Genomic DNA, 72,089 nt, shown 5'->3' on the forward strand with positions numbered 1-72,089 from the left:
AAGAGAAATATGTTACAGATTTGAAAAATAAACATTTCGAGGGAGTATAAAATATGTTATAGGTTGTTTTAGTTTTCAAAATTTAAAATTTTAGTTAGAATATAGTTTTTTATTTTTAAATTTAAAAATTTAGGTTCAATTGTTAAAATTTTTAAATTTATTGGCATGACATTTTAAAATAAAAAATATTTATTTGATAGCAATGTAACTAAAAAATAACGTTATAATAAACCTGAATTTATCAATATAATTTTAATAATAGAAACAATTAAACTTAAATTTTAAAATTTTAAAATTACAAAATTAAATTCTTAAAAATAAAAATATAAAAATTAAATTTTAAATTAAAAAATATAATTAACCCTCATTTTAAAACCCGTAGAATACGGTGAGCTGCCTTTTTTTCCCAACAAAATTGATTGAAAACAAATCTCCGCACGGTCATGAATTAAATAATTGAAATATTAAATTAGGATCTCTTTATATCCTCACTCGTAATTGCTTTTTAATTTTATTGCTTAACATAATAAAATGGGTTGAAAAATAATTTCAAATTTTAGCCTTAATATCATGCCATGCAAAATAAAGGTTATAGGAATTAGTAGATAATGAATTAAAAGCCAAAATAGTGAAAAAAATAAAATTTAAGAATTCGAAAATAATTTCAAAACAACATATATTGAAAAGGAAGGTAAGGGAGAGGATTAAGTTAAATTACTTACTAAAACATTTATTCTGAAATGCATATACTTAATTTAATAAAACTTTTCATTGTTTCAAACTACTTACTAAAAGATTTATTCTCAAATGTATAAACTTAATTTAATAAAACATCTCATTGTTTCAAACTACTTACTAAAACATTTATTCAAAAAATGTATAAACTTAATTGTTTTTGTTTTTGTGTATATGCTCATTTAGTATTGACAGCAAATCTCTTTCCACATTGCACTCAATTTTCATATTTCAGGCGCTGGTTGAGTGAAAGAATCGAAAAAATTTATCTTTTTTATAGAAGTATACCAATTGTCACCATCAAACTTATCACCTAACTGAAAGTACCATGTTCAGCTTATTACTTGAATACACAACAAAATATTTGCAAAGCCCCGTCAAATTATACAAAAAAGGCTTTCCTATTTCAAGATATCTTTCCATGCCAATATGGGTTATTCGAAAACAAATAGAGAATAGTTATTACTTTAAAAAAAAACAACATATATTGAAAAGGAAGGTAATGGAGAGGATCCCGAAGTCAAACTACTTACTAAAACCCTTAGTTGGAAATGTATAAATCTAATTTAATAAAACATCTCATTGTTCCAAACTACTTACTAAAACCTTTATTCGAAATGTATAAACTTAATTTAATAAATCATCTTATTATTTTAAACTACTTACTAAAACATTTATCTTGAAATGTATAAACTTAATTTAATAAAACATCTCATTGTTTAAAACTACTTACTAAAATCTTTATTCGAAATGTATAAATTTAATTTAATAACACATCTCATTGTTTTTGTTTCTGTGTATGCCTATTTAGTATTGATAGCAAATCTCTTTTCACATTGCACTCAATTTTCCTATTTCAAGCGCTGGTTGAGTGAAAAAAAAAAAAGAAAAAAGAAAATTAGCATCTTTTTTAGAGGGGTATACCAATTGTCACCATCAAACTTATCACCTAAACTTAAGGTACCATGTTTGGCTTATATATTACTTGGATACACAAAATAAAATATTTGCAAAGTCCCATCAAATCATACAAAAAAAAAAAAAAAAAAAAAAGCTTTCCTATTTCAAGATATCTTTCCATGCCAATATGGGTTATTCAAAAACAAATAGAGAATATTTTACTTTAAAAAAAACATATATTGAAAAGGAAGGTAAGGAGAGGATCTCAAAGTCAAACTACTTACTAAAACCCATATTTGGAAATATATAAATTTAATTTAATAAAATATCTCATTGTTTCAAACTATTTAGTAAAACCTTTATTCTAAAATGTATAAACTTAATTTAATAAAACATCTCATTGTTTCAAACTACTTACTAAAACCTTTATTCGAAATGTATAAACTTAATTTAATAAAACATCTCATTGTTTCAAACTACTTACTAAAACCCTTATTCATAATTGTATAAATTTAATTTAATAAAACATCTCATTGTTTCAAACTACTTACTAAAACCTTTATTCAAATGTATAAACTTAATTTAAAAAACATATCATTGTTTCAAACTATTGATGTGGATGTTTTTATTGGGAAATAATATTAGAGAAGGAATAGGAAAAGGAACGAAAAAATTAGAGTTTTAGATTTATTTAATTTCTTTATTATATCGATTTATTAAGAGTTTTAGTTTTACTTATTCTCCTATTATATTAGGTTTTTATTTCCTTATAAAATTTAAGTTAGGAATTACATTAGGAATACTATTAGGACTCTTTCATTTACTATTAATAACATATAAAAAGGCTACCAATAAGAAATAAAGAGTAAGCAATTTGTTTTTATCACAAACATTATTTTGGGAGGAGGTTCAATCAATGACGTATCTGCCTTTTGAGTAACCATAAGTTAAAGCAAGAACTCTTTCTCGTCTAGACTTGTGACTAGATCCTATGCCAAGGCGTATAACAACTTGGTATCAAAGCCTTCTGTCATGGGTGACGAAGAGACTTTGGCAACCAAACTAGAAGCTTTCATGGCACTAATGGCTACAAGGCAACAAGCATTAGAGAAGCAGATGGTAGTGTTATCTATTTTGGTCCACAAGACAATGACAGGGTATTCGAAGAAAAATAATGAGGAACAAGGTAGTAGCGAAGCCAGAAAAAGGAATTCAGACTCACAACAAGATAGGTGCATGGTGCAACAATACTCTAAGATGGAATTTCCTACTTATAATGGTGTTGAAGATCCTTTAAGGAGGCTGAAAAGATGTGAAATTTTTTTTGGCAATCAACAGACTAACGAAGAAGACAAAGTAGGCTTAGTTTCATTCCATCTCTTAGGAGAAGCACAACTATGGTTTGATCAAATAGAAGAAGAAGCAGATCTTGATTGGGGGCGCTTCAAAGAGTGTTGTCATATAAGGTTTGGGTCGTCTATGAGTAATAGCCCTTTAGGGGAACTTGCAAACTTGAGACAAATTAGGGCTATAGAAAAATATCAATGCCAATTTCAATCACTACTGGCCAGGTCTACTGATCTTAAACTTGGAAAACAAGTAGACCTTTTTACTACCGAGTTGGTAAAGGAACTTAGAATTGATATTGAGATGCAACAACTGGGAAACCTTGGAGTTGCAATGAATATGGCTTGAGCTTTAGAACGTAAACAAAAGGTCTCTTCCAAAATGTTATCTCGAACCAATCTAAACTGGCCAACATCCCAAAACACTAGCAGTTATTCAATAATTCCAACAACTAAGAGCTTTTCAAAAGGAAGGGGAAAAACAATGAAACCAATGGGGAATAATGGCAAAATAAGTTTTTTCGCACCATTTATCAAAAGATTGACACGAGCAGAAATGACGAAAAGAAGGGCTAAGGGATTATATTACAATTGTGACGAGTCTTATTCCATGGGACACAAATGTTTAAGGTTATTTTGGATAGAAATACCAGATGCTAAATATGAGCCAGATGATGATAAGGTAGATGATCTTGAAATTTATTTACTTGTCATCAAAGGAACTTGCAATTCATCTACTATGCAATTAACAGCAAAGGTGTAAGGAAAACCAGTGTTAGTCCTCGTTGATTCGGGCAGTATGCATAACTTTTTCCATGAAAGCTTAGTGCCAAGATTGGGACTAAAAATACGGAAAAAATCTGGGCTACAAGTATGTGTGGCAAATAAAGAACAGGTCCCTAGGATAGGCATTTGTAAATCAATACAATTCGTGGTGGCAAATGAAAATTTTCAAGCTGATTTTTATACAATACCATTAGAAGGGTTTGATGTGATTTTGGGGGTTAATGGCTGTGTACCCTTGGTCCAATTTTAGGGGACATCAGCTCCTTGACTATGCACTTTGCAGTAAACAAAAAAGAAATATTGTGGCAAGAGCAGGACCCAGAAGAAGTTCCACAACTTAGTCTGATGCAAGGACAAGATTTAACTAATATAGTCTTAGAATTTACGCATCTGTTCCAAGATTCATCTGGGTTACCTCCTAACCACAAATATAACCATTGTATAACTCTTAAATTAGGATCTAGACCAATTGTAGTTAGACCTTATCGATACCCACATTTTCAAAAAGATGAGATTGAGAAGTAGTGTGATCAAATGTTACAAGTAATCATTCGACCTAGTAGATCACCATTCTTTTCTCCAGTACTCTTGGTAAAGAAACATGATGGGACATGGCATTTTTGCGTTGATTACCGAGAGCTTGATTTTAGCACTCTTAAATACAAATATCCTATTCCTGTAGTGAATGAATGGTTAGATGAACTTTTTGGGGCAAAACAATTTAAAAGTTGGATTTAAGATCAGGATATTTCCAAATTAGAATGGCTACTACAGATGTGGAAAAAACAGCTTTCGAACCCACCATAAACACTTCGAATTTCTTGTCATGTTATTAGGGCTTATCAATGCCCCTTCCACATTTCAGAGCTCGATGAATGACATTTTTCGCCTTTACTTGCGTAAGTTTGTTTTGGTCTTCTTTGATGACATATTAATTTATAGCTAAACATGGAATGAACAAATGCATCATGTAAGACTAGTTTTTGAACTCTTGGGATAACATGTTGTTCTTAAATAAATCCAAGTGTTCTTTGGAGAGTCTAAGGTAACCTACCTTAGTCATGTTATCCATGGTGACGGAGCCGAAGCTGATCACACTGAAATTAAGGATGTCACCAATTTGCCAACTCCTAAATCTACGAAGGCTCTACAAGGCTTTCTGGGGCTGGCAAGATATTACAGAAAATTTATAAAGAATTATGGCAAATGGGTGCACCCTTAACATCTCTTCTAAAGAAAAATGTCTTCAATTGGACTAAGGAAGCTGATGTTGCTTTCACCCAATTAAGAACTTCTCTTTTAGCAGCCCAAATCTTTCAATTACCTAACTTTGAGGATAAATTTATAGTTGAATGTGATGCTTCTAACAACAGGTTTGGAGTCGTACTGCAACAAAAGGAACACCCTATTGCCTTTTTCAGTTGTAAGATTGCATATCGACACCTTAAGTTGGCTACCTACGAGTGAGAATTAATTGGTTTGGCAAAGGAAGTGACTCATTGGAGACCCTATCTTTGAGGAAGGCACTTCCTTATCCGTACTGATCACTTCAGTCTTAAGTACTTGTTAGACCAACTACTTACGATATCTCCACAACAGCATTGGATCAGCAAGCTAATGGGGTTTGATTTTCAAGTGGAGTATAAAGTAGGAAAGTTGAATAAAGCTACAGATGCTTTATCTAGAAAAGACGAAGACTTACCACACCTCATGACTGTTCTTTTCCCTCAAGGTGAAATTCTTAAGGCCATCAGATAAGAAACGAAAACTTCTCTAGGATTATTACAACTCCAGCAAAGAATTCTACAATGAGAATTAGGGTCAAATTAGGTTGCACAAGATGGGTTAATTTTCTTCAAAAAGAGGTTGTACCTTCTACCTACCTCTTCAATTATTCCCACTATTATTTCCTCTATACATGCTATGACACATAAAGGGGGATTGAAAACATTGCATTGTCTTCGTCAAGATTTTTTTGGAAAGGAATAAAGCTTGCAACCCCAGAATTTGTGAAAAATTGTTTAGTATGCCAACGCCACAAATGGAAAAATTTACAGCCTGCAGGTTTACTTCAACCTCTTCCAATTCCACAACAAATTAGAGTTGATATCTCTATAGATTTTGTAGAGGTCTACCCAAAGTTAAAGGGAAATCGATAGTTATGGTGGTTGTAGACAGACTATTGAAATATGCTCATTTTTTACCCTTGGCCTATCCATTTACTACTATATTTTTTGCTATTGTCTTCCTTCCAGAGGTATTCTGACTTCATAGCTTGTCGGAATCCATAGTTTTGGACCATGATAAAGTTTTCCTCAGCTTGTTTTGGAAGGAATTATTTTCTCAAAGTGGTTCTAAGCTCGCTTTTTCTTTAGCATACCATCCCCAATCAAATGGTCAAATAGAGGTAGATAATCAAACAATAGAAATGTACCTGCGATACCTCTCTAGTGATCGTCCACGATAGTGGGTCGATTAGGTTCCATGGGCTAAGTATTGCTACAACACCTTCTATCACACTACCTTAAAGGCCACCCCTTTCCAATTAGTATACGGTAGGGATCCACCTCGACTTCTCTCCTATTCAACTGGTTCTACGAGGATTGAAGCTATGGATAAGTCCCTACAAGATAGGGAAGCACTTTTAACAAATGCTCGGGATAGACCTTTGCAAGCTCAACAACGAATGAAGAACACTTATGATTTGGGGCACAGAGAGTTGAAATTTGAAGTTGAAGATTGGGTTGGTTATGACTTCAGCAATATCGACAATTGATGATAACTAAACAGAAGCATTACAAGCTACTGCCAAAGTATTTTGGTCCTTTTAAGGTCTTGAAAAAAATAGGAACAGTGGCCTATCAGTTTGAATTACCTATAGGCAACAGAATACATGATGTATTCCATGTTTCTTTCCTCAAAGAATACAAGGGACCTCAACCAGATGCAGTGGGAGACTTGCCCTTAGTGTATGATGGCAAGGCATTGTCTACTCCACAAGCTATTATTCGTAGCAGGCTAAATCGAGATCGACGGGAACTATTAGTGCAATGGGCAGGTTGTTCTCAAGAAGATGCCACTTGGGAACCATTTGATTGTTTTCACGAAGCTTATCCTGAATTTGAGCTTGAGGACAAGCTCAACTCCGAGAGGGGGAGTAATGGTGTGGATGTTTTTATTGATAAACAATATCAGAAAAGGAATAGGAAAAAGGAATGACAAAAATTAGAGTTTTAGATTTATTTAATTTCTTTATTATATCAAATTTATTAAGAGTTTTAGTTTTGCTTATTCTCCCTATTATATTAGGTTTTTTACTTCCCTTGTAAACTTTAAGTTAGGAGTTATATTAGGACTCTTTCCTTTGTTATTAACAACATATAAAAAGGCTGTCAATATGAAATAAAGAGTAAGCAATTTATTTTTATCACAAGCATTATTTTGGGAGGGGGTTTAGTCAAGGACGAATATGCCTTTTGAGTAACCATAGATCAAAGAAAGAACTCTTTCTCGTCTAAACCTGTGACTAGATCTTATGCCGAGGTGTATAACAACTACTTACTAAAACCTTTATTCCAAAATGTATAAACTTAATTTAATAAAACATCTCATTGTTTCAAACTACTTACTAAAACATTTATTCGAAAATGTATAAACTTAATTTAATAAAACATCTCATTGTTTTTTTTTTTTTTGGTGTATCTGCCTATTTAGTATTGACAGCAAATTTCTTTCCACATTGCACTCAATTTCTCTGTTTCAGACATCAATTTCTCTGTTTCAGACATTGGTTGGATGAAAGAATGGAATAAAAGTTAACATTTTCTTAGAAGGGTATATCAATTGTCCCCATCGAACTTAGCACCTAACTGAATGTGTCATGTTTGTTTATATATTACTTGGATAAACAAAACAAAACAACATATTTGCAAAACCCTGTCAAATTATAATAATAATAATAATAATAAACCTTTCCTATTTGAAAATATCTTTTCATGCCAATATAGGTTATTTAAAAAAATAGTTATCAAATAAATTACATCAAACTATCAAATTATATAATTTCATCAAATTAAGACAATGAATTGAAGATTGAGTCGCGTCCAAATTTCTTTCAACCTTGGTCAGAACCATCTTATCATCTTTCTTTTAAATCTTTCATTCTTAATTTACCTGAAATTAGGCCTCCTTTTTATTATTGTATTTTTATATTTAGTTTTATATTTTAAATTTTAAATTTTAAAATGTAAATTTACTTGTAACTACTATTAACTTTTTAATTAAATTTATTAATGAAATAAAAAATATTTGATAATCATTTACCAAAAAATTAATATTGAAATAAATACTAATTTAACAATTTTATAGATGTTTGCATTTAGAATTGAATTTTGAAACTTAAAAAGTAAGGCCGGAGTGCTAAAAATAAATGGTAAACTATACAAATAGTCATCAAACTATATCTGCGTCAATGTTTTGGTTACTCAACTTTAAATTTTCAATTTAAGCACTGAACTTTGTATTTGTTCTTGTTTTGGTCACTTCCATTAAATTGATAACGTAAATAATGACATTAATATTATCAATTTGATTACACATTTAGTCAACAATACTTATATATTCTTTCAATTTGATTTTAATTTTAAATAATGTAATAAATTTTTAATCCATAAGCTTAAAGATGGGTTCTTTGCTGCTGGAAAAAATTGAAAAAATTAGAATTTGTTGTTGTTAAGTGGTTTTATTTTGTCCGCTAAATCATCCATAAAGAAGATTAACAACTTTGTTGTTAATTATTCTAGATTTTATTGAATTAATTAGTACCTACCACTAGATTTTGTGTTTCATAAGCTTTTTTCTTTGAATTTGGATGTTCAGTGGTGATCTAATTGTTTGGTTTATAAGCAATAATATATGCTAGTGTTATTTACTACAAGTATGTTATATTTGTATAATTAGAGAAAGTTTTTTTTTTCTTTTTTGGGTTTTATAAACTTATAGATGTGAACTGGCTTTGTTTTAAAACTTGAAAAGTTTAGTTAAAATGTTTAAGGATCAAATTGATAAAATTCGTAATATAAAGAGTTAAATTTATTAAATTATTTAAAATTAAGATTAAATTAATAGATTATGCAAGTATTGAGGAAATGTGTTATTATACACAATTAAAAAAGATCATGTCATTATTTTGTTATCAATTAAATGACGGGTGATTAAAACAAGAATGAATACAAAGTTTAGTGTCTAACTTGAAAATTTTTAAAATTGAGTTACCAAAATAGGAATGTGAGCATAGTTGAATGGCCATTTGTCAAATTTATTTAAAGAGCTAATGTAAAATACAATACTCCCAAATTTTAAAAAAATCATTAATTAACTAATTATTCATATCAAACATATATACTCAACGCAAATGTAACTGTAGTTTTCTTTTTCTTCCTTTCGAAGTGGAGCAGACTTATCAAAACTTAAATTTCCTATCTCATGCATTGTTATTACAGCCTAGAGGACGTATATGATAATTGGTGTTTTGATGCAAAAATTGTTCCATTGATCCACATTGTCGTCTATATTATCCAGATTATGGGGGATGACAACCTTATTATGCAAACTATGAAGCAGAATGGTTATCGTATTCCGGAGCTATACTTGAATTTCATAACGAATATATAATTTCCATCAGTTTATTAAAGGAAAAATATATGACATCGATTCTGTAAATGATGAAAACAAATGTCTGTATTGCACTCAAGATCATAATTACCTTTTTAACAGACTATATGCTGGTAAATCTTTCAATCCGGAGACACTTTCAAGTGAGAGTTCGTGCTCTAACCGTGTTCTTGTAGACTTCAGAATTTCCTGGAAAAGAAGACAAAAAATATAGAATGAACAATGCAGGAATGCAGAGGAAAGTCATGGAATTACAAAAGTAGGATCATTCATGAGAATGGTTTACATTGAATTCCATGTATGAAGCCCGTTTCACAAGCCATTGTGCATCCATCATTTGAAAGGTCACACAATAAAGATCGTCGAATGCCATTTCATCTTCTGCAAGTAGTTCCAAAAATCGTCTTCCAGCCCTAGAAGATGGTTTCCCTGCAGTAAAACATTATTACATTAGTAAAATTCAGCACCAAGGCAAGGGAGCAGATAATTAATTTACTTTATTCGTTATAAGGTTAAGATTCCAGTACTTTTCTCGTCAGTAAAACAAAGAGTTAGTGCCTTTGTTCGAGTAATACCAGCAAAATATCTTAGCATCTAAAGGTGGTATTGAGAATTCAAAATCTAAGCAGTTCTAAATTTCCATTACCTGATTGCAGATCCAACATCTGTACCAACATAAATGAAATATTGATGCCAGCTACTGCAAATGGATATTCCCATTCAGATCTATTCCCATCTTGTTTGTGCAACAACCTCTGGAAAGATTGCTGTTCAAGGAAGGACCAAATCAGAATTTGACCAACCGTGTCTATAGTTCATGCTGATTAAAACATGATCATTTCATTGTTTGGTACATGCTAATAAACTAAAATAAACAAGAAATATAGGTAGAGCAGTTCCCAAATGCTCCATGAGCTAGATCATAATCAATAAAACAAAATCCAGTTATTTAAGGAAAGGAAACAAACCGGATATTTCTTGGCAAAAAAGATGAGATTCTCTAATGATATGAATCCTCCACCCCTTCGAATAGCAATGAGATAAGATGAATAAGCATATATTAAGCAGGAAAGAAAACCCAACCAAGATAACTGGTTTTTAAGGCAAAGTCAGTATACCGAAAATCTGTTGAAGGATCTGGACCTTGCCATCCCATGTCCTTCCAAAGTTCTGATTTAAGAGATGGAAGCTCCCTGTGAGGGTAAGCCAATTTCCATAATTGCTTAAGAGCTTCCTGCCAGTCAAATGAAAGTATGATAAAAAAATCTTTTACTTGTGTTCATATATTTGGTATATGGGAGGGGGTTACAGGAGAGAGAAACTAGAAAGGATAATTATTGGCATTTTCAACTCCAAAAGAGAAGTTGTTGGAATTGGCAAATTCTTTTAATCAAATGTGCTTCCACAGACTATAATTCACACAAAGAATTAAAAAAGTGAAAGCAAAATAAGGATTGAAAAATACACAAGCACACTGATTATAGCAAAACCTACTTGATGCTCCAGGCGAGATCCATCATAGGGGATTCCCAATCTTTGCTGAAGACTTCTCAGCCTAGCTTCCTACAAGGGTAAGGAATGGAAACACAAATACACCTCAGATTACCAATAGTAAATTGAAACAAAAAAACAACTTCTTTTTTCCTTTTTTCCTCTTTCAAAAGAAACAACTGAATAATCTACGCAAAAACAACTTGTGCTATTGCCAACTCAACTGTTTTACAAGAAAATGTACAAGAAAGGATCCTTTTAAGTTTTAATTATTTCCCCAAACTCACTCTCAAACCAACTTAAAAACTCCAACTACCTATAAACATGAAGAATTTTGTTTTTCCTTTAGGTGTTTCCTCGCATCCATATCAGTCAGGAACCTGCATTGAGGCAAATTCTCAATCTTCTAGTCCACTATCTTTATATGCAGTATTAAGTTGTCTTTAAAAACTGTAACAGCTAAAAGCAAATTCTCTACCAGGCTTGAAGTTTGAAGCCTGAATTTGATTTAGATTTATAATACTCAAGAGCAATCAGAACATATTACCGGTTTCTCCAGTCCAATGACATTTTAGCAATTTTCCACGACTAGAGCCAATATTTACAGAATTGGTGGCACACAGACTAGATACTCAAGACTGTCCATTTTCAGTAAAAAATCCTTCCAGATCTTAATATAAAAATTGATACACTCTAGCTTTTTCTAAAGGTTTGAAAATCTCCTTGATACTTCCCCTTAAGGAAAATGGGAGACCGCAATAAAGAGGGGTAGAAACAATATGTTGACCATCAGAGCATGCCTCCATCAAACTCCAAATGGCCACACCAACCCCTATCATCTCCACCCTCCCCACCCTCTCCCCAAAATCACCTCGAAAAATAATAATATAAAAAAAATTCTTCAAATCCAGGAAAATACATTGAAAAGAGTGTATTGTTGATTATACCTGTAAAGGATTAAGTGCAGGCTCAAGAAGTTTCCAGTTTGATCCACTTTGGGTGTTAGAAGGTAGAGGTAAAATGCGTGCAATAAATGATACAGATCCAAGGACAATGTTTGCTGGAAAAGCCAAAGAGAACTATCACTAATCCAAACTGCTATAAGACTCCCCCCACTTACCAAAAAATAAACGAAAGAGGAAGAAGCCAAAGAAAGCAGAGAATGTAATAACTAAAGAGCGATACATCATTAAATCACAGTTACAAACCAGTAATCAAAGAAAACAAGCAATTTATTTCTTTTGGCTTAAGATAACAGGCAATTCAACTTACAAAACATAATCAAAGAAAAGATACAGTTTTCATTATATGGTATCAAACTATAACCTTCTCTATAAACTGTATAATATCTTTGAGGATGCATTTACTTACAAAATGCCCCCAAATAGGGTCATTTTTAGTTCACACGGAGAACCAAACAAGAGAAGAACTAGAATAAATTGCTTTTAGAACTCATTGTTTCACCATTTCTACTCTTACAACATTTCCCCTCTGAGTATACAATTCTCTTTCTATGAATTACCCTCCATTATTCATGAACGAACGTGAAGTTATAAAATCATGTGATGAGCAGAGAACACCAATTACAAAACAGGTGGCGCACTTCTGTTTCTACAAACTACATTGATAGAGAGATTCCCGCAACTGTGCTTTCTATTAGGGAAACTTTGGCAAATGCTTAGGAGATATGAGGGGAGTACTCAGAAAACTAATGCAAAAAGTTTCCCATGTTGCATAAGTATATTTAAATATAGACACTAGTGTATGCAATTTACGCGCATAACAATCTAATATACCAATATGCTCAACAGATTAGTAACTGGCTAACTTAATGGTTTAACTTTTGAAGTCAACAACCAGCAACCAAAAGAAGCAATATAATACAAGTAGATTGAAACTGCAATTATAGACATTGCAAACAGTAAAATCTCATATCCAAAAACAGAAACGACACTGATAATATCTCACCTATCCATTGTGCCCATTGCACAATCAAGTTAGTGAACAAAAGCGCAGCCCAATGTAAATGCTCCTTCCTTTGCCCTTCAACCCAAATACACTCTAGCGTTTTCCCCTGTAACATAACGGAGAAGGTAACTTTAATGTTAGCAGTACTCTTTCTCCCCTTTCTTGCAATAAAGCATACTTAAAATAAGCAATGGCATAATCACCTCAGAATGCCTGCCACCGTAATCACGATTCCCTAACAAAGGTTCATCTAAACCATGTAATCCCGTCATCATATAATTTCCATTGCTCATCCTGCCAACGTCCCCATGATCAAGCCGCCTTCGCAAGGCACCAGGTCTCATTAATTACAGCTCAAGATTTGCACCAATTCTTCCTTAAACCCTAACAAATTCTTTTTTTTTTTTTGGAAAAAAAAAGGAACAGAATATATATCAAAACCCCCCGAACTGCTAAAATAGATTAAACAAGCAACTATGCAAATTTTGAATTAGCACTGAAAATGGTTGGCAACACGATACTCTTCCAAATTTAAAATTAGCCGCCAATTTGGAACTCAAAAGTGCTATATTACAAAAATTAAGCAAGCAATCAGAAATTCAAATGACGAAGAAAAACATCCAATTTCGGCATCAAATTCTATTGAAAATTTCAAATTAGGTTTAAAATTTGCATCCAAAACGGATAAAAAAAGAAAAGAAAACTTACAGGAATGCTGAAATCGAATTTGGAGAAGGCCTTAACGTAGAGTAAGAGGAAAACCAGAAGTGTAAGGAAAGCTGGTAAACCCCCAAAGAAAGAACGAAAGAAACAATAAAAGGTAGGTTAGTAAATAAGGAAATAACAGAGTTTTAAGAAATTTGAAACTCTATTATTCCAATTCCTCCCCTCCGGTATGTGTCCTTTATATATTGTTGTTAGAGTTCCTTCCTGGTTAGGACGTTGGAGTTGGAGGGGGAAGAGATTCTTCTAAATTCCAATTTTAATTAATAATGATTATTCTCGTACTAGTTGTTGAGGCCAGCTGTGGATCCGCTTGTGGGCTTGTGATCTGTAAAACAAAGTAAATTACGAGGCCCAGAATTTCAGCTTTGAGAGCCTCTCAATGCTTAAGTTAGTGTATGAATAACAAAAGATAAGCAAGGTAAGAGATGATAATGGTGGAATAAAGAGATCATATTTGAGGTCAACTCGAGCTTTTAGTATATGTTATTGAGTTTCTGAGTTGTCCGTTGTCTGTCTACCTTTATTTTACATCTATTTTGTTAATTCATTGATTGATATAATGTCTTTTATTTGTCAAGGATGTTAGTAACTCATGTTTTGTACATAGTGTATGAATTATGTTGAAGCTTTTTTTCTTATTAGAAAATCAATTTTTTATTTGTCATGTGATCCTATTAGTTTAACAAATAAGCTCTAGATTTTAATGAGTTTGAGTTCGATTTAAGTTTTTCGATTATTTAAATATTGAACTTTTTGTTAGTTAGTTTGTGCTTCATGAACTTATTCTATCTTCCTAATATTTAAGGGAATTTGGGGCTGACATAAGCATCCTGTATGTAAAGTTCAATACCCTGATAAGGGATGAAGATTTGAGAAAAAAAAATGAAGGAATAAGGAAGAAACAGAGAGAACGAGAGAACAAGAATTCAGAAAGAAGAAATGAAAAAGGAAACCATCTGTAATTTCATAACTGCCTCACCCTTCTCTGATTGGTCCATAAAAAGAGTGAGTAACGGACAAATTTAACAACCGAGTAGTAACAGAAATAAGCTCAATACACACCGTTTAACTTGTATGGCTACTTACCCTAAACTCACCATTTTAAGTACTGACCTAATTCCCCCCTTACACGCACCATTTTCATTGGAATACTAAATTCCTAAAACATAGTGTTTTGCTACAATACTAAAATTAATAGAATTAAAAAAAGTTAACCGTTATTACTAATTATTCCATATCAATTAGTCCTCTCCCGAAGATGATCCTTGCCCTCAATGATGAAATAGTGGAAATTTCTACTGAAACTCACTCAAACGCTCCCACATGGAATATTTAGGAAAAGTGTTTGTCCATTCTACTAGCACCTTAGTAGCTACCTGATTTCCTTGTTTCACCATCCTTCTATCAAGAATGCGAATTGGTAGCTTGACATGGTTGCCTTCAGAACCTACAGAGGGCAAAGTAGTAGAACTAGGAGCTGAGCCAATGTGTTTCTTGAGTTGAGACACGTGAAAGGTAGAGTGAATACAAGCATCAGTTGGTAGAGTCAGTTTGTATGTGACTTTGCCCCTCTTAGCTTCGACTAGATAGGGTCCAAAATAGTGAGTAGAAAATTTTTTATTACCCCATTTCCTGATGGAGTGTTGCCTATAGGGTTGAAGTTTCAAATAGACCAAGTCACCTACTTGAAATTCCCTCTCAGAGTGCCTCTTATTAGGCATTTGTTTCATTCTCTCCAGTACCCTTTTTAGATGGAATCGCATCATGTTCCTAGTTTCCTCCCTCTGCTGTAAACCACGATCCACTATTATAACTAGAGAGGATCCTGCCAAATAGGGTATATGATAAGGAGGTTCTTAGTAATACAAGGCCTCATATGGAGTGACCTATATGGCAGGATGATAAGTAGTATTATACCACCATTTTGCTAGGGGCAACCATAAGACCCAATCTAAAGGCATTTCCCCTGACATGCATCTCAAATACCTTTTTAAGCACCTGTTTAAGACCTCTGTTTGGCCATCAGTCTAAGGGTGATATGTAGTGGACAAATGAAGCTTAATCCCTAATTGTTTAAATAAAGCCTACCAAAATAAACTAATGAAGATCTTATCTATATCAGAAATAATGCATTTAGGAACTCTATGGAGCTTGTAAATTTGGTCAAGGTACTGTTGAGCTATATTAAGAGTAGTAAAGGGGTGTGTCAATGCAAAACAGTGTCCATATTTAGTGAGTTTGTCAACCAAAACAAGAATGGTATCATTTTCTTTTGATACAAGTAGGCCTTCAACAAAGTTTAAGCTCACAGCTGCCCAAATACGATTAGGAATGGGAAAAAGTTGTAACAGCTTTAGAGATACTAAGGTGTCATACTTGTATCTTTGACAAACAATACACTCTTTCACACACTGTTTCACATTCTTTGAAAGGCATTTCCAATACAAAAGCCCTAAAATTCTATGCCTGGTTACATGTACTCCTGAATGTCCCCCTATAGCTTCATCATGGAACAAATCAACAAGCTTCTTCCTCAATTCGAGATTTTACCACACTGCTGCTTTCCCTTTTTTTCTTAAGATTTTTCCATCCCATGAGTACTTTAGATGAAGTTGAGGCTTGTGTTGCAGGTTCAGATAGATTTGTTGCAATATAAGGTTAGTGATATAGGAATCAATGGTTTAACCCCATACTTCAAACCAAAAAATGCTGCCAATACATTGTAGCAGTTGGCCCTCATGTAAATGATCCCTTCTGGATAGTGCATCAACTACTAAATTATGTCCCCTTTGTTTATAGGTGATTGTGTAATCATATCCAAGTATTTTGGCCACCTAATTTTGCTGATAGGGTGTAATGGTCTGTTTGTCAGAGAGAAAACGCAGACTTTGGTGTTAAGTTTTGATGTGAAAATGCCTGCCCACCAAGTAAGGGTGCCATTTTTTATAGCGAGCAAGACTACTAAATTCTCCTTATCATAGATTGACAAAGATCGGTGCTTGATCCATATGCCCTTACTAAAATAAACAATAAGTTTTCCTTTCTATTGTAGTATTGCTACCAACCCCTGACCACAGGCATCAATCTCAACACAAAACTCTTCCTTAAATTTTAGTATAATCAATACTGGTGCTTGAGTTACTGCTGCTTTGAGTTGTTCAAAGGCTATTTGTTCATTGTCAAACCACTGTTAAGAAACCTCTTTCTTTAGCAAGGCTGTTAAAGGCTTAGCTAATACCCCATAATGTTTTATAAATTGTCTATAGTATCCAAATAACCAAAAAAATCCCTCCAAGTCCTTTACTGAAGTAGGTGGGGGCCAATTAAGAACCTCTTCAACCTTTGTTAGGTCTATAGAAATTGATCCTCTAGATATTATGTGCCCCAAATACTCCATATAAGTAGTACTAAAAGAACACTTCCCTTCTTGACATACAACTGATGTTGCCTCAAAATGCTCAAAACCTCCCCCAAATGTCTCAAGTCTGCTGATCAGTTAGTAGAATACACCAAAATGTCATAATAATAAATAAATAAAAACTAGCATGGATTTCATCAACAAATGTTTAAAAATGCTATTCATTAGGGACTAAAAGCTGGAAGGTGCATTGGTTAAGCCAAATGGCATAACCAGAAACTCATAATGAGCCTCATGAGTCCTAAATATTGTCTTATAGATATTTCCTCCCACATTGTGATTTGATGATAACCAAATCTCAAGTCTAATTTTGAAAAATAAGCAGCTTGTCCCAATTCATCAAGGAGTTCCTCAATTACTGGTATTAGGAATTTGTCTTTTATAATCAGTTGGTTGAGTTGTATATAATCCACATATAACCTCCAACTATCATCCTTCTTTTTCACCATAACAGATTGATGATACAAAGGGACTATTACTATCCCTCACTATCCCAACTTGTAGCATTTCTTGAAGAAACCTTTCTACTTCATTCTTCTAAACAGTAGGATATCGATAGGGTTTGATTTTGATCACTTAGGATTCATTTTGAAGAGGTATTCTGTGATCTTGCATTCTAACAGGTGGTAATCCTATAGGGAGTTGAAACAATGCAAGGGCTGACATGATAAGGACAAAGCTTGTAATATCCCGAATTAAGGCCTAATCAGAATAATGGTTTTGTGACCACAAATCCGAGATAGAAATAATTATTTTATAATTATTTTGAGGTTTATGATATGATTTCATAATTGTGTGAAAATTTCGTGAAGAATTTTTTGGCATAACGAGTTTAATTTAAAGTTAGGGACTAAATCGAATAAGTTGCAAAACTTGCATTCTAGAAGTTTTTAGTATGAAATTGCTTTGAAATATTAATTAGGAGGTTTTAAATGGTAATTTTACCAATTTTAAGTTCATGGACAAAATTAGGACATGGAATGAATTTTTGGAAAGTTTAGTAGTAAGGGCATTTTGGTCATTTGGATATTAAATGAAATAAAAATAGGAAAAATAACCCAAAATGATCATCTTCTCCATATTGTTCTGCCGATTTTTGCTCTCCTCCATAGCTGGGGTTTCTTCAACTTTCAAACTTCATAGTAAGTGATTTCAAGCCCCGTTTTTAATGATTTTTATGTTTTTGAAATCCCGGTAGCTCGATTTGGCGTATGTTAACAATAATTCAACCTATGGTTCATATTTGGAAAAATACCCATTGGTGAAATTTGTGTATTTTGTTGTTTTATGACAGAATATGAGGTTTTAAATTTTGTTAGACAACTTGTGCTACTCGGTTTTGAGTAAAAACGAGTAAAAAGGCTTAATCGGTAAAAATATTTAGTAGTCATAAATACATGTTAGAGTGTGAATTTGATGTTGCCATAGAAGGGAAAAATGATCAGAATGTCATAAAACATGATAATAAGGGATGAAGTTTAATTCCCGAGCCTAGGGCAAAAGTGTAATTATGCAAAGTTTAGGGGCAAAATGGTAATTTTGCCAAAGTTCATATAAGGACTGTTTTAATGAATGTATGTATTAAATAAGATTAATTTGGTATTATAGATCAAGAGAAACGAGATTCAAGTCGTGATCGAGGAAAAACAAAGTTTACGAGGAATAGGCTCGATTGTTACAAATTTTGTACCGAGGTAAGTTCATGTGTAAATAAGGTAGCATAATTGTTATTTTTAAATTATTGATGTTAAATATATGATATGCTGATTTTTATCATGAAATATATGCTTTGTGGTTATTTTCGAATAAAATGCAAATTAAGTGTATTATTTGTTAAATATAAAGTGCTACCGAGTATTGGTTTCGGTATTTTACGGAAGATGGCAAGGAGATGTGTTCGAGGAAAATCCCGTTTGAACCTTAGGAATAGATTAGGATACAAGTGACATGTCACTAGGATGGTTGAACATCCGAACTCGTTGAGTTGAGTCCGAGTTCGTGAGATGTAACTAGGCATCCGAACTCGTTGAGTTGAGTCCGAGTTCACTTATAGATGCGAACGCCCGAGCTCATTGAGTTGAGTCCGAGTTCACTTATGGGCGGGTTACGTGGTAGCTTGGCTACAAATATGACACTTATGTGCAAATTATCCATGTATCCGAGTTATATTCCGATGTGTTCAACGGGTAAAATTTCTAGTGAAATGGAAGAACACTTAAGATGCAGGTGACGTATGGTAAGTATTGTGAAATGGACACTTTGTACAGGTATGTACTTAACCTTCGGGTTGAAAATAGATACAACAACGATAAGGTGGTAAGATGATTAATGATGTTTAGAAATGTGATATATGTTTTGGTGATACCATGCTAAGGTTGTTTGGTATAATTGTATTGTTATGTTACTTGTTATTTGCATATGACTTACTAAGCATTTATGCTTACTCCCTCCTTTTCATTCACTGTAGTTTTGAACAAGCCGGCTTAGGAATCAGGATAGGTCGAAGGTTCGATCACACTATCCGAAGGACTCTTTTTGGTAAATGGCTTGTAAAACTTAAGTATGGCATGTATAGCAATACACCTATTTTGTGTAAATAATTTTGTGTTATGGCCATGATTTGGTTGAGAAAATGCTTAATAATGATAAGTCATGGAAAATGCTAAGTTAGATCATGTTTGATGTCATGGAAGTTTAATATGTTATCTAGATCATAAAAACTCATGAAAAGATGAAATTTGCCATAAATGAATATTGCAACAACAACGACATGAGTTTAAAATTTACTAAAAAATCATAAAAATTGAATTTGGTGATGGATTAAATATGACATTGAAGCCTAGTATGTATAGTTTCATATAAAACAAATGAAACAAGTAAAGGAATTATATGTTATAAGATATTTGAATTTTAGTGAAACAGGGCCAGAGTGATTTCTGGATCCCCTGTTCCAACTTTATAAATTTACCATAAATTTTAAAAAAATAATTAGGTGGTGTATTTTATATTCTTGGAATCCTTATTGAGTGTAGTTTCGGAATAATTAAATGTCATAGTCATATAAACTTTTCACAGAGAGAAATATGGTTCGTAGTAAACAGAGGTCAGTCCAATCAAGTCCTGAAATAGGGGTAACTTTAACTAATAAACTGTATTAATTGGCCCAACCAAAAATTTCAGAAAAAAATTAGTAAATAGATATATGAGTCTAGATTTAATAAAAATTTACGGATCTTGATTTCAAGTTTTGTAACTTGAGATATGATTTTTCTTGTAACTGTGATGCAGGTAGCTAGAAAGCTGTGAATGTAGAAATAAATGATTCGAAGTTCTTAATTCGATAAATTATGTTCGGTAACACCTCAAGCTCGACTCCGGCGACGGTCTTGGGCGTGGGGGCGTTACATTTAGTGATATCAGAGCAGGTTTAGTCGGTTCTCGGACTACGTGTTGTATGTACGAATTTTTCTATACATGCCATATGTATAAATTGTGATACTGTGACGACTTCTGACCTATTAAATGATTTTTTTTATAGTAAATGGATCCCGATCCAACTGCGGCAGATGATGTAGAGAGTAATGCACCAGCTCCGACTGAAGGGGCGGTGCCAACTGAAAATCCACCTCCTACTGTTGGTCAAGGAGGAGGAGAAGGGGCTCGGGAAGCCTTTCTCCAAATGATGAATGCTTGGTATCTCGAGTTCGTTCAATGCGAACCCAAATGCACAACCTCCCCACCTCCCCAATTCCTCAACCTATACCCCGATGCCTCGGGGTATGGATATGATAAAATTTCACGAACTCCGGTTGATAGAATTAAGTAAACAAGGGTCAAGAATTTAGGGCAAATATTGATGACGATGCCGAGAAAGCGAGTTCGCTTAAAATTCTATCCGGTATTTGATGAATTATCTTGTACACCAAGAATGTTTGAAATGTGCTATATCTTTGTTGAGGATTCACTTATAATTGGTGGAAAACTTTGATTTGATTGGTACCGAAAGAGATGGTAACTCAGAATTCTTTCAAGAAGAGTTTCAAAGAAATATATTAGTGAAAGATTTATTGATCGAAACGTAAAGAGTTTCTTGAGCTGAAGCAAGGTAATATGACAGTCACAGAATATGAAAGAGAGTTTGTTCGATTGAGTAAGTATGCCAGAGAATATGTTCATACAGAGGCCAAGATGTGTCGACGATTTGAAGACGGGCTCAACGAAGACATCAAGGTATTTTCTGGGATCCTTGAACTAAAAGAAATGGTGGTACTTGTCAATCGAGCTTGCAAGTCTGAAGAACTACTTAAGGAAAAGAAAAAGGTAGAATCTAAGACACGAAATTGGAAGAAAAGACCAATGAGTAATATACCCTCACAACAACCCAGAAAGTCAAGAAATATGAATCCTCGTTCCCAAGTTTCAGCTGGGCAATCATATGGGAATTCTAAGAAGCAAAATGTGGGTCCTAAGTCCCAGACTACTTCTGCAGCCAATGTAAGGAACTCGAGATTTGTTAAACCCGAGTGCTAGCGGTGTGGTAGAAATCATTATGGTCCGTGCAGAGCAAATGAATGTTTTCGATGTGGTTCTCTAGATCATTTTATTAAAGACTGGCCAGAGAGAGCTGAGAAAGAAAAATTTCAGTATACAAAAGCAAGTGGTGCAGATTCGAGGGGAAGGTATCCAAGAAAAGCTGGGAATGAAGCAAGCAGTAAGAATGTAGCCAGAGATGCAGCAGTTAGATCTGAAGGTAGGGCTTTGGCTAGAACTTATGCTATTAAAGCGCGTGAAGATGCTTCATCACCCGATGTGATTACTGGTATATTTTCTCTTTTATGATGTTAATGTTAATGCTTTGATTGATCCCGGTTCTACTCATTTATATGTATGCATGAAACTGGTGTCTAGTATGAATATACCTGTTGAGAACACAGAATTTATGATTAGAGTGTCGAATCCACTAGGCAAATGTGTGATAGTTGATAAAGTATGCAAGAAATGTCCTTTAATGATTCGGGGTCATTACTTTCCGGCCGACTTGATGTTGTTGCCGTTTGATGAATTTGATGTTATTTTGGGTATGGATTGGTTGACATTGCATGATGCTATAGTAAATTGCAAAGAAAAGGTTATAGAATTAAAGTGTGAAAATGGTGAAACTTTGCGGGTTGAATCAAATAAATCAGAGGCATTGTCTAGTGTGATTTCTTCAATGTCGGCTCAAAGATATTTGAGAAAGGGTTATGAAGCTTATTTGGCGTATGTAATTAATATAAAAGAAGTTGAAAAGAAAGTTGAATCAGTGCCGGTTGTGTATGAATATGCTGACGTATTTCCAGAAGAATTACCGGGTTTGCCTCCAGTCAGGGAAGTAGAATTTGGTATTGATTTGATACCGGGAACAGTACCGATCTCGATTGCTCCATATAGAATGGCACCAGCAGAGTTGAAAGAATTAAAGTCACAGTTGCAAGAGTTGACTGATAAAGGTTTTGTGAGACCAAGTTTTTCACCTTGGGGTGCTCCCGTGTTATTTGTGAAAAAGAAGGATGGTTCTATGAGATTGTGTGTTGACTATCAACAATTAACCAGGGTGACAATCAAGAACAAGTATCCGTTGCCAAGAATTGATGATTTATTTGATCAGCTAAAAGGAGCGACATGGTTTTCAAAGGTCGGCTTGAGATCTGGATACTATCAGCTGCGAGTAAAAGAGTCGGATGTGCCTAAAACTGCTTTTACAACAAGGTACGGTCATTATGAATTTTTAGTTATGCCATTCGGGTTGACAAACGCTCCTGCTGTGTTTATGGATTTGATGAATCGCATATTTCGGCCATACTTGGACAAATTTGTTGTGGTGTTTATTGATGATATTTTAATTTATTCAAAAGATGAGGCAGAGCATGCTAAGCATTTGAGGATAGTTTTGCAAACTCTGAGAAATAAGCAGCTGTATGCTAAGTTTAGTAAAAGTGAATTTTGGCTCCGGGAAGTTGGATTTTTGGGTCATATTGTTTCAGGTGATGGTATACGGGTTGATCTTAGTAAAATTTCAGCCATTGTTGATTGGAAACCACCGAAAAATGTAACCGAAGTTAGAAGTTTCTTGGGGGTAGCTGGGTATTATTGGCGGTTTATAAATGAATTTTCTATAATTGTTGCTCCTATGACTAGACTACTCCGAAAGAATGTTAAATTTGAATGGACGGAAGAATGTCAACTGAGTTTTGAAGAATTGAAAAAGTTATTAACAGAGGCACCAGTGTTAGTACAACCCGAATCAGGTAAAGAATTTGTGGTGTATAGTGATGCTTATCTAAATGGTTTAGGGTATGTACTCATGCAAGAAGGAAAAGTGGTGGCTTATGCTTCGAGGCAGTTAAAACCTCATGAGAGGAATTATCCTACTCACGATTTGGAATTGGCTGCGGTGGTGTTTGCTTTGAAGATTTGGCGACATTATTTGTATGGTGAAAAGTGCCGGGTATATACCGACCACAAAAGTCTTAAGTACTTGATGTCACAAAAAGACTTGAATTTGAGACAACGAAGATGGTTGGAGTTGTTGAAAGATTACGAGCTTGTTATTGACTATCATCCGGGAAAAGCAAATGTGGTTGCCGATGCTTTAAGCAGAAAGTTGTTATTTGTTTTGAGAGCTATGAATACTCAGTTAAAGATATCAGGTGATGGTTCGATTCTAGTAGAGATAAGAGCAAGACCGATGTTTTTACAAGAGATTTTTGAAGCTCAGAAAAATGATGAAGATTTGCTAGCCAAGAGAAAACAGTGTGAAGCTGATATGGGATCAGATTTCAGAATCGGTTCTGATGGTTGTTTGATGTTTAAAAATCGGATTTGTGTACCGAAAAATGATGAGTTGATTCAAAGGATTTTGTATGAAGCACATAATGGCTGTTTGGCGGTTCATCCGGGCAGTACGAAAATGTATAATGACTTGAAGAAAATGTACTGGTGGAGTGGAATGAAAAGAGATATTTCCGAGTTTGTATCAAAGTGCTTAGTTTGTCAACAAGTGAAAGCTGAACACCAAGTACCTTCGGGATTACTCCAGCCTATCATGGTTCCTGAATGGAAATGAGATCGAATTACCATGGATTTTATATCAGGGTTACCGTTAACTCCGGGGAAGAAAAATGCCATCTGGGTAATAGTTGACAGACTGACTAAATCGGCTCATTTTATTCCAGTACGTACGGATTATTCTCTTAATAAGTTGGCTGAATTGTATATCCGTGAGATTGTTAGACTTCATGGAATACCTTTGTCAATCATTTCGAATAGAGATCCGAGATTTGCTTCACGGTTTTGGCAAAAGTTGCAAGAGGCATTAGGTACAAAGTTAAATTTCAGCACTGCCTTTCATCCACAAACTGATGGACAATTAGAGAGAGTAATTTAGATTCTTGAAGACATGCTTAGATGTTGCGTATTGAAATTTCAAGGTAGTTAGGAAAGGTACTTACTGTTGGTAGAATTTGCTTATAATAATAGTTATCAGACGAGTTTGAAGATGGAACCTTATGAAGCATTGTATGGTCGTAAATGTCAGACGCCATTGTATTGGACTGAACTCAGGAAAAATCAGATTTATGGAGTTGATCTAATAAAAGAAACCGAAGAAAAGGTGAAAGTGATTCGAGATTGTTTGAAAGCTGCTTCAAATAGACAGAAATCTTATGCGGATTTGAAACAAAGGGAAATCAAGTTTCAAGTTGGTGATAAGGTATTTTTAAAAGTGTCTCCATGGAAGAAAGTCCTTAGATTTGGCCGGAAAGGCAAGTTAAGTCCGCGTTTTATTGGACCATATGAAATAATTGAAAAAGTTGGACCGGTAGCATATCGGCTAGCATTACCACCTGAATTAGAAAAGATCCATGATGTGTTCCACGTATCTATGTGTTCCACGTATCTATATTACGTCGGTATCGTTCGGATCCTTCATATATAATTTCACCGACAGAAATTGAACTACGACCGGATATGACTTACGAAGAAGAACCGATTAAGATTTTAGCTCAAGAGGTCAAGAAACTAAGAAATAAAAGTGTCGCTCTCGTGAAAGTATTGTGGCAAAAGCATGGGGTAGAAGAGACTACATGGGAACCTGAAGAAACTATGAGAAACCAATACCCACACTTGTTTACCGGTAAGATTTTCGGGGACGAAAATCCTTAAAGGGGGGAGAGTTGTAATATCCCGAATTAAGGCCTAATCGGAATAGTGGTTTCGTGACCACAAATTCGAGATAGAAATAATTATTTTATAATTATTTTAAGGTTTATGATATGATTGCATAATTTTGTGAAAATTTCGTGAAGAAATTTTTGGCATAACGAGTTTAATTTAAAGTTAGGGACTAAATCGAATAAGTTGCAAAACTTGCATTCTAGAAGTTTTTAGTATGAAATTGCTTTGAAATATTAATTAGGAGGTCTTAAATGGTAATTTTACCAATTTTAAGTTCATGGACAAAATTAGGACATGGAAGGAATTTTTGGAAAGTTTAGTAATAAGGGCATTTTGGTCATTTGGATATTAAATGAAATAAAAATAGGAACAATAACCCAAAATGATCATATTCTCCATATTGTTCTGCCGATTTTTGCTCTCCTCCATAGCTGGGGTTTCTTCAACTTTCAAACTTCATAGTAAGTGATTTCAAGCCCCGTTTTTAATGATTTTTATGTTTTTGAAATCCCGGTAGCTCGATTTGGCTTATGTTAACAATAATTCAACCTATGGTTCATATTTGGAAAAATACCCATAGGTGAAATTTGTGTATTTTGGTGTTTTATGACAGAATATGAGGTTTTAAATTTTGTTAGACAACTTGTGCTACTCGGTTTTGAGTAAAACGAGTAAAAAGGCTTAATCGGTAAAAATATTTAGTAGCCATAAATACATGTTAGAATGAGAATTTGATGTTGTCATAGAAGGGAAAAATGATCAGAATGTCATAAAACATGATAATAAGGGATGAAGTTTAATTCCCGAGCCTAGGGGCAAAAGTGTAATTACGCAAAAGTTTAGGGACAAAATGGTAATTTTGCCAAAGTTCGTATTAAGGACTGTTTTAATGAATGTATGTATTAAATAAGATTAATTTGGTATTATAGATCAAGAGAAACGAGATTCAAGTCGTGATCGAGGGAAAAACAAAGTTTACGAGGAATAGGCTCGATTGTTAAAAATTTTGTACCGAGGTAAGTTCATGTGTAAATAAGGTAGCATAATTGTTATTTTTAAGTTATTGATGTTAAATATATGATATGCTGATTTTTATCTTGAAATATATGCTTTGTGGTTATTTTGAATAAAATGCAAATTAAGTGTATTATTTGTTAAATATAAAGTGCTACCAAGTATTGGTTTCGGTATTTTACTAAGATGGCAAGGAGATGTGTTCGAGGAAAATCCAGTTTGAACCTTAGGAATAGATTAGGATACAAGTGACATGTCACTAGGATGGTTGAACATCCGAACTCGTTGAGTTGAGTCCGAGTTCACTTATGGATGTGAAATGTCCGAACTCGTTGAGTTGAGTCCGAGTTCGTGAGATGTAACTAGGCATCCGAACTCGTTGAGTTGAGTCCGAGTTCACTTATGGATGCGAACGCCCGAGCTCGTTGAGTTGATTCGAGTTCACTTATGGGCGGGTTACATGGTAGCTTGGCTACAAATATGGCACTTATGTGCAAATTATCCATGTATCCGAAGTTATATTCCGATGTGTTCAACGGGTAAAATTTCTAGTGAAATGGAAGAACACTTAAGATGCAGGTGACGTATTGGTAAGTATTGTGAAATGGACGCTTTGGACAGGTATGTACTTAACCTTCGGGTTGAAAATAGATACAACAACGATAAGGTGGTAAGATGATTAATGATGTTTAGAAATGTGATATATGTTTTGGTGATACCATGCTAAGGTTGTTTGGTATAATTGTATTGTTATGTTACTTGTTATTTCCATATGAATTACTAAGCATTTATGCTTACTCCCTCCTTTCCATTCACTGTATTTTTGAACAAGCCGGCTTAGGAATCGAGACAGGTCGAAGGTTCGATCACACTATCCGAAGGACTCTTTTTGGTAAATGGCTTGTAAAACTTAAGTATGGCATGTATAGCAATACACCTATTTTGTGTAAATAATTTTGTGATATGGCCATGATTTGGTTGAGAAAATGCTTAATAATGATAAGTCATGGAAAATGCTAAGTTAGATCATGTTTGATGTCATGGAAGTTTAATATGTTATCTAGATCATAAAACTCATGAAAAGATGAAATTTGCCATAAATGAATATTGCAAAGAACAACGACATGAGTTTGAAAATTTACTAAAAATCATAGAAATTGAATTTGGTGATGGATTAAATATGATATTGAAGCCTAGTATGTATAGTTTCATATAAAACAAATGAAACAAGTAAAGGAATTATATGTTATAAGATATTTGAATTTTAGTGAAACAGGGCGAGCGATTTCGGATCCCTGTTCCAAAACTTTAGAAATTTACCATAAATTGTAAAAAATAATTAGGTGCTGTATTTTATATTATTGGAATCCTTATTGAGTCTAGTTTCGAATAAATAAACGTCATAGTCATATAAACTTTTCACAGAGAGAAATATGGTTCATAGTAAACAGAGGTCAGTCTAGTCAAGTCCTGAAACAGGGGTAACTTTAACTAATAAACTGTATTAATTGGCCCAACTAAAAATTTTAGAAAATAATTAGTAAATATATATATGAGTCTAGATTTAAGGAAAATTTACGGATCTTGATTTCGAGTTTTGTAACTCGAGATATGATTTTTCTTGTAACTGTGAGGCAGGTATCTAGAAAGCTGTGAATGTAGAAATAAATGATTCGAAGTTCTTAATTCGATAAATTATGTTCGATAACACCTCAAGCTCGACTCCGGCGATAGTCTCGGGCGTGGGGGCGTTACAAAGCTACCCGAGTGGTGGTAGTTAGTAACATTGGACTAGGACCTTGACCCAATAAACTAAAACACTTGGACAACTATTTACCAGAAAAAATCTGAAGACCACCATAGAGAATTCCTTGAAGACTACAAGTCTACCCCAAATGCTCAAACTACATGGTCAAAGAAGAAAAATTCCAAATAATGGACCTTAGGGATAGAAGCCACTGGATACCAATGACTAAATCACACCCCTTAACAAGTAAAACCATAAATTCAGTGAAGAATTTATACCCCTGTGCTACCCAAGCCACTGATCGACAAACCCCTTAAGTTGCTAGTTGCACACCATTAACAACCATCACTTTGAGCTTGAAGATAGGACCTACTAGTAGTTGTAGCTTTCTCACCAACCTAGAATCTACAAAGTTGTAAGTAATACTAGAATCAACAAGAATAATAGCCTCTATGTGACTAATTCTAGCTGAAAACTTTATCGTATTATGACCTTGAGATCTATTAAGGGCATATAAGGACAACACTAGAGCTACTAAGTCAGATTCATCTTCTTCTGTGGTTTCCAACTTCATAGGACAATATTGGAACTCTTCAGGAGAAGGACTTTAGAGCTCACTTGCTGGCTCAGTGAAAGCCTCAATCACCTGTTGATATAATTTTGATTTAACACATTTATACCCTGGTGTATATTTGAATGCACACCAATAACATAACCTTTTTCTTTTTTCTATCATCCATTTTAGATTGAGAGATGGCCTTGGAATGATTTTTCTTACTAGGAACCATGAGAGTATGGCCCCTTGAAGCAATAGAATTCCCAGGGTTGGTGTATGCTTTAATAGGAGGAAACAAGGGTTTGGAGTATCTAGAGTGTCCCACTATAGGAGTAGTCTTCTAAGGAACAATGCTTACAATATCCTCTATTTGAAGAGAAATTTTTAACCCTTCCATTAAGGTTGTGGTTTTAAATAACCTAAATACTGTCCAATCTCAGGTTTAAGGTTGTGAACAAAGATGCTTAATGCATAACTTTCTAGTAAATGCAATTGGTTTAAGAGACATACAAAGTTATCATAATAGTGCTCGACTGTGCTTGTCTATTTCAAAGCTACCAGTTCAGTCATGGGATCCAAAAATCTAGTAGATTTGAACCTTTCTTGTAATGCCCTGGCATACAACTACCACGTAAGATGATAAAGACCACCATGCCATTGTGCAAATAAATAATGCCAATTGAGGGCTCTACCTTCCAAATTGAACATGACCATTTGAACTTTAGCCTGATCTCCAACATTCTCAGCCTCAAAAAACTGTTCTAGTTTGGACCACCAACTCCGAAAATTTTTCCCATCAAATCGAGGATATTGTAACTAAAACATTTTTCCCATAGAATCTACTATGCTGACTTGAGAGAGAGTGCCCAAGTGGCCCACCTCAGCTGTTGGTGACATAGCCAAACTATCCTTAAATGGAAACCTGAGTGGGGGTGTTCCTAAGAGTCTCTTGCCTCGATCTTGACCCATTCCGTGAACACTGGTAGATGACTATCCGAAGTACTGTTCAAAGAAGAAATGCAACTCAGATTTGATTTCTCTTCTAATTTTGCCTTTGAACTCTTCGCGGAAATCCTTGAACCGCGAATCTAACTTGGTATCCAATTTGCTATCAATCTGAGAAAATTCATGTTGCAGTAAACCCTTGTTCTTCTATAGATACGTATTGATTCCATCATTGGCTATGAGAATCATGTGGCTCTGATACCTTTGATGAAGGAAGAAGATTTGAGCAGAAAAATGAAAGAAAAAGGAAGAAATACAGAGAAGAGAGAAGGAGAATTCAGAGAGAAGAAATAAAGAAGAAAACCATATATAATTTCATAACTGCCTCACCCCTCTCTGATTAGTCCATAAAAAGGGTGAGTAATGGATAGAATTTAACAACCTGGCAGTAACAGAAAGAAGCTCAATACGCATCTGTTTAACTACTAACCCTAAACTCACCGTTTTAAGTATTGATCAATTTCCCCTTACACGCACTGTTTTCATTAGAATACTAAAGTCCCAAAATGCAGTGTTTTACTACAGTACTAACATTAACAAAATTACAAAAACAGCTAACTGTTGTTACTAATTTTTCCATATCATACCCATACCATATCCATAAGAAAAATAATGATTACTTGAATATTCAAAATTTAAAATTTTACTAGTCTAAAATATATTGAAACTAATTTTAAGGGCTAAGTGGTTTGCCTCACTTTGGGGTAAGCTTGAATTTTAATTTCGATCTTAATTCAATTTTTTTTTGTCTATAAATAATAAATAGTATAAAATATTTATATATTTTTATAATTAAATTTAAATTAAAATATTTTAAAACAATAAAATATAACAACTTTAGAACCGAATGTCCACCTCAATCATTAACATTTTTACTTATGATTTATTTGAAGTGAAATTAAAAATAAGAATATTTATTTTAATTAAGAAATTATTTATCATTTAATTTATTTTAATTTCAATGAAATTAATAAGTTGGTTCATTATTTTAAGGGTGTTTTTTTATAAAGGAAAGGATAAGGAGTGTTTAATGAATGAATTCAAAATGTGATTTCTTTTTAGGTAAATTACACCAACAGTCACTCAACTTTGATACAATTGACAAAATAGTCACTTTGATCTCAATTCAATCACTCAAATTTCAAAAACTAACAAATCAGTCCTAGTAATCATTTTCTATTACAGATGTAATAGAAAAGTGACCTGGCATTTAAACGAGCACCACGTTATTTCGAACTTAAAATATATATAAGGGTAAATTACATCAAAAATCACTCAATTTTGATCTTAATGACAAAAAAATCCTCAAATTTGATCTCAATGACAAAACAATCACTCAACTTTCAATTCAGTCACTTAATTTTCAAAAAATAACAAATCAATCCTACTAACTTTCAAAAAGTCAGACAGCCAAAAAGAAAAAGAAATAAAACCCTCGAATGAATTCTTCTTGTTTAGGAAGAAAGCTGAAAACCATGACGTGATTCAAATCCCTTTCCAGGAACTGGTCCATCTCTGCCGCTCTTCTTCTAATTTATCTCTCATCCACCTTTGCTACAATACCTAGTCCAATTTCGACTTTGGGATCTTGTTAATCACTGACCCAGCCCAAAATTTCACTTGTCAACATTTGGTGTCCCTTTGGAGGAATGGCTTCCTTTGCTCCCGAAAATCACGGGTTCAATAGACTGTTTGGTATGTCTGGATGTTCCCCTTATTTTGCTTCTGATTTTGTTTTATGCAACTTGATAATGTTGGAAATGGAGTTAGTGTTGTTTAGCTCTAACGACCCTTTTTTTTATATATCATCGTATCTTATGAAGATCTCAACAAATCCGAGTCATTTTGGTTCTTGAATCGCTTGAATATTGCTTTGGAGGATTTTCTCCTCACCAGTTTGGTTGTAAGTACTGATAGTTTGGCCTAAAATTGTCTGCAATCCCATTTCGATCTGTCTTTTTCAAAGTTAATGGCTTTGCATAGTAGAAAAAGACAATCGGATCCCAACTGTGGTGGTTCCTCTACTGGGAGGCTGCAAAAGAATAAAAGAGGATAGGGTGGTGGTTTGGAGGTCAACAATGGTGACGCCAAAGATGGTTGTGGTGGAGGCGAGGACGGTGAGATTGTTGGGATAGAGAAGAAGAAGTATAAGGATATTGGGTCATTTATGTAAAAAGTAAAAATATTGGGTCATTTATTAAAAAGACAAAAAAGGAAGGACGAAAAAAATTTGTCTCGTCTAACGTGGTAAGTTAACTAGCCACATTAGCTAGTTCACTGGCCACGTCACCTATCCCGTTAGACCTGTAACAGAAAATGTTAATGAGTGACTGATTTGTAATTTTTCGATAACGTTAGTGACTAATTTGTTATTTTTTGAAAGTTGAGTGAATAAATTGCAACTTTGTCTCGTCCAACATGGTAAGTTAAATTGGCCAAGTCAGCTAGTTAACTAGCCACATCATTTGTTCCGTTAGGCCTATAACGAAAAATGTTCATGAGTGGTTGATTTGTCACTTTTTGATAGCGTTAGTGATTGATTTGTTATTTTTTGAAAGTTGAGTGACTGAATTGAAATCAGAGTGACTGTTTAGTTAGCTGCATCAAAGTTGAGTGACTATTGGTGTAATTTACCCATTCTTTTTAATATAAATATTTTTCCATTATACCATAGACTCCATTAACCATCATTTAAAATTTAAAAGGGTAAACTATCAAAATAGTCAGTTTTATTTGCTTCAGATTACATTTTATGTAACAGCCCATTTTTAGTGAAATCAGAATAGTGGTTTTGGGACCATGAATCCGAGTTAAGAAGAAAATTTATTTTTAATATTATTGCATGGTCCGCATTATGATAGGAATGCTATATGAAAATTCCAATAAGAAAATTTTATCAATTATGTGTTTAGTTAGGGAAAGGACCAAATTGCATAACATGCAAAAGTTGAGTTCTAGTAGCTAAAAGGATCAAATAGCTATGGAACAAAAAATGAGAGGTCCTTATATGGTAGTTAGACCATTAAATAAGAGTTAGTAGATATTTTTGGTGATTCATCCATGGAAAATTAGAAAAAGAAAAGGATGAAATTGGAAAGTTGAAAAATTAAAGATGATAAATAAGAGAAATATCAAATAACATCATTTTATATCATATTTTTCCCCAAAATTTCTATGAAAACCCTAGAAAAGAGAAAACAAGCTTTCTTGGCTTAATTGGGTAAGTATCCTTGTCCCGTTTTTAGTAATTTTTATATTTTTGAGATCGTAATAGCTTAATCTATCTATTTTGGAGATTAATTTGTAAAGTTATTAAAGTATCAAAGTTTTCTCATGGATGGATATGTTGAAAATTTGAAATTTATGGTAGAAAATAAAAGGTTGTTGATATATAAACAACTTTGTAAAGTGAATTTTGATGAAATTATGATTTAGGGACTAAATTGTAAAGATGTAAAAGTTATGGAAAAATTATGAATTTTGTGAAATAAAAGTGCTGTAAATGTTATATGAAAATTTCAGTTAGGCCTAGAATAAGGATTAAATTACATGAATTTTATTTTTCGAGTCTAGGAACGAAGTTGTCATTTATGAAAAGTATAGAGGCAAAATGGTAATTTTGCCTATGACGTGAATTGAATGTAAGTGATTTTAAAATGGATTAAATTGATGTTAAATTCATTTATATAGATCCGGAAAGATCAAATAAAGAGTTAGATCAAGGAAAAGAAAAGGTGCTAGATTAGTAGACTTTTATATACGAACAAGTGTTGAGGTAAGTTCGTGTAACTAAATTGTGTTTATTTTATACTTGAATTGAGTGTGGTATGTGATTATATGAATTATATGTATTTAAATGTTAAGTTTCATTTGAATAATGAAATTCGATGGATACATAATTTTCCATATTGATTATAGTCCTGCATATGTTGCGGACATTATAGCTCGGACGAGTATCCTGTTAAAAGCTTTCTCGAGCATCTTGTTATATAGTTCATGAGAGCATCCTGATCAGTAGTGATTCTGCATGTGTTGCACACTACCGCAGCTCTTTGTAAGTGTCCTCTTACATGATTCGATTGGTTGTGATCCAACATATAATGCGAACACAAACGCAGCTCTACGTGAGCGTCCTGATATAGGCTCTTATGAGCTTCTTGACATGGCTCGCTTGAACTCCCTGTTAAACGGCTATCTTGTGCTCCCTGATAATAACTCTTCAGAGTTATCTGTTAAGCTCTATGAGCTTTGTGATTAAAACTCTTATGAGTTTCCTATTTAGCTCGAATAAGCGTCCTATTACATGGCTCATCTGAGCATCCTAATATATGTGGCTCGAGAATGTGCTCCCTGATTATATGTCCTATTGAGTACCCCTGAATATGAATTGACAGATCACTGGTTTGCATACTTCGTGTATACTACCTGAGTATCCATCGAAATTTCAATGATTCAACGGATAAAACTCCTAGCATGAGAAAATTTCGAGATTAAAAGAATTGTGTCTTGAATGCTTCTGAAATACCTGAAAGTTTGTAGCAGGATAAGCTCATCCATGTTTTTTTGATGTATATGTGAAATATGTGACTAACTTTCTTAATTGAGTGTATGTGATTAGGCAAACTTGCCAATTTGTTGGAAAGCATATTATTGTTATGGTTATTTAAATGAAGATGATTGGCAAGTTTAATTCTTGTTATACGAACTTACTAAGCATTAAATGCTTACTAGGTTTTCTTTTCTCTGTTTTATAGTGCTTGGAAGCTCGCAAAGGTTGGAGATCGGTCGGAGCATCATCACACTATCCACCAGCTCATTTTGGTATAAATAGTAAACTTATTTTGGTATAACAGCATGTATAGGCTAACTTTGTCAATGTTGGCATGTAAATGGATGTTTGTAATCTAGCCATTAAAATGGTTAGTGATGGTATGTTTTGATGTATATATATATCATAAGGTTATAAATAATATATAAAAGCTTACTATGGTTGAGTAAGTTAAAGTAAATATAAAATTTTTGATAATAAGGTAAGTTTGGAAATACATGAACGCATGCGATAATATATCACACATAATTCTTGTAATTGGCTTGGATAATATTTATTTAATTGGTTGTTATATATGTATAAGTGTTGTTGTAGGTTAATGGAAAATTTGGGTAAGAAATAAAGCTAGGAAATGGTTTTATTTTGTCCACATGGGTAGACACACGGTCGTGTGTCTAGACCGTGTGTGACACACAGCCGGGTACTTGGGCATGTGGTTTGGCCTTGTGTGGTTTGGTCATGTGTCCCCTGTATATTAAAATTTAGAAACAGAATGCTCAGAATTAGGCACATGGGCAGAGACACGGGTGTGTGTTTCAGCTGTGTGTGACGCATGGCCTAGAACACGGGCATGTGTCTTGACTGTGTGAATCCTGTACCTAATTTTTAAAAATTAAATTGACCACATGGCCTAGCACACGGGCATGTGGTTGGCCATGTGACCCAAGTCAAAGAGTTACACGGGTAAGGACACGGGCTGGAACACGGCTGTGTGCCTCACATCGAATGCCCACACAGCTTGAGACATGGCCATGTGAGCCACACGGGCTATTCATACGAGCATGTGACCTCTGTATATAAGAAAAATTTTAGAATTTTGCAAAAAATTCTCTGAGATCCCAATTTAGTTTCGACTTGTTTCTGATGCTTAAATTGGGCCTTAAGGGTCCATTCAAGGGACAATATGATAATTTCGGATATGAATAATAAATGACATGAATCATCTGTAATTATTTTGTAAAATTCGATAATGATCCGTAACATTATTCCGGCTACAGATTCGAGTTAGGGTGTTACATTTTAGCCTTTTATGTTTGAAATATTATGTTTTAGTGACTTACATCGTAACACCCCTAACCTTTATTCATTGCTGAAACAGGGTTATGGAGCATTACCAGACTTTTCAGATCTATTACAGATATTTCATATTATTTAACAAGCATATCAGAAACTAATCATAAATCACTTATATTGTCCCTTATATGAGCCCTCGAGGCCCAAATTACACTTTAGAAACAAATTAGGACTAAATTGGAAACTCAGAGAAGTTTTCACGAAACTTCAAAATTTTTCCTAAGTGCAGGGGACACACACCTGTGTGGCCAGGCCGTGTGGCTGACACGGTCAAGAGACACGCCCAAGTATTGGGCCGTGTGGGCATTCGAAATAGAGACACACGACCGTGTCCCAACCCGTGTTCGTGACTGTGTAACTCCCTGACTTGGATAACATGGCCAAGCCACACGCCTGTGTTCTAGGCCGTGTGAGCATACTGACTTGTAAAATTAAGGTGCAGGGATCACATGGCCAAGTAACACACCCGTGTGCTAGGCCGTGTGTAAAAACTTGGACTTTCTGTTTCTCAATTTTAAAGATACAAGGGACACACGGTCGGACCACACTCTTATGTGCTAGGCTGTGTGACACACACGACTGAGACACACGCTCGTTTCTCTACCTGTGTAGATGAAAATAGGCCATTTTAAGTTCATTTTCCTCACCCTTTTAGATAGCACTCTAAACACAACATTTTCACACATCAATTAACCCCCAACCAAGCATTCAAAACAAGGCAAAATCATGTTTTCAACAAAACATATCATCACATATACTCAAATACCCAACTTACCTATTTAGTCCATCTAACTAAATTACTAAAGCTCCCTACCAATTAAATACATAAAAACATACATTATTTAGACCAACATCACAAAATTTACTTATAACCAAAATAATATATATTTAAGATGATTATATAAGCAAAACATTATCCCTAACATTTATACAAGCCAAACTTTGGTTAAAACCATACCATCCCTATACATGCCACATAAACCATATTAAACATACAAAAACTACCGGAATAAGCTGGATAGTGTGACTTGATGTGTTGATCCGATCTCCCGACCCCACATTAATCTACAAGGACATTAAACAACACAAGTAAGCTCAATGAAGCTTAGTAAGTTCGATGGGTTAAACATAAATCTTACCAAACCTAATATAATAAATCAAATAAGCAAATTATTTATACAATCTCCCAGTCAATCACAACCTTAATTAATGAACACACTTCTTTCAAATCAATATCAATAATAAACGATAAATCTTTCAATTTCAATTACATAAGTCACTCACCAAATTTTACCAAATCAAAAAAAAAACTTACGGATAAGAGTACTTTGTATTCAGAAGCTCGAAGGCTGAACGGAAGCACATAAGTGCTAAACAGAAACCCATAAGGGTTGAACGGAAACTCATAAGTGTTGAACGGAAACCCATAAGGGTTAAACAGAACCTCAAAAGAGCTGAACGGAAACTCATATGAGTTAAATAAAAGCTCGTGAGAGCTAAACAGAAAGTAAACATGAAGGTTCGCAACAAATGCTGAATCTCAGTTTACTTGGGTAATTTTGCCGTCAATTTCCTTTAATGTCGTCAATTCATTATTTGTTGAATGTATTCATATCCCGCGTTCCATTTAGTCTGAATATTCAATTTGATTTTATAACTCAAACAATATTTCGTTTTCAACAACAGAATAAATACATAACATCGTTCATCAAATCAATATAAATATTTAAGTTTAACGGTACGAACTTACCTAGGTTAAATTGTAAGATTTGTAGAAGTTCAGGGATTATTCTATTAATTTTCTTTTTTCACGAGTATCTACGGGCTCTTGATCTAAAATATAAAATTACTCATTCATTAGCATATATTTCAGTCCTAATTCACTTCAAAATTAATACCCCTTAATTTTTTAAATTTACACAATTACCCCCAACTTTTACAACTTTTACAATTTAGTCTGTTAACTAATTAGTCTATCAAACGAACTAATTTTTCTCAATTGATAATTTATCTAAATATTCTTGGCCACCATACAACTCTTACTAAACAGAATTTGATATCAAACCCTAATATTTAATCTTTTTACAATTTGTCCTAAAATCAACTTCTAACAAAATCACCTTATAAAATCATCATACAACAAAATTAAAACTCTAAATCCATGTTATTTCATCAAAAAAATCTAGTATTCATCAATGGTAACTTTCAATATTTCCAATAAAATCAAAAACTAAGGTAATAGTTAGTTGGACCTAATTGTAAAAGTTTTAAAAATGCAAAAATTACAAGAAATAAGCAAGAATTAAACTCAATTGAAGTAAAAATATGAAAACCAGCTTAAGGAGCTCACCTATGGCTAATTTTGGTTGAAAATTGAAGAAGAAAATGTGTAGAAACTTTTAGATTTTGTGCTTATGCCGCCTCAGCCTTTTCACTTGGGCATATTTACTCCTTAAGTCCTCCCTATTTACCATTTAAGCCATTTAATCACTATTTCTTTTAATTAACAAGTTTTGCTCTTTTTCAATTTAGTCCTTTTTAATTAATTAATTATCAAAATGTTAAAATTTTCTAACAAAACTTTAATACTACCTTAATGAGACTCCATAAATATTTATAAAAATATTTATGGCTCAGTTTATAGAATTGAGGTCTCGATATCTCATTTTCTAAACCACTTGACCTAATAATTCCTTATAAAACACAAATTACTAGGTCAAAAATCTTTCTAAAACCACATTGGACTCATAAATACTAAATAATAAAATTTACGAGCTTACTTGTAGGATTTGGTGGTCTCGAACCACTGTTTTTGACACCTCTGAAAATCAGGTTGTTACATACATTATTGTGTTGTAACATTTTAGTCTCTAAACCGTTAATTTCTGTTAACGATGTAACGGTAAGCAACGTGGCACGTTAATCATCATTTCAAACAAAAATTTTAAGTTAAGTTATACAATTGGTCCTTATATATTTTTTTATTTTGAGCAATTTAATTTGTTTCTTTTATGCTCTTTTAACTTTCTTTTCTTTTCCATTCTCTTCTGCTTATTTTGTTTTCCTCCTTTTTCTATTTCTCTTAACATAGCTTTTCTATGTTTTCCATTTTTTAAAATATCCGTGCATATAGGTTAAGCTCTTTAGTTTGACATTTTTTGTTTCTTGCTTTTGAGAATCATAAGAAGGAAGGGAGTTCAACCGGCACAATCGGGCCTAGTTCTTGACTAGATGCAGAAGGTAAGAATTGCGGTTGATGTGGCAAGGGGCTTGGAATATTTGAACGAGAAGGTTCAACCTTCGATTATCTACAAAGATGTCAAATCTAGCAATGTCTTTCTTTTTGAAGACTTCAAAGAGAAGATTGCAAATTTTAACCTCTCAAACCAAGCTCCCAACATGGCTGCACGTCTTTACTCTACTCGTGCTTTGGGAACCTTTAGCTATCATGCACCTGAGTATGCTATCTTAAGCTGCTTTATTCATTGTTCATTTCTTTTTCGAACCACCCAGTCATTACCAGTTGTTGATATAAATAATTGAAGGGAGGAAAACAGAAAGGGAAACAGAAGAGAATGAAAAAGAAAAGAAAAGAAAAAGGAAAGTTAAAATATAGGGACCAATTATACAATTTAACCTAATATTTTCATTTGAAATGATGATTTAACGTGCCACGTTAGCTTACCGTTACATTGTTAACGAAAATTAACGACTTAGTGACTAAAATATTGCAGCACGATAATGTAAGTCACTGAAACATAACATTTCAAACACAAATGACTAAAATGTAATATGAGGCAAATAAAGGTGACTATTTTGATAGTTTACCCAATTTAAAATAAATTATTTAAAAATAATATTCATTGGCTTTTTACTATTTTTTAAACTAATAACTCTAAATAGTATTTTTTTTTTTACTTTCAATAAAAATAGATTAAACTTGATTTTGAAGTAGGGCAAAAGGTTCTTTATAGAATAGGAGAAAGGAAATGTCAATTATTTGTGATGTTTCTTAATATTATTTGAGCTAGATCGGTCCATCAATTAGATTGAGTATTGTCCAATGTATTGAATTTAGAGAGAGACAAAAAAACCGATTGACTTATGAAGTGGTATTGTTCATTTAAGTCGGGCTAAAAATTGATTGACTAATTTTTATAAAATTTTAATAATTTTTTAGATATTTATTTATTTTGAACTGGATAGACCAATAAGATTAAAAACCAGAATCTATCATATTTGATCACGATTTGATTTCAAAATATTGATATTTTCATTATTTTTATAATAGAAAAATGAAACCATTTAGTATTTTTGATATATACAAACAAATCAAAACTCTAAAACCAAATATTTTCTTAACTCATTAATAAAATATTACATTTAAAAAAGTCTACTATTTTTATTTGAATTTAAATTACATTTTGATATTCTATTATATTGCGATTCTTAGGCTTCTTAAGATTTGGCCGAACCCATGTTTCAGTGTTTGTGTGTTTGTGTGTGCAAGTTCACCATTATATTCCTCTTGGATGGCATGACATATTTTCAAGGCGTTGGCTTCTAACTTCTCATTGAAAGATACAGAGTACCGATGGAGAAAAACTATTGTAGTAACCACTTAATTCCCACTTTATTCCTCTCATGAGTTTATAATAACTAAATAGATTATATAATATAAATATAACTTTAATAATTATAGAAAGTATTTATGTTTTAAATCTTGTAATATGAATTCTATTTTATATAACATCCTATATATCATAAATATATTTTTATTTATTATTTAAGAAAAATAGTCTTAATTTATGATTTATAATTTAACTTAAATATAAAAATTTTTATTTTATTATTTTATAAGAGCACATTGTAAACTAATAATTTTTATTATATTTTATTTTAATTTCACTTCATCGCGCATTTGAATCTAAATACATCTCATTACTTATTTTAATTTCAATGCTACAATTCTCAATCTCACCATAATAATAAGTAATCTCAAAACCACTATTATTTTTTATTTCACCGAAACTAAAGTCACGCCGTTTGAACAAGCGATTGTCTCTTATTTTCAAACATTTGTCTATACCCTTTTAAGATTTGTATTCTCTCAAAGTTACTATCTAATTTTGTTTGGTTTACCTTTTTTCTTTTTTGCTTTAGTAAAGAAAGAAGCCTATAGAAACAACCCAAAAAAAAGCAAAAACATCAAGAAGATGGGGCCCTTTTGTGACCAGCCTTCAGCAGCGGCAGCAACCAATGGGATGGCGAATCAAGTTCTTGACTTGAACCATTCCATAACCGACAACTTGGCCAACTTATCACCTACTCAATTGGCGTCTCTAACAATATGATGGAAGGAGACCTGCCTCCAAAAATCTCGTATCGACAGGACCAAATCAATGGAGTTAACATAATCATCAGACTCATGAATCATTTGGATGGCCAGCAAGCTACTTTCAAGCGTCACATGATGGAATCCCGCTTCCCTCGCTAGGAGGGCATCATGAATTGCCCATAGTTCCACATGTAACACGGAACAACTCTCCAGAAATCGAGTGAAAACAACAGTCCACTCCCTTCGTGATCTCGAACTACCCTTCCAATAGAAGCGTAATTTCCACTACACGCCGTGCCTGCATCACAATTTTCCTTCGGAAACTGCCAAACCAGTTAAGAGGCTGCTTGTTACTGGAAGTAGACAAGATGTGCCTCGACTAGACACGACCCTAACAAACAACATCAGAGACAAACAAAGTATCGAGATTCAAGTATAATCCATAGATAGCCTATTTATTTTTCCTTTACTTTCTAATTAAATAATTGGTTTGGCTAATATTTACTATTGATAAGGTTGAGAGAGTATTTAATTTTAGATTTTTGTATATTTTAAATTTTAGTTTCAAATATATATATTACTGAATAAATACAATTTTATTGTAAAAAGTAGTAAAAACAACACTAGATAATGGTGTCTTCTCCTATTCAATAGAGTACACTTACAAAAATTTTGCATCTCCTAGATCAAATTTAACCTGATTTATTAAATAATTTCTTATACATAGAAATTTAAAAAAAAAATAGGAAAAAAAATTAAAGATCAATCATATACACAAACAACCGAAATTTGCATGACATCAGAACCTGAATTCAAACTCAATGACTAAAATCCCTACCCTCGTCTCCAAATTATGAAATACGAAAATTTAACCCTGCTCACTTTTATTTTTATTATTATTAGGGTGAGATTTAATTAAATTTAAGGGGGAGCAAAATTGAAGTGAATTTCAAGGGGAATAAAGTTAAAACTTCCATCCAACTAGCAGTAGATTACATAAAACTAACAACACCCACCCCAACCCCACCCAAAAAAAAAAAAAAGTTTATAAGAATTTCACTACCCCTATGCTTTAAATCCATCATCTCATACAAAGGCAGATCCTTGCTATTTTGGTACATCAACTTACAGGCTATGTCTGAACTATAATGTAGTACTGCTAAATGTAAAGAGTTGCGGGAACATGAAACATTTTAGAACTGAAACTCAGTTGAGCCAATGAGTTAAGGGAGTGGATGATGGGGCTCAGATCTAAGACAACGCAACTGATGCCTATAACTTCTCTACTAATTTACATTATACATGGCCGCACTCAGCCTTGATAATCTTGTCAAGGAAATATAACGTTGATGACCTGTTGTATCGGTTGACAGGTTGGACCTAAAATCCATTACCAAAATGCTATTTTCATGACCCTTTCCAAGTAGTATAATATATGATTTTTCAGGCAAAGCTTACTGTCGAGGTACAGCTGGTGTTGACTGAGGGTTTTGCCCGTAAAACCCCATACCTGGTGGCCAGTAAAATCCTCCAGTGGCTGGCTGCTGCTGCTGCTGAGGCTGGGATTGTGGCTGCTGCTGAGGCTGAGACTGTGGCTGTGGCTGCTGCGAAGACTGAGACTGAGACTGAGGTGGTTGTGGAGGCTGTAGTGGCTGAGAAGCAGGCCTAGCTAAATTCATTGCTATATGTGGGGGAAGAGGAGGAGGTGGTGGCAGCGTGTTCGCTCCATATCCGTAAGGCATCACCCCCATCATCATACCAGTTGACTGCATATATTGACTTCCTGAAGGATTTGCAGGAGAGAGAGGGGGAGGTGGAGCAGAAGCAAAGGGAGCTTGAATCTGGTTGCCTTGAGACATTGGTTGCATACCAGCTGATGGTGCTAGTGGCATGTTGTTAATTGCCTGCTGCGGTAAAGGGTTGAAATAAGTTGTGCTTGGGATGTCTGAAGCATCTGATACAGGCATTGGTTTCTCAAGTTTGGGGCGCTTTTCTGGAGGAAACATTGATAACCCTGATGTGAACCCACTGGATTTTAAGCTACCATTCATAGAGGCAGCTTCTTCTGCAACAAGGGACGAAAGTACAGATGTAAGCATCTGAGCAGAAGATGTTGAAGCAGCAAGCTTAGCAGCAACAGCAGCAGCTGCTGCTTTCTTGTTATCTTCTTCGGTCGTTTTTGAAAGTGCAAACGAAATCATAGGCTGTGGAAGAAGCGGTTGAGGTAGAGTGCTAGATGGCTGAGCAGAAGGAAGGTTCCGTTCGCTCACAGCTACAGCCTCACCTGTAGGGATAGATGTAGTAGTTACATGGCCATGCACAGAGGGTAAAGTCAGCCTCTTCCTTAAATTGCTTCCTTGCTCAATCTGACCACGAGCAACCTGTACAAACATCATCAGTTTCTTTTAAGTTTCTTCCTAGGTGCTGTAATTTAGCATCAAACAACATAAGCAACTCGTATCCTTTTGGGCAATGCACATTTTGTCAGACGCACATATGGTGCACTTAGGTTGTGCTTTGTTGGGTGGAAAACTGGAGGGATGGAAGGAGGGAAGGCAAAGTGGAAAGAAAATCAATTTTAAGTGTGCTTGGTTGGGAAGAAAGTTAGAGGAAAGAAAATAGGGAGATTAACATTTTTCATCTTAATGCATAAAAATCAATTCTTCCAAATTGGAATAATGAGCGGAGAGAAAATGAGAGAGAGGTTTATGTTAATTCTAAATTATGCATTTTTCAATTTTTTCCTTCCATTTTTCAACTCTACCAAACAATCAGCAAAAGAAAAAAGTAATTTTCTTTCCTTTTTTCCATTTTTCCTACCAAGCACACCTATGGAAAGAAAAATTATGTTTTCCATCCTTTTAGGTTTCTACCCCTTCAATTTACTTTCCACTCTACCAAGCAAAGCCTTAGATTCACTTTTTTTTAACGAAAAATGTCTGATTGAATTTCATTTTAACTTCTTTAATTTTTATTTTTATTTTCACTATATATCTATAAAAGGATAACATCAAACTTTGTTTTTAATGTTTGAATATTCAATAACATGGGACTTCTTTTTTGTACAACTTTGGATTTAGGAAAAATTCATTAGCACACACTCCATCAAGAAGTTTTATTCCCATCTATCTACAGAAAATGGTTCCCAGTTGTTACTAGGGAGAGTCACTTTTGTGAACCTTTCCAATATTAGCAAATAAGTCAAACTGCAAAATTTGCAGTTTTAGAATATCTAAACAGACAAAAACCAGTAAATTTAAAATCTATTCAATGCAATTATCAACTCAAGCAATTTGTTACAAAGAATGCAATTCTTACCTGAAGCTGACTACAAATAAGCTCCAGCTTTGATTCCTGAAAAACTATAAATTATTGAGTACTGAACAAGGAAAAACATTTCCAAACTCTAATTTCCAACTCAAGAAGACATGATAGTAATGAAAGCATACTTGTTCCTGAAGTGCTTCTTTAAGTTGAAAAACCAAGGCAGCCCTGGTCGTTTCAATGCTTTCAAGTTGTTCAACACATTGGCGGAGTGCATTTTCTTGCAGCTGTAGCTCATCTAGCAAAGCAGATCCATTCTGATTCCCTAACCGAAATCAAATACATGCACTTAGAGTTGCTAAAAGCACACAGTAAATCAAAACTTAAGGCAAGATATTGTAATAACATCAAAGTTCAGTTTACCAAGAAATAAATGGTCAACAGTTAACAACCTCAACTGAGAGATCCCCTATTAAACTGTTTTGCAACAATACACTCATCACAAAATTCATATGCAGGAAAAAGGTTCAAATATATGTTCTCTTTCATCACTTATAATAGATGAATCAATTGATTAGAGGTACTCATCTGAATCAACTGCACTATAAAATAATAATCAGAGTTCATTTGTAGAGGATAAAATGAATTAGCAGATGGAAGTACCAAAATAGTTAAAAGAACAATTGTTATGCATCAATTTTCTTTTATCTCCACCGGGCAATTTCAGTCCTTGATTATACATGCAAAATCAAGCCTATAATTTCTTAGGGAATAATTTTTTGCATGTCTTGGTCAACCGGTTAGGATCAATCAGAAGTATCATGCATTACATTCTCAACAAATGCAAACAATATACAAGCACAAAGTGCAGAGAGAAATCAGAGGTCAATTACATTATAAAGCTAAATATTTTACTCTTAAAAGATTTTTAACTACTTAGGATGGATTCTTATGATGTTCCCTTCCCAAGCCTGTTAGGTAAAACCAGGCAGCAGCACAATAAACTCGCACAAATGATCAAGTACAATCCAGTAAGACAATCCCTTTGAGAAAGCATATTAGAATCAAAAGAACCTAACAACTAACAGCAACTGCTTATGAGCCAGGCCAAATATCACCACTAGAAGCCTTAAGAGGCCTTAAGTGCTTTAACTGCAGTGGCATTTTAAATAAAGTGAAACTTTTTTCCATTGGGAGGTTAGAAGTTAAAACACAATAAGCAATATGAATCTTATATGTATACATACATACATATCCACACACACATATATATGTGAGAGAGAAGCACAAAAATTGTACCCCTATGATGTTAAGGTCACGAGTTATGGATCAAGTCACCGGACGATTCACAAGAAAGTTCACTCCGATTGAGAGAGCCTTTCCCTTGTTGCAATTTCTACCATGAGAATAACCTATGATGAATAAAATATGGAACTCGTCGAAGGAAGCTCCTAAACTTAGAACTCGTCAAAGGGAGCACCGAATCTTAGACTCGAAAGAAAGAGAGTCATAAACTTCTATAAATTAGAATAATTTGTCTTATTTATTACTAAGAATTGTCCCCTTAAATAGAACCGTTAGATATGGTATTTTTCTTATAGACTAAGAAACTAAAATTAACTTGTAGAATAAAAACTATAATCGAGGAAACTAAAATTAAGAACTTTTAATTGCAATAAAATTCTTCCTAAATAAATTCTTCTAATTAAGAATATTACTAAAATAAAGTTATTCATCTTCTTTCCATCTTTGGTGCTTTTGACTTCTTGTCTTGCCCACAAAGGCATCCATAACATATGATTTTACTTTTGGTCAATAATTTACAATAGTGAAAAGTGCACAACCTACATTTCTACCTGAAAAATGATGGGAGTACTGTGTCCCATGATGGGCCTTATACTAAGCTGGAATATATTCTAGTTCCAATATTTGGAGCTAACATGAAATAATTTTAAAAGTGGACTCAAAGCGAACAAAAACATGAAGCATCTTCTTGTTAGAATGATTCATGTGTGACCAGCGAACATAGTTTGTGTGCCTAGCAAAACTAGGAATTCACCTTATCATGAGATCTCAGTTCCAAAATTAAGAACCCCAGGTAAATATTAGGGCACATTAACATATATTTCTATCTTCTAGTTCTTACAGCTTCAGTATTCTTTTTACAATAGTGAAAAATCTCAATAAAATTACATTAAAAAAATGCATATACAAAGAGACAGGGAGAGAAAGCACACTTTTCCTTTTATTGAAAATAAAATCTTAATAAAATGTAAGCATACAACAATAAATCCCATAGCAGAACTCATACCTTGAGCTAAACTACTTTCAGCATTTTCCTCTAGTTTACTCAAATTTTGTACAGCAGCATTACACTTGTTTAAAACAGTATCCTCACTTGGATTGTCCTCGAGCACAGATTGGTATGCAGTTAGTATCTTTTCTGGAAGACCTCCAACAGCCAATTTCTGATGGTAAGAAGATCAAGAAAGAGAAACACATACGAAATCACAAAATATTAAACCAAGAAAACGTCTTCAGTCATAAGAATACAAACAAAATGGCCATAATCAAATTGATATCAAAGTACGAAGGAGAACTCAATAGGTAAGTTCTTACAATTCTCACTACATGAGCATCCCTCTTCACTATCTTGATAGGATTTGAGCCTTTTCCATTGTTCACTGCAACAGGAGCAGGAGGAGGAGGAGCAGGATTCTTCCCAAGCATTTCATCTTTAAGATTTTGCCCTCGGGAACCAAAAACTTTTCTTTCTTCCCATATGTCAACCTAACAGTTATCATGCAAACAAGCCCCCAAACCCATCACCCCAGAAGGAAAAGTGGAAAACCCAAAAAAAAAAAAAAAAAGGGAAAAAAGGGGAAAGTTACTTGTTACGTGATAGGTCCACTGTAAAAAGAATGCAACAAAACAGCATGAACCACTACACTCTTTCAGTAAACAAAGAATAATCTACTAAAACCACTAGGAGATGCAATCTTAAGTACAAAATATCTACAAAAACAGATGCAGCCAAAGACTGAATAAAGCACTAGAACTTTCTCACTTTTCCTAAATGAGCTCCCATTCTTCTCTTCTATTATGATTGGGATCCAGGTAGGCCATTATCTTGAGAAAAACAATGTCATGTGTATCACTTGAAATTAATGCCACCGGCCATCTATCATTTCTACAGCCACGGATTATGATTGAATTTTTTTTTTCCTGACAGGAAAGTGAATTTTCTAACCAAGCCATTGTTGCCATAATCAACAAGTCGGGAAAGTATTTCATCTGTCACATCAGTAAGGGCACCAGATTGCAATGACCTTAATGACCATTAAGGTTGCATGTGACATCTTTTGGTTCTAAGGGTTCATCTGGGTAAAAATAAAAGGATAGGGGCTTTTTGAGAAGCTTGGTACAGTTCAGAGGCTTATTTAGTGCTTTATCCAAAAAATAACTAGCATAATATATCTACGTAAGTCCCCAATGTAAAAATAAGAAATACTACATTAAAAAATACTTTCAGAAGCTTTGACAAGGGCAGCTTTCCCCCATCAATGAACATAATGCAGCAATACTCACATATACGTGATAATTATGTCAGCAATGGAGTAAAAAACTGGAAAACAAACAAACTATCTTATTCAATTTCCAAACTTTATTTGTGTCCCATATATCAGCATAATTATAGTGCAAGGGAAGTTAACACCGCCACTTAAGGAGAGAGGGAATAAACACAGGCAACAATTAGTAATACCAAGATCAGATGCAAAATTGTGACAATAGTTCCACAAAGACCCCAAACCCATATTCATCAAATCAAAGGTAGTATAATCTGCATGAGCTTCCAAGAAAACATCCTATCATTAATCCTATTTTGGTGAAATTAATCACCAATAGAAATATAAGTTTTTGACTACTTGCATTTAGGCTAAAAAGTTCTATCACCAAACAACTAATTACACTATCCTATAATTTATTACAATAGCCATTAGAACTAAATAACGACACTTCAAAGCAAAAGAAAACAAAATGCAAGAATAACACTAAGTAACAAAGTGCAGATTGATTATTATATCAACTGGTTCTACATGAAAGCAGAGTAGAAAACTGCTGATGCCATTCAAAGCAATACATCACATGTCAAGAGAAAGCGACATGAGGAAGCACAATTAACCAAAAGTAACAATTGTTTTACCTTCAAGCCATTAACTTCTTGGAAATATAATAGAGGGAAGCTACTAAAAATGAAATGTTATCACAGCACCAGACCAGTAGTCAAAACCTGAAGTAGCTAATACACCTAATAAAAGCTACAGAGAGAAGAGTGCTAAAAATTGAATAAATAGCTTACCAGTCTGGCTACGGCCTTCTTTCCATACTCATCACCATCATCATACACATGTTTGAGAGCTACCGGAAGAACTTTCCAGAATTCATTTACAAATTCGCTTCCCTTTCGCCTACTATTTTGCAAAATGTCATTAGCCAAATACAGAAAAGAAACGCGTCGTTCTTTCTGGGAAGAGTTAAACAGTTTGTCCCATGTTTCAACAATCTGTTTTGCCTTCTTCCGATGAGTAATACACCAACGAGACAATGCTGAAGAAATGTGAAGGAAATGCATGCCAACAACAATTCGTAGTAATAAATACAAAATACAAGAGGTACATTAGGCAACAATGTGAAAATGCTATTTTTTTGTGGAAAATTTTCAATTTCATCCAATAGCCATTCTTTCTTACTAGAATTATCTATTGAGCAAATCATGTTGAGAGGCTTTCATAGTGCAGATAGTGTTTTAGTCTATACCAAACATTGAACTATAAGTAGTTATAATGCCTATCCATGAATTAAAAATAGTTTGTTGAAAATTTGTGAAGTACCACATTACTATATATAAGGCCATTATGCTATCTATGAAGAAAATCTAGTTACATGACTTTCAATTGAAGACAAAACAAAAGAGCAGACTCGAACTAATTTAAAAATTAACAATAATGCCAATAACAGGCCCCCCCATAAAATAAACAGGCAATAACATCAGAATAACCAAGAAATTCCTAAAAGCATCAATCTAAGGTCAGTAGGCATAATGGTAGATTGCACATCTTAAACAAAAACTTGTTGTTGTGGATGACTTACATAAACTCATTCTCATTTCAATTTAAAGAAAATGTGTCTAGCAGTTACTATAGTAGTACACTAGTACTCCTTATCCTAAAAGAAACTGAACATAAGCAACATAAAACAGCCTAAATTGACATCAAAGTTCTCTTCAACCAAAAGCAAAATGGCCAAACAAGATTAATAACATTGTTTAAAACCTACGACCACAATAAAAACAATGTCCCAAAAGCAGAACTCATAATAAACGCGTTATGAACTAAATCTAAAGAAACTGCATACAAAACAATCTAAAAGGTTCCTAACATAAAAAGAACAGAAACAACGGATCTGCCAATGATCTCATATTGCTATCAAATTGCTGAAAGGAACTGCTGCAGACATGCAATATGGATTTCATGCAGCCCAAGACTAGACAGTAAGAAAAAGCCAAAAACATGTGGTAAAAGTTAAGGGATAAAATGACATAATAGATATAAAAGCAACACATCAGATAAAATTATAAAAACCATAGTCAAAGAAAACATACACAAAAGTACTTCATAATGGAACAAGACAACAAGATACATTCTCAGTCAAATTTACAAGTAAAATTAAATGTTTATCTCAGTGTTATCAAAGGTGCAAGATGCACTCTAGTAGTCTAGGTCCTATAACCCCTTTATATTGCTGGAAACCAAATGCACAAAAAAAAAAAAAAAGGACTTGCCTAACTGAATTACGACACAATGTATACACGTGTACATTTTTGTATATATGTTTTATATATATAATATGCTTAAGATGCATAATTATGATAAACTCTAAAGAGTGATTCAGCTCATCAAACAAAGCATGCAAAATTTCCCTTCTTTTTTTTTTTTTTCCTTTTGTTGGTCAATATGCATAACTTCCCATGATCTCAAGTTTGTTGATGAATAATCAAAAATTGAGAAGCAACACTTGATATCCCCGTTTTTATTAGTTAAGGTACAATTAAAGATTAACAGAGTTTCAATCAGGGTGTTACTTTTTGTGCCAACTGCCTTGCAAAAAAATGTCTATTTGCAAAAACCATGTGCTTGATCAAGGGCTAGTTTGCTATTGCTTTTAAAAAATGCTGTTGAAAACTTTGGTTTAAGATTAAGCGTTCAGCACTTCTGTCAAAATGTGCTGTTGAAAAGATAAAATGACCATTTCAGATATGATGTTGTAAGGTAAAAAAAAGATTTTGGAAGCTAGCACCTAGAAAATGAGGACAGATAGATAATTTAGCTTAAATGTGATTTTCCAAAAGCCTGCAGCTAGAAATTTAAGCTTATTAGATTGGCTAAAAAGCATAATCTGAAACACACTTTTGGCTTGAAAAGCTATCTGCTTAATATTGGTTATGGCTTGAAAACTAGTTTGAGAAGCAATGTAAACACAACCCAAATGCACCTTGTCCAAAAAGGTTTAAAGAGCTTTTGTTGTAGGCGCTAAGGCACAATGGCCAGGCACACGGCTTAACAACACCGGTTTAAGTGAAGAGAGAAACACTTATCTAAAGGAAGAAGATAAACAAAAGATTCATGTTCTTCAATTACGAACTTCAGAATTACACCAGATTCACGTAACCAGGAGTGTCATTATAATTATATAGTACTAATGAAAGTGAGAGACTATTCCAGCATTCTTATTTTCTTAACAAAAAACCTCTAATTAAGCTTGAACTGTAGGATACATTCAATGCTTTGTTGCGAATTGTTTAGTTTTGACAGTTTCTCGGTCAGTATCTGCCCATCAAAAACGTCGTTGCTCATCTTGTTGCTTAATGAGCATTTACATAGCCTGCAGTAAACCCTTTTAGTTATGTGGATTTAGAAGGGAGGGGAAGGTAGCAGAGAAAAGCATACTAAAAAGAAAATACATGTATACACATTATTCAAAAATACTCAAGACTCCTAGCAGTTCAAACAGGATAAACTAGAAGCTCTTAATACTTCATGGAAACATTGATGCAAGAAGATAATTCACATTTTGTTTAGAAAGACAAGTACAAGGTATTTCACTGATGATTCAGGTTACAATCAACCTTTCTCCAACATTTCATATATCAATTAAATAAAAAATATCCTTCAGAGGATCCAGCAAAATAGTTAATAATTCCCCATGTCAAAGAAATGTCAAGGAGGCCTAAAATCCCACAAAATAGAGTTTGCAAGGCGTCAACCATTATATTCTATTAAGAACCCACGCTTCAAGCATTAAACAAGCATCAAACTTTTTCTTAGAGGTTGTCAGCATGGCTAGAAGGGTTAATTACTTCACCAAATAGCCCCAAATGCAAGTCTAGTATTCGAAGAAAAAAAATTTCTTAATTTATGATCACATGCATTGTGCTTGACCATGATACATATTACTCCACCAATAACCCCAAATGCAAGTCTAGCATTACTGACAACTTCCAGCACTAACCACCACAATACCAAAGTAGGGAAAATTTCGACTGTTCTTCCATTGAATATTTTAATGTGTCCCAACTCCCAACACAGTTGATTTTCAGAAACACAATACACCAAGACTCCAGTCCTAACCACCACAATACCTAGGTAGGCAAAACTTCCATAGTTCTCAGATTTTCAGAAACACAATACACCAAGACTCCAGTCCTAACCACCACAATATCTAGGTAGGCAAAACTTCCACAGTTCTCCCATTGATATCTTAATGTGTCCCAACTAACACAATTGATTTTCCGAAACACAATACACCAAGACTCCAGTCCTAACAACCACAATACCTCAGTAGGCAAAACTTCCATATTTCTTCCATTGAATTCTTTAATGTGTCTGAACTCCCAAAAAAATTGATTTTCTGAAACACAATACACCAAGACTTTCTATAGGACACCAACTCAAAATTTTCCTAGAAATGAAATTCACAACCACATTCTCAGAACCTTTTCAGAAACTTGCACTCCACTCTAAATCCCACAAGGACCTTGGCATCATTCTTGCAATTAGTATTCTCACAAAGTAGAGTCAGTTGATATAGCTTTCATTTTCTTCATAAATTATAATTTATAAGCAACGGCCTTCTCTAATTACAAAGTTTCGTCCATCAATTCTATTGATTTTTCTAATGAGTTTCTTATAGTGTTCAATAACATTAGCAAAATCTTTCCAACTACAAAATCATTTTGCTAAGTTATAAAAACTAAGAAAACTGCTCACGGCGACTACCTAGAAATATTCCGTTTTAAACTATTTAAATTTACAAATTATACAATGAAATTAAAATAAACAAATACGAGAAACACATTTTTTAACAAGAAAAAAAAGGGACAGTCAACTGTGTCTAATACCAAAATTCTTCAGAGAGCTGATGTCAACTCCCAATATTGCAAACATTTCAATTCCACTTCTACTTATTTTCTTAGAGCTTCTACTTATTTTCTTAGCAGCCAAATAGAAACCCTAGGGTTCGAAGAACGCAAAATAGATTCCAACTAATTTTCAAAGCAGAAAGAAAATAATAAAAAATAATTCAATTACGATAACAAATAAAGAACGAACCCGATATTACTTGGAGCAGTAGAAAATTAAGGACTCCCTTTAGAAAGAGAAAATTTCGTGAAGAGAGCGAAAAACCCTAAAAAATTTCTGAAGAAGAAGCCCTTATTTATTTAATTATTTATTTTCTGGGGGCAAAAGAGGGAATGTGAAAGAGAAAGATAAGAGGAAACATCTCCTTGTAACTTAAAAAGGTTTAATATACTATTTCATACCAAAGTTTGACTCTAATATTTAATTTGATATTTAAAATTTTTAATTTAATATTTAAATTTAATTTTAATGTTTAAATTAGAATCTAAACTAAACGATATTATGTCACCGAATGAAAATTTGATATGTATACAGTATGCTCTAATTGAAAAGCATATGTACATAATTAGTTAATGCATAAATTAGTTGTGTGTATCAATAAAAATAATTTTAATCATTTATAATTTTTAATAATATTTTAAATAATATATAAACTACTTAAATATTATTACAAATTTAATTATTTGTATAATATGCTATATATTTTTATATAAATTTTTTATATTTAAATTAGTTTTGAAAAAATTATAAATATAAATAGTTCTAAATAATTTAAAAATATTATGTTAATAGTTTTAATTTTCTATACATTTTAATTAAAAATTATAGTATATTTTAACATATTTTAATACTTTTGTAGACATTTAAGTAAAAATTTCAATAATTTCAACAAAGTTTTAAAGTTTTTTTTAAATATGTTTGTTAAAAAGTTTTATGTTTTAAAAAATTTTGTTAGAAATATGTTTAAAATATTAACAATGTTAAAAATAATTTTATTATAATTTAAATAAAAATTTTAAGCAGATTAAAATATTTTTAAAATATTGACAAAGTGTTAATGGAAATATGTTAAAATAATATACAAAATTGTTTTAAAAATTAACATTGTCTATATATTAAAAAAGTTACTTTTATTTCTAGTTTTTTAATCATAAAATGAAAAAAAAACTACAACAATCCAGTTTTTAGTGGTGTCGAAAAAGATGGTTTTGGGACTCCATTTTCATAAGCTGAGCTTGCAAATATATAATAATGATATTTATGGAGTTAAAATATTGATGAATTGAAATTTGGTTAAGTAATTAGCTGAAATTGTGAGTAATTATGGCTCAGGGATTAAATTGTAAAAATTTAGTCTATAGATTTTTAATTAGACTAAAGCTTTGGGACTTAAATTATAATTATCCAAAGGGTCAAAATGGTTAATAAACCATTTTAAATTATATGTTAGTGGATGGTAATGCTTATAGTAATTCAATTAAGAAAATGAAAATTTAAATGTTAAGAAAACATGATTAATTAAGTAAACAAAGCTTAATTAACTAATAAACCAAGTATAAAAGAGAGTTGGTGGAAGGAGAGATGATAGTCCAACCGGCCAAAGAAGAAACCTAAAAGAAAAACACCATTTTTTTTTTTGTTTGGAGCTTTCGGGCTTTCATTTCAAGTAAGTCCCTAGTCATTTTTTATTAATTTTTATAGTTTTGAGGTCATGAGAGTTTGATTTAGCTAGCTCATGTACTAATTTATAAAATTGTTAAAGTTTTGAAAGTTTCCATTGTTGAGAATTGAATGAAATTGGTGTAAAATGGTTAGAAATTAAGCTTAGTATATGAAAAGGACTTAATTGTAAAGCTTAATTGTTAGTTTCATACATTAGGGATCACATTGAATAAAATAAAAAGTTTCCATTGTGATAATATGAAATGTTTTGATTGAATTGCTATGTTTGAGATTATATACCGAAACAAGGACTATTGAATAGAGTAGATAATGGTGTAATTAATTTATATATGATAATTGATATAAAATTAAGTTGAAACATGTTATGTTACATGATACGTCGATGACGAATTATGAATATGGAATATAAATTGAATGTTAATACTTTATTAATTAGTCAGGCTGAATAAGATATAGTTGTTATGTCATAGGATTTGATTGTGTATGGGTTTATGTGCTTATGCGCCAGGATGCACTTTGTACGTCAAGATGCACTTTATGTGCTAGTATGCACTTTGTACGTTAGGATGCGTTTCGAGCAACAGTATGCACGTTACACACCAATTTCTCTTACTTGGTTATTTTGTTAATGCACTTCAGTACCAGTTTGGTGTTTTGATTGGATGATACGTGTATCCATCTGAGTCAGGGATCAATAATAAGTTTGATTGTTTATATCGAAATGAACTAATATGATACTTGAAATTTGAATGTGTGCGTATATGAATTTGAAAGGGAAAGTAAGCATTTTATTATTCAAAGTAAAAAAGGAATTGAGCCTTAAAGGCCAAAATGAATCTGGATGAGTCAGTAGACTCCAAAAAAGGATTAATCGACAAGTATAAGGTAAGTAATGGAATAAATCATAATAGATTGATTGAATTAAGGTATTGTTTACGTGTGCAATTGAAAGATGATTAGTAAAAGTGCAAAGTGAATGAAAATGTTGAAACGTTAAGTAAACTTACTTACCTAATGAGTTATACACATTTTCATGTAAATATATACTGATATATGTAAATTACAGTTTAAGTACTTTATGTTATGCTATTGGTACTAAATTATAATATCTTGAATCATGAAAGTACCACTGAGCCCTATTGCTTAGCGTACGGTTTGTTTTCTCCATGTGCAGGTTTAGGTACCTCTCGAAGCCTCGGGAATTGAAGGCAGCATCCAGACCTCTGTTTTCAACTTAACTAAGTTTGTATAACTCATCTTATTTTGGTTATATGGCATACACCTAGGTTTTATTTGTTTCAAATGTTCCAATGGTCATTTTGGAGAATCTATTGTAAATAATTGAAATGATTAGTAATTATGCATGAAAGTGCTGTTGATGTTTTGGTATATGGTTGTTAACATGTTGAAATTAAGGTAAATGATCAATTGAGCCTTAAGGGCATCTATGTATGCAATATATGCTAGTTGAACAATGTATGAAATCAGATTTTGTAGAGAATAGGGGTCACATCGCGACATAGGCTCCTTAACATCGTGACGAGGGCAAGATAGAGAGTGGCGTTACAATGATGGACTCTCAACGTCGTGATGAGTCAAGACAGTATGTTTTGTCGCGATGAATAACTCCAGAGTCACAATGTCAACTCAAAACTTTGAAAATTTTACAATTTGTTCCTAATTTATCCTTGGGTTAACAAAAGAGCTTTCATAAGCTCAATTAAGACCCGAAAATGATTCAATATCGATTTATACACATTTGGTACTTGTTTTTAATTATTTTAATATTCTCAAAATCAAATTTAAAAGATAATAGTTGCTCCGGCAACGAGTGTGAGACCTTGTAACTTGGATCCGACAATCGGGTCGGGTATCGGGTGTTACAAAAACCTACTTTAAATTTATGACAAGCTTCCATTTATTTTCACATATTTCTACTTTTATTTTATAAAATTGTTTAACATTAATTACAAATCAGACTAGTAAAGAGCAATAAATAATTTAAATATTAATTACGATGTGTCATGTTAAGAGAAGTGTCAAAATAAGATAATTATAAAATTATATTAAATTACTTTATGTAATATATTATTAAATTAATCGATATATATAGTCATAAGTTATTAGTTAAATATTGTTGGGATGGACAATCACGAACTTGAATATATACCTTAAAACGAATAAAGGAAGTACTAAATATGTATATATATATATATATATATATAAATAAAAAATTACTTTGTTTTAAATTAATTCATAAAAGTCAAAACAATTTTCATGTTATCTTAATTTTCCCGTTATATAAATTGCCAGTAGTGAAATCCCAAGCATTTAGATTTCATAACTTTCTAGGTTGATGAAATTAGATGCAAATTAGGAAATTAATTTAAAATTTTTATAATTAAAATTTTTTTTTATTTGTGAACTTGATTTCCTTGAGTGGATTAAGGGGAAATGTTCAATTATAATTGTGAATTTATTTGTCTAAGTGAAAAATGTAATAGTCCTATTTCAATGGTACCAGAAAATGTTGTTTTTGTAACGACTCAAAATTCGTGGGCACCGAAAAAGTATGTTATCGGGCCTCCGGATTAGTGAAATAAGTTCGAAAATAATTATTAAAAATATTTATGAGTCTAGTGGTGTGTCTAATTAAGTTTTAATTAAATAAATTTAGCTTAATTTAGAGTAATTAGTAAAAGGATTAAATTGAATAAGAGGTAAAAGTTTAATTCTAAAGCAATAGAAAGTAAAAAGGGCCAAAATGGTAAATATGCCATTAAGTAATGGTTGAGGCGACATAAACGTATTAAAAATCTAAGATTTTATTTAAATTATATATATTATATTATATTATATAATTGATTATTATAATTATTAATTGTTATGGTTTTATATTATTATTATTATTATTATTACTATTATTAAATAAATTAAATAGTAGAGAATTGTATGGTAATAAAAAATATTGGTATATTTGTAATAAATAGATACATGTGTACTTGTTATAAAATAATTTGTTTACTTAATATTAAAGTAATAGATAATTAGATTAAATTATATTATTGATAATTAAATAATTATATCATAAGATTTTTTTATGTTAAATAAAGTACGATTATGACAAGTGTAAGGTGATAAAAAATACATATGTAATGATAATATTTATACAATTATAATATTTTATTTAAATTAGAATATATTTATTATTTTTATTATTAAAATTAAGAGATATTTATTAATTAAATAATTATAAAATAAGATTTTATGTGATAATTAAATAAAATTATGACAAATGTAAGGTGGTGATATTGGACAAATGTAAAACATGTGTGTGTGCAATTGTTTTATATATAATTGCTATTAAATAGATATTTATTAATTAAATATAATATAAATAAAATAAAATAAAAAGAAATAAAGCATAAAATAAATAGAAACAAAATAAACAGAAAAGAAAACAGAAGCATTCGAAAACAGGGGAGAAAAGAGAAAGAAAAAGGAAAAAAATAGAAAAAGGAAAAACTAGAGATTTAAAGCTTGAAGTTTTGATTGGTAAGTCAATTAAGTCCTTTTTAGTTAATTTTGATGTTTTAGAAGCTTTAGAATAAAGTTTTGTTGAATTTAAGTTGAAATTTTGAAAGTTAATAGATTTTTTACTAGGGTTTATGTTGAACAAATGATGGAATTGGGGGTTTATTTGATAGAAATTTTGATTGGAAATGAATAAAGGATTGAATTGTAAACTAAGTTATAAGTTTTGAGTTTTCGGGATTAAATTGAAATAAATTCAAAATTATGAAAATATGATAAAAATTAAATATTTAGATGTGAGTTTGGCAAGAAATTGAGTAGCAAAAAGGTATAAATTGAGAAAGAAAAATAAATAGGTTTAGTTGGGATTAAATTGGAATTAAAGTAAAAGTTAGATAAAAATTTCAGCATTTAAATTGTGTTATGCTAATAATTGTGAAATTATTTTAATTGTTAGTAGCTAATATCAAGCCTGAAGCATTGGCCCAAAAAGGAAAAGGAAAGATTGTCGAGGATTAAATCCGAAGAAAATTCTGGTTTGTATCACTATAACTCAAGCTTTATAATTAATATGTGTTTAATTTAATATGAATGTGTGGTAAGTATTTTTAAGGTAAGTATTTAATGAACTGATAAAATTTGTGATTGGGTATTAAAATTGGGATTGATACTGAACTGAATTATGGGATACTGAATATTGTTTTGAATACCGAATTGAACTGTGAAATTACTTAATAATGTTACGTATATTGCATTAAACTGTAAAATTTCTAATGAAGTGAATTACAGTATTACTGTGAAAATTGATCAAAATAATAAATTGTAATTAATATTGAATCGAAATGGAAATTATACTGAAAAATTATTTAAATACCCTATTAACTAGTCGGGCTAGTCAGATATAGTTGGCATGCCATAGGATATGGAAGAGTACGGGTTTTTTGGCTTCTCGATCGTGCACTTATGTGCCGACTCATTACATCATTATCGTTATCATTATCGATTCGACACTTTGTGTGTCGAATTCATTACCATCACATTACAGATTCAGACTTTGTGTGTTGAATATCATATCATATCGCTACTGACTACAATTCTTGATCGACATCGATTAGGTACTGTGTACCGTTAAGACACATTGTGCCATACTGGTGTGTTGGTTGGAATCCGTGTATCCGCCGAGTCCGAGTCAAGTTAATAGGGGCAAATGAAATAAATCTACTGATAAAACTAAATTTGAAGGATATAGCATATGTGAAACTTGAGAATTGAAATAAAGAAATAAGAATGATATATATATAATCGAATGATAACATAAAAAGATTAAATTGTTCATTAAGTGGTGATAATTGTAATGTAAAAGTATGTGTGCGATTTAATGTATTTAATTATAAACTGAATTATAGTGATACCACTGAGTATATGCATACTCAGTGATTTGTTATTTCCGCACAAGTTGGAGAAGTCAAATCTTGAACCAAAGATCCAAATCCGCACCGACTTCAAAAACTTTTTGGTGATGTATATTTTCTTTTGGTAATGTTGCATGTACATAGGATGTGTATAAATGTTATTATGTTTTGAATATAAATGGTTTAAAATATTAGTATTACAAGTCTAAGAATTATAATGAAAAAGTTTATCCATTTCAATTTAATTAGTATAATGATAAATTTAAATTGATATTATATTGATTAAGTTGATTACAAGTATTTAGAATAGAAAATGAATGTGTGAAATAATTTGGTTGAATTGGTTATGCTTGAAATGGATATGGTTTTAATTGCAGGGGGATTTATGTAAAAATAAGCGTAAATGTCATTTAAATTTATTAAAAAAAATTGGAGTACTTAAACAAGTCTCGTTTCACTTAAATGTATGCTTTAGACTTTGAGAGTTCAATATAGGAATTTAGTAATTAAATTATGCTACGAATGTTATTTTATTTGTGAATTATTCATAAGTTGTCTGATACGTCCGGTAATGCCTCGTAACTCTGTTCCGGCGACGGTTCGGGGTTAGGGGGTGTTACAATTTTGGAACCCCATTTTCGTAAACCGAATTTGTAAATATAAAATAGAAACATTTTTGGAGTTAATATAAAAATATATTGAAGAATGGTTGAGTAATTTAGTTGATAAAATAGTTAATTAAAATTCAAGGACTAAATTGTAAAAGTCCAATCGTTATAGAATTTTAATTAAGAAAAGGCTTGAAGACCTAGATAGCAATTAGCCAAAGGGCCAAAATGGTTAATAAACCATTATTAAGTAAAAGTTCATGGATGATGATGGAAATTCCCATCAAGTGTATTTAATAGTTAAATTATGGTAATTAATCATTATTTGTTAAATTAATTAACTACTAATTAGACTATAAATAACAAGTTTAGTGGAAAGAAAAGATCATCATTTTCTTCGTCCTTCCTTAGTTGTTTCATCATAGAAATAAATGGATAAAACCATTTTTGAGGTTTAACCACTCGACCATTTAAATAAGTATGGAAACCGAGTTCTTTTCTTAAAATTTTTATGGATTTATGGTCATGGGAGCTTAATTTAGCTAGCCCATGTACCAATTTGATAAATTTTTAAAGTTTTAGCAAGTTTCCATTGTTGATAAATTGATGAATTAGGCTCGGATTTGATAAATATTGAGTTTAGATTATGAAAAATGACTAAATTGTAAAGTTAGTTAAGCTTGTTTGTTAACTTTGTAATAGTAGGGACCAAATTGAAAAAATGTAAAATACATCATGAAATTATGTTAGGGGTATAAAGTATAAAACACGTAATGAAGGAATGTGAAGTTGGATTTTAATCCGAAGCTAGGAATCGAAAGTCATACACATCCCGAGTTTAAGGATTATATTAAATAAAATGCAAAATATGTGTGAAATCGAAAAAGAGAATTATTTAGAATCATGAATCTCGTAACTAGAATGATGGAAATGTGTAAGTATACACAATTGCTACAAGTAATAAAGTGACAAGTAAATGTCGAGTTATCGTACACACAGGGACTGTACAAAGAAAATACTTATGAAATGCAATTAAAAACACTTTGGTGAATGAAAATATTTTGTTTTGAAAAAGGGTTTAATAAAACTAGAATTTAACTAAGTAAAATATAATAAAATAAAAATAAAATTTTCAATGCATGATTTCAAAAGATGATTTTAATCAAGATGACATAATTCTGTTAGATTAATTACATTTCTTAACTTAATATTACTAAAACAATGTTCATGTTGTTACGAATAAATTCATGGCAACTTGGTAATTTGTTCACTGTAACACATACAGACTTACTAAATTAACTAATCTCTTGAACATATGACTATGCCAATTCAAACAATTAATCAATTTAAATAAGCAAGTAAAAGATTAAGTGAGGTAACAATATATTCCTACATTGAAACAGTTTTAATCACAATAATCTTGCAAGTTATGCAAGGCTAATATACCGTTTAATACTATTGCTAATTTAACCTTTAGCTACCTTAGAAGATTAAACATGCACTGATTAAGTATTGTGTCAATAAATTACAATTTCAATACGAGTAATAATTATTTCATTAGTTACCTTACAATTGTAACGCAAGAATAACATAATCATGATTTTACTTAATCAAACAATTTACCAAGACCTATAACAACATAAACATAATTTTAATAACTTAATTGGACGAAATGCAACCAACCTAACATGAATTAAATTTAAGCCATGTTAATTAAATTAAAACAACAACAAAAAAAATATTAATAGACATGTTCATAACAAAAACAATAAAAATTAAATGATAGGAAACTAGAATCAAATTCTGTGTTTCTCTGAAACTTAACTAGTTTGCTTTACTCCTCCTTCTCTGCCTGGTCTTGTTGAACCGAGGCATTTATAAGCAGCCATAGACCCCATTGGCCAGCCACACATGTGGTAAGTTTGAAGGTTTCAAACTTGCTAAATTTAGCTTAGGGTGAATCTTTAAAAGCACAGAAAGTGGGGGGGTTTGAATGCAATTTCAATAAAACTTCAAGGGCTGAATTGCAAGCTAAATAATTAGCTAATTTGAGCTGATTGGGTTAGCATGTTGGACAATTTTGGGTATTCCATTTGCTTGATTGGATCAATCTTTCGGTTCAGCACAATTAAGCCTTCTTTTATAATTTAATTAATAATAATTATTTAACCCAAAATAAATTGGATTAAAATTAAAATTAATTATATTATGTATTAATATTCATCATTTAGACCGTCTTAGGCTGAAAATTAATTTGCTTCAATGCTTCAAAAATTGCTTCATGGTTTTGTGCTTCTAGTAGTGTCTGCCGCAAGCCAATTTTCACCATTTGTGCGAATCTGTCGAAATTAAATAAAAATTTATTATAAAATTAATTAAAATTCAGTATGTTAATAATTTAAGTACAATTTTAGTATTTTATAATTATATTATATTTTTCGACAAGAATTACTACAAAATTGCATGAATTTGAGTTAAAAAGGGCATGAAAAAGTTTATATATTTTTGTGTTTCCACACCCCAAACTTAATTCATTGCTCATCCCAAGTAATGCACAAATTGAAAAGAATTTCTTGGAAACACTTTTGAAAAATTCCTTCAGAAACATTCTTCTAAAAAATATGAATTTAGCATACTTATGCTCAAGAACAAAAATTTTGAGATTTATGCTACTTAAGTATACATATCATTCAAATTAATCTCAATAATTATTATGATAGGGAAAATAGACTAAGTGCTTTCTCAATAAAGGCATGTTAAACCCCTATCAATTTGATTTTATTCCCTTATTTAAGATTAAACTGCAATCATTAAGTTTAATTTATGCATTCATATGTTGAACATAACAATTTCTCTCCACTAATGTAGGTAGCATAGAGACTTGAATCAATAAGTCTTTTAAATAAGTTGTAACATGGCTAGGCTAGGGGTAGGTAAAAGATAGATAAATTTAGGCTAAAAACTCTAAACTCAACTTGAATCGGACCTTCGAAATAATTACCTTCAATAAACCAATTTCTTTTTCTTTCACAAGCCTTTTTGCACATCTATTTCTTTCGAGTACATATGCTTTCTCTCTCTCTCTCTCTCTCTCTCTCTCTCTCTCTCTTTTCACGAGCATTTTACTTTTTTGAGCATTTGATACTTCTTTTCAACTCCCCAAACTTATTTTCAAAGAATATTCTGAATCGTACTGAGTCTAGTGTTTGGGACAATTTAGAGATAATTAAGAGAAAAGTGATGGCTAAATCTTGCAAAAGTTCAAATAAAGTTATGCCATATAGTCTCAAAGTTGGGTTTCAAAGGATAAAAAATTATTAAGGTTGGCTTCAAAGGTTCAAACAGTCCAAACAAAAGTTGCCTAAATCATTTTCAACATTCCATGCTTCCTAGGATTTTGCCTCGAGAAATGCTAAGTCAATTCTAGAGACTTAAACTTTTATGCATGCCTAGCTTTCCTAAGGAACTAAAATTTTATGGTATGATTTACATACTTTATTAAGAGTACATTTATGTCATAATTCAACTAACATACAATTATTGAAATAATAGAGCTTTATTCATAATGAAGTTTAGCATACTTATTAAAATTTCAAATTCTTGAACAAAATATAACCTAACCATAATTAAAGGAAATATTTATTCTGATAGGAAATAATTTCAATTTTCCGGCCCCTCTACTTAAGATGAACAATGTCCTCATTGTTAGAAGTGGATAGATACTATACACCAGGTAGGATTCTAAAAAAGAGGAGGTGAGTCAATTTGACTGCTTAAGTACCAAGCTCTCTTTAGATCCAATCCTAAACATGTATATATCCATTGTCACACTTCTAATTTAAAACTTGTTCACTTTTATTTATGATTTTTCAACTCTTGTTTTATTATGCAAAAAAAATAAAAATTCTAATGGAACCTAATCCTAACATAACCTAGGAAAGAAAATAATATAAAGTAAATATCCCTATTTTTTTATTTAGTTGCAGATCCCTTAGTATCTGAATCATCTTTTGCTCCATCATCTTTGTTTTTGCATGAATCACTTCGTTCCCTTTTCGATATTGAACTCTATGGTTCAAATATAAAATCTGGAAACTCAGGCACAAAAATAAACAGGTTATTGAATATTTTCGTAAGAGAAATTCTTCTTGAGTCATCCCGTATTTTTGAATATCTCCAGTAAGCTTGTCGCTCCCATTGCATATGTTGCATTATGTCCATCAATCGTGACAGCTCATCTCGAAGATCTGAGTGAGGCAATTGAGTTCTAAATGTTGAGGTTGCCATGTCAGGTTCAGTTATTGGTTCCATTGGTTCTACCTTATCGAGGATTTCAGCTGACTGCATTGGTTCGATCTCTATGGTTCGGGATCCTCACTCTTTTCAACTCATTGCTTCAGAACAGAATCTCCAGCTATTTGGTAGAGTTCCAAATCTGTGATTGTGCCCTAACTAAAACTTGCATTCTTTACGTTTGGAAGAATTTTAGCTTTCAAGCACGGAATTGTTATTGTAAAGGGGAAATACGCTGGGCCAAAAAGTCTAGCGGCACAATTCCGTATTTCTCTGAGAATGATTTTTCTGACATCAATGGTCTTTGCGGTTAAAATCGAGTATAACAAGACCATTTGCTTTAATGAAATTGTAGTCCCACATGAAATAGGCATAAGGCTGAATTGAATGAAATAGAACCATACCTTCGCTACTGGTGTCAAATATTCTCTGCGATAAGTGTGAGTTCCATGATTTGACACAGTCCACTTAGAACCCAGAACTGTAAGTTCCTTGAGAATTTCTTGCAGTTTTTCAGCCTCAGTATTTCTCATTAAGGAATAATATTCGTCGTCTTCAAAATCAAGTAATTCAAAGAATTCATTAATAGCATTTGAGCTTATTGTTACCTTGATTCCTCGAACATAAACTTCCTTTAATTCGCTTAAGGTCAAATTCACATAAAATTTAACTATTCATTTGTACTAGGTCTTTTCTTACAAAACAACTCCCAATTGAGAGCTTCAGCAATTTGTCAAATGCGCACCATGAAATCGATATAGTTGCTTTCTTTCAGTGTGAAGCCTTTTTCAAGGTACATTTGCTGATTCTTGAAAATGCTATCATATCTCTCTTTGGCTTCTTCACAGTGAAATTTGTTTCGTGATTCTTTAATTTGGACAGATACATGAGTTCTTTTTCGAGGCATGATTAACCTAAACATAAGATAGAAACAAATATTTTCTCAAAGATTTAATTAGTATAAAATATTAACAATTCAAAATAAATTGAAGAGTTAAATAATTTAAAAAAAATTAAAATTTAGGGGAAAACCTTCTTACCACCTTTGTGTGGGAAAAAACTCAAAGAAAATAAATATAAAGCTAAAGAGGTCAGTTTATGGATGGTTGGAGGGTATCTTGATCGTGGTGCATGCAAGGCAAGGGTGCATGGCTAGCAAGGGTGCGCACGGGCTTGAAGCAAAACACAGCAGCAGCACGTGACCTTAGTACGAGTAGGTGCGTCGGCTGTAACACCCCAAACCCGGCCTAGACGTTATGACCGGATCTGATGCGCCACATCGAAGCGTTCTAAACATTCCGTATTACTTAGTTTGGAAAACTTAGTTGGTGTTGTAAAAGACACTTTTAAAAGTAGGTTAAAGTGAATGGAAGCTGTGCACCAGGTAGGAAACCAGGAAGAAGAGGAGGTGAGTCCATCTGATCGCTAAGTACCAAGCTCCTTCGGATCCAATCCTAGACATGCACACTGCCATTGCCACACTCTAACATCTCGTATAATTTTGAGAAAACCGTTTGGTTATGTCCATCTTAAGAAAATGATTAAGGTTGAAAACGTTTGCTTAGCGGAAGTCTTACTCGTATTCGTGTTATTTTGAAATCACTTGATGTTTTTGAAAACGCGTCCTAGAGCTAATCTATTTCATTAGTTATCATAGATCAGTTTTATCATGATAGAATTAAATAATAAAGAAACAACCCAAACCATAAAAATAATTAGCGGCCTTATTACAAAAAAAAAACCCAAAACCATAAATGAAAATATGGAAAATCTAGTTCACCAGAAGAAAACGAATTTGCAGAAAACGTGTGGCCACTCCGAATCCCGCCCAGCTCCTAGTCCACCAACTAGGGCTCACCTGCAAGGATGGAAGAAAAATGGGTGAGTTTGGGAAAACTCGGTATATCTGAAACCCATCCAAAGCCCAAATCAGCTCGAGCCCATTGGGCCTAAGCCCCATTCAGATATCAAGACACAAGTGGACCAAGCCCTTTCCGAATCACTGAGTAAGGCCTTAGCCCTTTTTACATAACAAAGTGGCCCATAGGCCCGTTCAAGAACATAGGTAACAATAGTAGTAATGCATGAAAACCCATCTGGGAGACTACTCAACCCACCAACCGCTACACCGCCTGCATCACCCTCTACACTCCATGTGGGAATATCTCAACCCACCCACCCTACACTCCACAATTGCAAAAGAACGCACTCAAATATCGATAAGTTGAGGCAAAACCTCCAAGACGTGGATGAACCACTTTCAATACTTCCTCCATCAATACCCCAATCCCATGCAACAGATATTAATAAAGCATATCATGTACAATACAGTATTAATCAATCATGCAGTTTAGCTAATTTAAACCCTAGGGGTATTTCGGTAATTATGCTCTTTAGGGGTAATTTCGTACTTTCGCAACTACACAAGTTATTTCAGTAATTTTTAGCCGTTTTATGCAATTTGGTTCCACCATCTAACTAACATGCTACTTTGCCCATCTCTTACCCATATTGGTCCGTAAGCCTATTGGGCCTAGTTTTGGCCCATCGAGGCCCTCTTTTTCCGAAGTACGTTAAGACGTCACACAAACTTACTTACCACCTTGCGGTGCTAGATCTAACAATTACTCTACGTCTTTGAGAGCATTCGCATACTCACAAGCCCATGAAATGCCGAAATTTCGGCATTTCGGCTTTTGCCGAATTGAACTAAGAAAGGGTGTTCGGCACACACCTGATTCGCGATGACTGCTACTGAGATCTCTTCCGATGTCCTACAATTAATTAGCACAGTTCTTATTTACAAACCATAATCACTAAACCCACAACCTACTTATCCATGATCGAACCATGTCCCTAAAAGCCTTTGAAACCTTACCTTTTTGCCAAAATCGATTGCTAGCTCCGAATCCGATTGCTCCAACAACCCACGTCTTCAATCCAACACTTAAGAAGACACTAATCATTGATAGAAAACGTCAGTTAAAAACCCTTAGAGCCACATGCCCAAATCGATAGCCTCCTAGATTTTAGGGACTTGACTTTTCCTAACTTTGTAAAATAGGACCAGATCGAGATGATGAACACTTACCCTTACTCCTTTTGATCTCCACGCAACTGTGCGATTTATCTTTCAAACGACGGTAGAACTTGACTCCCAAAGTTTTGAAGTTTCGGCTATAAGCCCCCAAATCTATGGTTTTTCGGCTTTTGGGTGATGAAGGAGATGACAATATGGAACTATAACCTGGATGTAGAATTGCCGATGTGTCTCTAGAGTTCGAAAGAATAATCGTTGATTAATGGAAACATAATGTTAAAGGGTTTGGCTTTGAAGAAATCCAGACTGTAATGTGTGTTCAAGATTTCGCTTTTATGGATTCGCAAAAGTATTGATGAACAATGAGAATTGATGAATAGTTTTGAAGAAGAAAAATAGAAAAAGAAGAATAGGGGAAGTGGTAGTTTCGGCTAGAGAGGAAAAGAGAGAAAAGAAAAACCTTGTGATGTCTGAGCAGAAAGGAACGGCACCACTCAATACCCTAGGTGCCGAAATACTAACCTCATAACCTCTGCCGATTTTTCCCCTTCAATTCCCAAAATTCGCCAACTCCTAACCTCTCTCCTAATCCCTTAAATCTCTCCCCTTATCACTCCTTAATCCAAGCGTTTGGACTGATCCAAACTCTCCTTTAGCGAATCCACCGACTCCAACACTACCCTTCCCGCACTTAAAATAAATGCATCTATTTGTCAACACAGGGAATCGATCCCATGCCTCCCTCAAAGCTCCACACGCCACCTTTTTAGGAGCCTAGTGGCGTCACCCTGGCCACTTTACCAAGGCTCTTTTTGTGATGCAATTTGCCCATAACTCTATACAAGGGCCATCTAGCCAGAACCCCTAACTCCTAAGTCCAAAAATTCAAAAATTCAATCGGGTTTTAGCCAACACATGGGCCTTCTATAAGCCCATTTACCTACTCAAAATATTAATTTCACATCCGAATACAAAATTTTAAAATCTTTACAAAATATTGAAAACCGCGAATAAATCCGAAAATCAGGATGTTACATCGGCTAGGCAGCAAACAGCGGCAGTGTGGTGAGATGGAGGCAGGTGCCTGCGGAAGCAACAAGCTGCTAAGAGAGCAAGTGCGCGGGCAGTAGACAAGTGCGTTAAGCAAGGCCTGGCGTGAACAACTTTGGAGTTAGGCGTGCGGGCAGGTGCGATGACAAGAAATAGTTGTTGGGCTATTTGTGTATGTGAGCTAGAGCTGGAAGCAGCAATTAGCACGTGTTAGGGTTGCTAGTGTGCCGATGGTGGTGTTGGTGTGGTTGGTTAAGGTGATGTGAATAGTGGAGAAGATTGGTGGAATTTATAGTGAAGGGAGGAAGGAATTCAATTAGAACTCTTAGGACAATTTAATAATAAAATATTCTAAACCCTAATTCCATACAAAGTTAATAAAATTAATAATTAATATGATGCATATTAAAATATTATTTGCTATTAATTTATTGAAATAAAACTATTAAAATTTAAACTAATCCTCGATTCTATGCAAAGTTGATAATAATTAATATATTATAATAAATATAATTATATATTAGTTATTATCATCTTATTTATTAAAATTAAATTAGAAAAATTTACCTTTTAAAAATATTTACAAAGAGAGATATCTAATATCAATTTTTACAAAAAAGAAACCAAATGTTGCAATTAATTGAATTAAGTACCTAGACTTAAAGAAAATTTGAAAACTGAGTTGCAATTAAAACTTGGATCAAAATTGAATCTTTTATATGAAAAACTAAAAGTTTATTTTCCCATTTAGGGAATAATTTCTCGGAAGATTATGTTCAAATCAATTTCTAGGAAAGATTGGAGGGGTTACAAACGGTCCCGCTTAAGTTCCAATATCCTAGATAGAATTTATTGAAACATACTAATCTCGAAAATATACTCTAAATCATTTATTTAAAAAGAAAAACGAGAATAATTAAATATCTAATAAAATGAACGAGACTTTATCCCGTTCAATTTTATGCCACAGTAATGTTTTAAGCGCTGAACATTGACTCGAAAATTACCTTCCTTACCTTGAAGTTTGACAACTCCATATGGAAAAACTTGGTGAATCGTAAATGGACCGGACCAACATGATTTTAACTTACCTGGGAAGAACCTTATTCTGGAATTGAATAACAAGCCTTGCAACCTGCTTCAAATTCTCAAACTCGAATGTGCTTGTCATGCCATCTTTTAAGTCTTTCCTTGAATAGTTTGACATTCTCGTATGAGAACATTCAGAACTCTTCTAACTCATTGAGTTGAAGCATCCGTTTCTCTTTAGCAAGCTTAAGATCCAAGTTGAGTTGTTGGAGAGCCCAGTAAGCTTTGTGTTCTAACTTTAAGGGTAAATGACAGGCTTTCCCAAAAACCAAACTATAGGGTGACATCCCTAAAGGTGTCTTGTATGCTGTTCTGTAGGCCCATAAAGCATCATCCAGTCTTTTGGACCAGTCTCATCGGTTCAGACAAACCACCTTCTCTAGTATGCCTTTCATTTCTTTATTTGTCAATTCAGTTTGTCTGTAGATGGTAAGCTGTGGAAACCTTGTGCTTCACTCCATTGTTTGTCGAGTAACCATTTCAACCATTTGTTTACAAAATGGGACCCTTCATCACTAATGATAGCCCTAGGAGTTCCAAACCTTGTGAACACATGTTTCTGCAAAAACTTCATCAAACCTTGGCATCATTCGTCGATATGCCTTGGCCTCAACCCACTTAGACATGTAGTCTACTACTACCAATATGTACTTGTGACCAAAAGAAGGAGGAAAAAAGGACCAAAGAGGTCAATACCTCAAAAATTGAATAGTTCTACCTCAATGATGTTTGTTCAGGGCATCTCATTTCTGATGGTGACGTTTCCAACCCTTTGGCATCGATTACAACTCTTTACATAAGTATACATGTCTTTGAATAGTGTTGGCCAAAAGAATCCGACTTGCAATACTTTGGCTGTAGTACGTGTACCTTCAAAGTGTCCCCCACTCAGAGCTATATGGTAATGATATAAAATCTCATGTATTTCATCTTCTACCATGCATCTCCTGATCATTTGTTCTGCACACTTTCTGAACAAGTATGGTTCTTCCTAGAAATAGTACTTCATATCGTGAAGAAACTTTTTCTTTTGTTGATATGACTTTTCGAGAGGCATCAAACCACAAGCTAGATAGTTAGCAAAATAACAAACCAAGGGGTATTATGGATATCATTTACCTTGAGTATGTGTTCATCTGGGAATGTTTCTTGAATGGATATAAGTAGAGAAGTCCCTTATTGCGGCTTTAATCTAGACAAGTGGTCTGCTACTTGGAATTCTACTTCCTTTCGATCTTGAATTTCTAGATCGAATTCTTGGAGTAGAAGTACCCATCGGATCAACCTCGGTTTAGCATCTTTCTTGGCAAGTAAGTATTTAATTACTGAATGATCCGTATAGACCATCACTTTGGTACCTACAAGATAAGATCGAAACTTGTCAAAAGCAAACACAATAGCAACTAACTCTTTCTTTGTTACCGTATAATTAAATTAAGATTTTGTCAAAGCCCGACTTGCATAGTAGATGGAATAAAAAACTTTGCTCATTCGCTAGACCATCACAGCTCCAATTGTGAAGTCACTTGCATCACATATCAATTTAAATGGCAAAGCCCAGTTTGGTGTGACAATGATTGGTGCTGAAACTAATCAAATTTTCAAATTATTGAAAGCTCTTAAACACTCCTCATCAAATTTGAACATCGTGTCCTTCTCCAATAATTTGCATAAAGGTTTAGCAATTTTGGAAAAGTCCTTGATAAATCTTTGGTAGAAACCGGCGTGGCCCAAAAAGCTCCTAACACCTTTTATAGATGTTAGGGGTGGGAGTTTCTCTATAAAATCTACTTTTGCTTTATCTACATCGATTCCATGTCTCATTATTCGATGCTTTAGAATAATATCTTCTTATACCATGAAATGACATTTTTCCCAATTAAGTACGAGGTTTGTTTCTTCACACCGCTTTAGTACCTTGGCAAGATTGGCTAAGCAATCATCATATGTATCTCCGAATACTAAAAAATCATCAATAAATACTTCTATATATTTTTCAACCATGTCAGTAAAAATAGACATCATACATCTTTGAAATGTAGCAGGTGCATTACATAAACCAAATGACATGAATCTAAATGAAAATGTACCGTATGAGCATGTGAATGTCATTTTATGTTGATCTTCTGGTGCTACTGTAATTTGATTATACCCCGAATATCCATCGAGAGAATAGTAATAGTCTCGCCCCACAAGTCTATCCAACATCTGGTCCAAGAATAGCAAAGGAAAATGCATTTTCCTAGTTGCCTTGTTCAACTTTCGGTAATCTATGCAAATTCTCCATCTCGTAACCGTTCTAGTCAGTATTAATTCGTTATTCTTGTAACAACTCATTTTTAGTTACATCGGAACAGTGGTTTCGGGACCATAAAAATAAAGTTAAAAAATTTATTTTCTAATTATTTTATTGTCTACTATATGATAGTAATACCGTATAAAAATTTTGTTAAGAAATTTTACCGTTTACATGCTCAATTTGATAAAAAGGACTAAATCGTATAAAGTGTAAAAGTTGAATTCTAATAGCTAAAGGTATTAAATAGCTGTAGAACATTAAAGTGGAAGCCCTTATATGGTAATTAGACCATAAATAGTGATATTGGATGTACATGGCTTGGCAATTGTGTAATTAATAAAGTTTTTAAAGGTTATAATTGTAATTAGGTAATTAAAGATAAGTTAAATAAAAATAAATCAAGTTATCATCTTTTTGTTTCATTCTCAACTGAAAATAAGCTTAGGAAGCCATTGGAGAAGCTTCAAGTACATGGTATGTATTTTAGTCCCCTTTTTTTTATGATTTCTATGTTTTCG

General features: G+C 33.0%; 2 protein-coding genes across 3 annotated transcripts; both read right to left on the reverse strand.

Annotated features, from left to right (window-relative positions):
- Positions 1-9,394: 9,394 nt before the first annotated feature.
- LOC108470995 (uncharacterized) lies at positions 9,395-13,903 on the reverse strand. Its single transcript, XM_017772542.2, has 10 exons — positions 13,608-13,903; positions 13,103-13,293; positions 12,900-13,005; positions 11,879-11,991; positions 10,935-11,003; positions 10,559-10,674; positions 10,409-10,463; positions 10,087-10,207; positions 9,727-9,869; positions 9,395-9,629 (listed from the first exon to the last, which is right to left on the reverse strand). The coding sequence occupies exons 2-10, from the start codon at positions 13,241-13,243 to the stop codon at positions 9,528-9,530; spliced, it is 966 nt and encodes a 321-aa protein (XP_017628031.1). The 5' UTR covers positions 13,244-13,293; positions 13,608-13,903; the 3' UTR covers positions 9,395-9,527.
- Positions 13,904-41,863: 27,960 nt separating this feature from the next.
- Positions 41,864-52,965, reverse strand: LOC108473419 (uncharacterized). Of its 2 annotated transcripts, XM_053021477.1 has the most exons (9): positions 52,753-52,933; positions 50,919-51,025; positions 48,444-48,691; positions 46,703-46,873; positions 46,395-46,551; positions 44,269-44,408; positions 44,138-44,173; positions 43,104-43,200; positions 41,864-42,884 (listed from the first exon to the last, which is right to left on the reverse strand). In XM_053021477.1, exons 2-9 carry the CDS (start codon positions 50,995-50,997, stop codon positions 42,274-42,276), a joined length of 1,539 nt encoding a protein of 512 aa, XP_052877437.1. In that variant the 5' UTR covers positions 50,998-51,025; positions 52,753-52,933; the 3' UTR covers positions 41,864-42,273. The 2 variants fall into 2 exon arrangements, with proteins under 2 accessions (XP_052877437.1, XP_052877436.1); XM_053021476.1 differs by having other exon boundaries at positions 41,864-43,200; positions 52,753-52,965.
- Positions 52,966-72,089: the final 19,124 nt, after the last annotated feature.

The sequence above is a fragment of the Gossypium arboreum genome, chromosome 11 (assembly GCF_025698485.1).
Source record: "Gossypium arboreum isolate Shixiya-1 chromosome 11, ASM2569848v2, whole genome shotgun sequence".
Taxonomy (NCBI): Eukaryota; Viridiplantae; Streptophyta; class Magnoliopsida; order Malvales; family Malvaceae; genus Gossypium; species Gossypium arboreum.

Coding starts and splice junctions, on each gene's coding strand:
- LOC108470995 (XM_017772542.2), bottom strand. CDS start 13,243: ATGAGACCTGGTGCCTTGCGAAGGCGGCTTGATCATGGGGACGTTGGC. Junction 11,992..12,899: donor GCAATGGGCACAATGGATAG/GTGAGATATTAT, acceptor TGGCTTTTCCAG/CAAACATTGTCCTTGGATCT. Junction 11,004..11,878: donor CTGCACTTAATCCTTTACAG/GTATAATCAACA, acceptor TTACCCTTGTAG/GAAGCTAGGCTGAGAAGTCT.
- LOC108473419 (XM_053021476.1), bottom strand. CDS start 50,997: ATGAGCAACGACGTTTTTGATGGGCAGATACTGACCGAGAAACTGTCA. Junction 44,174..44,268: donor AAGAAGCACTTCAGGAACAA/GTATGCTTTCAT, acceptor ATAGTTTTTCAG/GAATCAAAGCTGGAGCTTAT. Junction 43,201..44,137: donor TTATTTGTAGTCAGCTTCAG/GTAAGAATTGCA, acceptor ATGTTTGTACAG/GTTGCTCGTGGTCAGATTGA.